The following is a 71,278-nucleotide window of genomic DNA, read 5'->3' as shown; positions in this document are numbered from 1 at the left end:
ATACTGATTTTAAAGAAAAGGATTTATTAATTGCAGGAACATAAGTTCTGCAAATATTAAGCAACGTTACTACTGATTTTTAGACTTATAAGCGAGATAGACGATTCAGATTCAGTTGATTACTCCTATAGGCATGCTTTCTAACCGTTATTGATTAAAAACGATTATAGTCGAAATAAAAATGCAGGAGTCCTATAGGCATGGTATCTAAAATGTTGCTTGTTATTAAAACCTGTGAACACGTTTTCCTAGTGATAGATGCATATGCAGAATTCAAGAAGTCCTATAGACAGGTTATCTATATGATATGCAGCGTTATGAAATGTAGAACCTATAGACATATTTTCTAGATAATACAGAAATGCAGAAATATATAGACATGTTTCTATATGAAAATGCAGGACCTGTAAACATGATTTCTATATGAAAATGCAGAACCTATAAACAAGATTTCTATATGAAAATGCAGAACCTATAAACAGGATTTCTATATGAAAATACAGAACCTATAAACAGGATTTCTATATGAAAACGTAGAATTGAAAGCAGGACATGATTGAAGAAGTATAATAAATACCTATGAACATGATATCTACCCCTTTTGCATGCATGGTTTACCCTCCCCTTTTCACTAAAATCCCATAAGTTATTACAAATTATTACAGCCCAGAATGAATAAAAAAAGCAAAATTACATCAGAAATTAAAGTACAACCAAGGGGAGCCTAATTCAGACTCCAGGTCTGATATATGAGATGAACCAACTTTAAAGATCAGGATCCAAAGCCTTTCTCTTATTTGGATGTGTCAGAGTTCCCTAAGAGACTCAAATGGACTCCGGGCAGTGCTCACACCCAAACACATATAGGATTAAGAACATAGTGCAGTGTGGAAAGGCCAGCCCTCAAGTATCCAAGTTCAGAGGGAACTCAAGGTCCCAAGGCAAGGCTTACAGGAGGGGGGCAGAGCTTAGAATCTAAGAGTAAGTGTAAGTGCAGAGTTTGAAAAGGGGAAAGGGGAAGTGGTAGAGAAACAGGGACTGGCTAGTGGGCATACCTAGCAATGGGAAGTGTTGGCACACCCCACAAGCCTATTAGAACACATTATTTTGGGAGTCAGGATCCTCTAAGGGATCAAGTCCAGACATGAACAATAACTTGCATATTGTCATGTAATGAACTTCAACTCAAACCACATAGAGGGGAATAGGGGTACAGGGATTCATAGCAGAAACAAGTAAAAGAAATTAACATGCTAATTAAACATTCAACTCTATATAGACAGTAAAATGGGCATGGATGTAAAGGCTATAAGTGAACACATTGAGATGATTCTGAAGCTAAAACTAGAACATACCAGTCTCAAAGAAACAAGTGAAAGAAAGGAGTAGTCTTGCAAAGCCAAAGTGCAAACAGGCAGTCAGAATGCTATGATCTTAGAAAAGAATCGTGAGATTGTAAGGGTGAAGTATGAAGTGTAAAAGTGTTGAACTGAAGGTGTGTTAAAGTGCAGAAGGGTCGTGCCCTTTTATAGTGTAGAAAGCAAGCAGAAATAGGTAAGAAAATAGTTTGAAAATCAATTACACAAGGTTTCCCACTAATTAAGGGATTCTGATTTCAAACGGGCAAAACTAATTAAGGAAAGGGATTCATCAAACACTTTTTCAAAGCAGCATAAAAGGGGTAAATACATAAAGGTCTACTTAAGGACAAGGTCTTGACAGCACACGGTTTGTGCAAATAAGGAAAGGAAATCAATTAACAACCAGTAAATCACAAATTCTGAATTTTAGTATGAATGAATCCAATCAGAAAAGGTGAAGAAAGGTTTTACTTAAGGAAGTGTGAGCACGTGATTTTTGCCCTAAGCCAATTATTCCCAAAAATTCAAACAAAATAATTTTTCTTTATTTTTATAATTTTTGTGCATTTTGGTGTCATTTTCTGATAATTGTTGCATTTTATTTGTGCATGTTAATTCATATAAAATACAAAAATACGCATTTCATTTAGGTTTTAATTTCATATGTTAGTATTAATTAGGGATTAATTTTTTTTAGAATAAGATATGAAGAAAATGACAAAAATAGTTCACTTTAGCACTTTTATTATTTTAATTGTGAAATTGTCGCAAAATAGTTTTTAAAGTAATTTTAGGCATTAATTAGTTTAGTGTAATTGTTATTTTAATTTTTTTTTTTGCCCCTTTATAAAATCAGAAAAATAATAAAAAAATACAAAGTGGAAAAACAAACAAAAAATAAGGAAATAAAAAGAAATAAAAAGAAAAGCTTTTAATTAAAAGAGTTGGTCTTGCAAAAGACCAATCTTTGGCTGGTTTGTGAATCGAAAATTGCCTTGGCCCAAATTAAATTTGTCCATACCCAGGCCCAATTAGTTCCCCTAACCCGGTCCGTTCTTTAAGCCACTAAAACGACGCCGTTTCTCAGTGCACCAGATCTCAGCAGTTGAGGTTATTAGATCGAACGGTCCAGAAGCCCCCACTCTTAACTATATAAATGTCCGAACGGCCGCCCCACCCCCATCTCGTCTCCTTCGTCCCCCCCCCCCCCCCATCTCTCAGAGAACAAATGAAACCCTAGTTGCGCCGACGCCAATCACTCCCAAATTTACACCCCTCGTCCTCCACACTCTCCTTTATCCATCCGTGATAATGGCTTTCTTCGAATCAAACCCATGCCTCTCGAATATGAGTTTGAATTTCTGATCTCAAAACACAAGTCCGTCCAAATGACTCCAAATCTTTACCAGATAGTCCCCTCGTCTTCCTCTTCACCATTCTATGGGTAATTTCTTTCGAAGTTCACCAGGCCGCCTCCAAATTCAGATCTAGGGTTTCAAAGTCTTCTGCTGCTCAAGAGCTTCACTCTCGGAGGATTTTGATTAATATTATGAGTTTATTTGGTAAAGATAAACCCATAATACTAATTAAAATTCATTCCAAAAATTCAATTAGGCTTGGATTAATCAGTAAGTTATTCTATCATTTTAGTTTCGATTTAGTGTGTCACGTTCTATCTTTTTAAGCATGGTTCTAATTAGAAATTTGTTTGTGATAGAATTATGTCCGTTAATTGTTAGTTGTAGGTCTAGGTTAATCTCAATTCTTATTCTATTTTATTACTTAACTGATAATTGGTAATTAGATTTTTTTTGTGTCTTGGTTCTGTTCATATGAAAACTGGATCGGGAATTTGATTGGGAATGATTTCAGGTATCAGTTTGATTAATTGTTGTTCAATCTTAGTGTTAACTGAGGTAGTTTGTTTGGATATAGCTGAATAATTCTTTTGTTAGTTAACTTCAGTTAGTTCTTAGCTAAGGGTAAATGGTTTGGTGTAGTTAACTGGGGTTAGTAATTTCAAGAGGTAATAGGGGTAGTTTGGGCATGGGAAAAGGGTAGTTTCTTTAAGAATGGTAATTTCAAAGTAGGGAAAGGGTAGTTTAGGAATTGTAATGGGTATAGGACCTTCTAGAATGGGGTACAAGTGTAGATTTTAGTAATTGTGATGCATTTACTTGTTTAGCAAGTCAAGAATAGAGGGACTAAACTGAAAATAAGGGAGGGACTAAAAAAGAAAACCTAACATCTGATTTACCCTCTTTTGTCACCTATAAAAGGGCATCAAATGCCTTGAGGAGGGGTCTTTTTTTCAACCAAAAATTCACTATTTCATAGCTAGTTTAGCTTCCAGAAAATTTTCCTTTCTAGTTCGAGATTCAAAGTAGAAGTTAGAAATTCAAAAACCAAAAAAAAAAAGCAAATAGATTCATAAAAATTCAAAAACATGTACTGTTTCATTCAACTATGAAATTGATTTTCTAGTTTTAGTAGCTGAGTTACAAATCTCAGTTCCTTTTCTGGTGATTTGAGTATTCAGAGAAATTTCTGGTTGTTTCAAGTAATATTGGGGTTTCAGTCAGTCTGTTTTGGTTCCATTTGTTGAGTTTTCGAGTTTGGGGTGTTCTGGCTATTTAAAAATTCAGTGTTGTCAAAATTTTGGATTCTGAGTTGCTGGGTTGTTGATTCCTCTGTTTGGATTGCTGAATTTGCTCCTGAACTACACTGTTGCATTGCAGCTTCTGATCCATTCTTCTTCTGTTTCCTTTCAAATCTCAGGTACACGTTCTCAGCCTGTGTTGATGTAATTTGAACATGGAATACAATTGAAGTTCATGGTTGTCTTGGAATTGCAATACAAAAACGGATTAAGTAGATATTTCCACATCTGTTTGATATTCACAGTTCTATTAATTGAATTGTATATTCGAGACATTTGACTAGGTTGTATAACTGTATAGTTGATATATGGCATATAGACATGGTGTATTGTAATTGAGTCATCATGATGGCTAACTTTAGTTTTAGAATGAATGTTGTTAGTATAGTATATTATGGATTACAGAAAAATAGGAATGAGGCATCGAAACAGTAGTATTTTTAAACAATGTCTCTGTTGCAATTGTTAATTTTAACAGGTGTTTGTTAATGACTAGTTTGTGAGTTTTAGTGCCTTAGTGACATAATTTGAATCAGTATGATAAGTTCAGGATTACATTTGGCTTAACTTATCATTTTAATAATTCTCAAGGTGACTCAATAGTTGAATAGTTAAATGGTTGCCTGCATTTCGTCATTTGTAGTATAATAGCATGTTAGTTCACTGGGGGTATGTAATATGGATTTAATTAAGAGATGAGTCCAAATTGGTGGTCTGTCAATCCAGGGAATCGATCCCCGGACCTCCGCAAGCTCAACTGCTATGGGCCACTCCAGGCCCAACGCATGCATTCACAAGAGTCTTCGTCCCAATTGTGTTGGGCCCTTTGAGGCCCAAGGTCGGTTGTCCGTTCCTTCTGTTTTGGATATTTGGATCCGGGTTTGAATTCGAAGCCCGAGTTCGGATAATAATCAATTAGGATTTTCTTTTTCTTTTAGAGACAACCAAAAATAGAAAATTGTAGTTACTTTTTAGGTTGGCCTTTTAACAAAATGATGAGACGAGCCTCGCCGAATAAAACTACAAATGTGGGGCCCTCAATAAGTGGTTATTAAAATACTTAGAATTCGGGAGGGCCGTTTAGTGAATTTCATGGCCTTCCCCAAAATAATATTGAGTTAGACTCTTTAGACGCGATTTAATTAAAATTTAATTCCTTAAACTCGGGTGTGCATTGATGCGACCCAAATCCAAGTCTCGGCGAAGTCGAAATGTGCTGACTACCATGGGTGCATTGATTGCGACGTGGTTCGAAGTGCATTTTCACGACGACGCGATTCTTTTAAAATAAACGATGATAAAAAGAGGCTTACGAATAAAAGGCACATAAGCTATCATGTATTAAACTCAGATAAAATCAAATGCAACAGTTAAGCGACCGTGCTAGAATCACGGAACCCAGAAATGCCTAACACCTTCTCCCAGGTTAACAAAATTCCTTACTCGGATTTCTGGTTCGCAGACTATAACAGAGTCACATTCTTCCTTGATTCGGGATTCAACCGGTGACTTGGGACACCATTAATCTCCCAAGTGGCGACTCTGAAGTCTTAATAATAAATCTCATTCCGATTGTCCTTTAATTGGGAAAACTCTTTTACGCCCTTCCGGGAGTGTAGGTAAAAAGGAGGTGTGACAGGAAGATCAGTAACAATCAATCAAACCTAAAAAAAGGATTCTGAATCAATCATAAGTTGGAAAACCTTTTCGGAAGAAAGAATTCATCATACATATAATAACATACGGCCATGCTTAAGCACGAAGAGCTATCATGCTAATCAGTAGAAAAGTCTAGCATAGAAGAGAAAGTTCAGAGTCGTAAACAAATAAATTCAAACTTAGTTCACAGACTCGGGATGAATCTGAGAGAGTAAAGGGTTCCAAAATAGAACCCTAATCCAAACACAAGATCAAAACTCGCCAAAACCCCCAAATTCTAAAGTTTCCTAACTCGAATCAAACACAGAGACGAGGAGGCAAATAATTGAAACAGGCTCAGAGGTCTCTTTCAGAGACTCATGAGAAAACAAACAGATACAATAGCGAGTTTGAAGCAACAGAGTGAAGAAACTGATTCGAAGCATAGTGAGAGTAGAGGGAACATGTTTAAGAAAAACCTTTTAGAAGGGACTTAAACAGGGTTCAGAAGAGAAAAAAGATAGTATAGCATTTAAGAAAACAGTAGAAGAAACATGTTTAAAGGGAACTCAAACAAAGTTCCAGTAAAAGGCAAACAAATAACTTAAGAACTCAGTAGGAAATACATACTGTAGGAGAACACAAAATATCAGAAAAGTATATCAACAAGACATATAGGAAAACACAGCAGGATGAACATGCGAGCATAGTGTAGAAACACAGTAGAAAGACAAGGCCTAGAAGAACATATATAGCAGGAAAAAAACATAAGAAAGCAGTAGAAGCACATACGTGACAAATACACACAAAGAAAAAGGAACAGAAATGTCGGAGAAACATTTTGAACTTTTTAGAAACCCTAAATCGAGGAGAAAAATTGGGGAAAACGTTTAAGAACTCAAGTAGAGCACAGATATAGAACTGATTTAAGAAAATAATCAGAGAAAAACTCAAATAGCTAGGATTTCAGAGGAACCCTAAAGCAAGAAAGGCTTGAAAAAGGTCCGATCTGAGTCGGATAAGTCAGACATAGGCTCATAATGCTTGGATACACCGGAGCAAGGCCGGAGGGGCCATAGAACCTTGAATCGGAGAATATCTGAACGGACACCATCGAGGTCAGACCTCGAAACTTCTAACACCAAGCGTTTAAGAGTTGAGGGAAGTGAGTATAGGCCATCCATTGCCTGAGAGGCCATAGATTCAGGTGAGTTTGAGGTTGAAAATGGTAGAAAATGATTAGGGTTTCAAGAACCTTCGAGAGAGTTTGAGAGAGGGGGGGTATTCAGAGGCAGATGATAGAAAGCAAATGAGGTAGGGTTAGGGGTGTGGGCGGATTAAAAAAGGAAAGGGGAATTCGTGGCCGTTGATCAAAATGATCAAGGGCCTAGATTAAAAAGTGGTCAGGGGTCGGGTTAAATAGAAATTGGGACAGTCCGTTTGGGATTCAAAATTAGGTCAATTAGGGGGATCAATTTGGGCTATAATTGAAATGAAATAGGGCCAAATTTTAAATAGCCAGTTTTCCCCTTTTATTTTATAAAAATAGTAAAAATGACTTCTGAAAATAAATTAAAAGTACTAAGTCAATTAATAATATATAAATATTAATTTAAAAATATTGAAACCAATTTCATAATTATAAAATGCTATTAATCTTAAAATAGGCTAAAATTGCAATTATATGCAATTTAGATTTTAAAATACCAAATAAACTTGTAAAAAATGTATAAAAATTACCCTAATAAATATGAGAATAAAGTAAGTTATTCACCTAAATGATAATTTTGGGAATAATTATTGGTTTTTGTACTGCTAAAATGGGCAATAAATAAGTTTAAAAATCTTTTAGAAATTAGAAAAATTATTGAAACACTTGGACATACTTATATATGCATATATATGTTATTTTGAAAGTATTTGCATGTAAAAATACATAGGAAAAATTGGGTATCAACAGTTGCCCCTCTTTACCCGGGAAGGATGAAAGAGTTGTCGGGTAAAGATATGATGGCCAATTTGACCGAACGAAACAGTTTGGAGAATTTGACCATGCTCTGGTTCCTGAGCTGCCTATATATCCTTGGACTTACAAGAACTATGCCATATGTAGTTCAGGATCCGTCGGCGGAATATGCCGATGGAGATTTCTTCAAAGACGGGCGCGATATTTAGGTTGGGATGGATGGTTAAAGTCTAACAGGGCTGCGGGAACTGGAGCGAGATCGCTCCTGCTGAGACGGTTGTTACTAGCCGGTTTACCTGCAAATAAGCAACACAATTGTATGGTGTGCGAAAAATTAAACATGATGCAAGTTCCCGTCGAACCATGAATGTTGTCTTTGGACGGTTAGGATGACGTTCTTATACCATGACGTCCTGGGCCATGAAGCGTATGATAAGGATTCGCAGGCCATGAAATGATGTTCTAGGGCTATGAGAATGATGCCTCCGAACCATGATGCCTTTGAATAATGATATACAAAAGATAAAAGGGGTCCTCAGGCCATGAAATGGAGTTCTCGGGATATGAAAATGGTGCCTTTGAACAATGACGCCTTTGGATAATTTGCCGATCTTTCAGCCTATGAGATGCAATAGGTGGTGATCTTTCAGCCAATGAAATGCAATAAGTGGTGATCTTTCAGCCGATGCAAGGTATAAATGAAGCGGCGATCTTTCAGCCGATGAAATACAATAAATGGCAATCTTTCAGCCGATGCAAGGTATAAATGAAGCGGCGATATTTCATTCATGCAGATGTAAATAAAGCGGCTATCTTTCAGCCATTGCAAGGTATAAATGAAGCGACGATATTTTAGCCATACAGATGTAAATAAAGCGGCGATCTTTCAGCCGATGAAAGGTATAAATGAAGCGGCGATATTTCAGCCATGCAGATGTAAATGAAGTGGCAATATTTCAGCTATGCAAGGTGTAAATGAAGTGGCGATATTTCAGCCATGCAGATGGAGGTAGAGCTTAACCTCGGAAGGCAGAATGGTAGCCTTATGCGATGCAGAGAATGCAGATGGAGGTAGAGCCTAACCTCGGAAGGCAGAATGGTAGCCTTATGTAATGCAGAGAATGTAGATGGAGGTAGAGCTTAACCTCGAAAGGCAGAATGGTAGCCTTATGCAATGTAGAGAATGCATATGGAGACAGAGCTTAGTCTTGGAAGGTAGAATGGTAGCCTTATAATGCAGAGAATGCAGATGAAGACAGAGCTTAGTCTCGAAAGGCAGAATGGTAGCCTTATGCAATGCAAAGAATGCAGATGGAGACAGAGCTTAGTCTCAAAAGACAGAATGGTAGCCTTATGCAATGCAAGATAAAAAGTGAATAGTAGTAAAATTTCTTAGCTGATTGCGATATTGTGGTTGCTGGGGATGTTGTGCGCGGATAGCAAACTGTGAATAGGTGTGACGGTTCTGAGGGTTGTATTCCTGAAAAGTATGAGTGTATAAATGTGTTTGATGATTTCGCGACTTGGGTGCCTGCATCCAAAGAAAAATCGTGAGTTTTGTAAAGGGGGAAGGTTAGTTCGTATTCCTGTTGACTTTGCTTGCCCTGCTTGGCTCTGTTTCGGTGATACTGTATGCATCATTGGGGCAGCGTTGCTAAAAAAGCAATTTTGATAATAGACATGCATGATTTAGTAAAAATATAACATAAATAGTTTTCTTTAGATGAACCGATGACTGCGACATGGTTCAAGACATTGCAACCTCTCTTGCTCCGGAATTTTGAGGGTCCTCCTCAAAATTCTGCCCCATTTTACTGGGCTGGTACTTCTGACAGATGCCTGTGGTAAATGGCTGAAATCAGCTTCAGAATTTTGAGGGTCCTCCTCCGAATTCTGCCCCAGTTTCCAATTGTGGGAGGGAAATGAAAATTTTATTGCATTGTGGCCGAACCCATAGGGATGCTTACATATCCCCTCTTAAATGGGAATCAGGTCAGGCGTAGTTCAAATTACATCATAAAGGAAAGCATAAAGGTTACACATAGTATCGCTTGACTGCGCCTGAATTGATCGGTTTTGGCCAAACTTCTTCGTCCATTTCTGCAAGTATGAGGGCTCCTCCTGTTAGAACCCGGTGAACCATGTACGGACCCTACCAGTTGGGAGAGAACTTCCTTTTGGCCTCATCCTGATGCGGGAATATCTTCTTTAACACCAGCTACCCCGGTGTGAATTGTCTCGGCTTGACTCTTTTGTTGATGGCTCTGGACATTCTGCTCTGATAAAGTTGACCGTGGCAAACTGCATTCATTCTTTTTCCATCTATAAGGGCCAGCTGCTCGTAACGACTCTTTACCCATTCTGCGTCGTCACGTTCTGCTTCCTGTATGATCCTTAAGAAAAGAATCTCTACCTCGGCGGGAATGACCGCCTCTGTACCATAAACCAGCATATAGAGAGTTACCTCGGTTGATGTGCGAACTGTGGTGCGGTACCCCAATATAGCAAATGACAACTTTTCATTCCACTGCTTATGCTTCTCTATCATTTTCCTTAGTATCTTTTTGATACTCTTATTAGTGGCTTTTACGACTCCGTTCATCTGAGGTCTGTAGGCTGTAGAATTCTTGTGTTTGATCCTGAAGATTTCACACATGGCTTTCATCAAATCACTGTTGAGATTGGAATTATTATCGGTAATGATTGATTCTGGAATTCCGAACCGACAAACGATACGGTCGCGGACAAAGTCTGCCACGACCTTCTTAGTCACTGCCTTGTACGATGTTGCTTCAACCCATTTGGTAAAATAATCAATTGCCACTAGGATGAACCTATGCCTGTTTGATGCGGCAAGTTTAATTGGTCCAATAACATCCATTCCCCAGGCGGTGAACGACCATGGTGAGCTTGTTGCATTAAGCTCGTTCGGAGGCACCTTTATCATATCTGCATGTATCTAACATTGGTGGCACTTTCGAACATACTGGATGCAGTCCGTTTCCATAGTCATCCAAAAATAACCAACTCGGAGTATCTTCTTGGCTAAGACAAAGCAGTTCATATGCGGACCGCAGGTTCTGGCATGGATCCCTTCTAGCAATTTAGATGCTTCCCTTGCTTCGACACACCTTAGTAATCCAGATCCGGAGTCCTCCTATATAGGATTCCTCCGTTGTGAAAGAAATTGTTAGACAACCTTCAAAGTGTGCGCTTCTGAGTAGTGTTTTCAAGTTCTAGGTACTCTCCTTTTGCCAAGTATTCCTTGATATCATGAAACCAAGGCTTTTCGTCTGCTTCTTCTTCGACATGAGCACAGTAAGATGGTTGGTCATAGATCTTTACCAGAATAGGATCAATGAAGTTCTTGTCTGGATGTTGTATCATGGATGATAGGGTAGCCAATGCATCGGTAAACTCATTTTGGACTCTGGGAACATGCTGGAACTCTGTCTTTGTGAACCTATTTCTCAACTCTTGTACGTGATGCAGATAAGGGAGTATCTTGGAGTTCTTGGTCGCCCATTCTTCTCGGACCTGATGTATAAGCGAGTCTGAATCCCCGATCACTAGCAAATCTTGAATGTTCATGTCAATGGCCATCTTGAGTCCCAAAATGCAGGCTTCGTACTCGGTCATGTTGTTGGTGCACGGGAACCTAAGTTTAGCAGACATCGGATAATGCTGGCCAGTTTCTGATACTAAGATTGCTCCTATGGTGACTCCTTTGAAATTAGCTGCTCCATCGAAAAACATTCTCCAAACGTCACAGGATTCTGCAATATCTTTTCCTATGAATGATACCTCTTCGTCAGGAAAATACGTCTTTAGGGGTTCATATTCTCTGTCCACGGGATTCTCGGCAAGATGATCTACCAGAGCCTGTCCTTTGATTGCTTTCTAAGTTACGTAGACAATGTCAAATTCGCTCAGCAGGATTTGCCACTTGGCCAGCTTGCCAACGGGCATTGGCTTTTGAAAGATGTACTTCAACGGATTCATCCTTGATATGAGATACGTAGTATAGGCACAGAAATAGTGCCTCAACTTCTGAGCTACTCAAGTCAGAGCACAACAAGTGTGTTCTAACAGAGAATACCAGGCCTCGTACGGGGTGAACTTCTTGATGAGATAATAGATGGCCTGCTCCTTCCTCCCTATTTTATCATATTGCCCAAGAACATAATCGAACGCTCCATCCAGTACTGCAAGGTAGAGTAATAGGGGTCTACCCGACTCGGGCGGGACCAAAACTGGCAGTGTGGATAGGTACTCCTTGATTCCGTCGAAGGCCCTCTAGCATTCATCAGTCCATTTGGTAGCGGCGTCCTTCTTCAATATCTTAAATATTGGCTCAAAGATGACAGTAGATTGAGCTACGAACCGGCTGATGTAGTTGAGTCTCCCCAAGAAACTCATTATTTCTTTCTTGTTCTTTGGCGGTGGCAGTTCTTGAATAGATTTGACCTTTGATGGATCCAGTTTTATTCCTCGGCGACTCACAATGAACCCAAGTAGTTTTCCGGCAGGAACCCCAAATGCACATTTCGCGGGATTCGGCTTCAAGTTGTACCTTCTCAATCTATTGAAGAACCTCCTCAAATCTTCCATGTGATCAGTGGCTTTATTGGGTTTGATGATGACATCATCTACATACACTTCGATCTCTTTATGTATCATATCATGGAAAATGGTAGTCATGGTCCTTATGTATGTGGCCCAGCATTCTTTAACCCGAACAGCATCATTTTGTAACAATACATTCCCCACGGCGTAATGAAAGCCATTTCTTAGCGTCTTCTTCATCCATTCAGATCTGATGATACCCAGCAAAACAATCCACGAATGACTGCAACTCGTGCTTGGCGCAATTGTCAATTAGGATGTGTATGTTTGGCAAGGGGAAGTCGTCTTTTGGATTGGCCCGGTTGAGATCCCGGTAGTCGACACAGACTCTAACATTACCGTACTTCTTTGGCACTGGCACGATGTTGGTTAACCATGTCGGATATTCTACTACCCTGAGAACCTTAGCTTTGACTTGCTTAGTGACTTCTTTCTTGATTTTCAAACTCATGTCACGCTTGAACTTTCTGAGCTTCTGCTTTACCGGTGGGCATGTCGGATCAGTCGGCAGTTTGTGTGCCACAATAGATGTACTCAAACCAGTCATGTTTTCATATGACCAGGCGAATATGTCCTCATATTCCCTTAGAAATTCTGCGTATTCTTCCTTTTCTGACGGTGATAAATGAACACCGATGCGCGTTTCTTTGACATTTTCTGCATCTCCCAGGTTAACAATTTTAGTCTCGTCCAGATTGGACTTAGGTCTATTCTCAAAATTTTCAACCTCTTTAACAATCTCTTCCGGTATATCATCTTCCTCTGAATCTATATCCATTTGTTGCGTTGTCTCATTGCATGTCACAGTCATCGATTCATCAAGATAAGTAATAGTAATGTTGTATAAATAAAGTAAATGAGAGAAAGTAATGAGAGTAAGATTTATAAGAAACTGAAGTGCTTTGATAAATTTCATAACTGTTTTGAACATTGGAGCTCTTTTTTTAAAAAAAAATGCGAAAAGAAAGTCAACTAGCAAAAATAAAAGATAATGCATGGTGCTTTATTCAGCCTTGCTACCCTGAAGCTTTTCGGGCTCTAGTGGTTCTGATGGTCCAATTGTTGAGGCAAGATCCTCGGCTTACAGCTTGTATAGAAGGGCCTTCCTCCCCCTCCTCCTCGAAAATGACACAACAATCCATGTCATCATCTTTCAGGAACAAATTCCTCATCGCTGCCAGTGCTTCCTCTTCTTCCGACCCATATATGACATCGGATGGCTGGAAAGTCTATTCCAAATGCGGTATTGGCTACTCCAGTGGGTATAAGGACTATGCCATGGTGGCGACCAGTTGTTGAGCTCTTCCCAAGTGTACTCGTATCCCAGACGAAAGTGGTGCCATATTTCTTCAGCTTGATAGGTTTGGTGATTCCTTGGAGGTTCTTTCCAAGTCCCTTGCCATGTTCATATCCGCTCCAGTTCAATATGCTTTCAATTTTGTTGCCCCACCATTTGTCCTTATCAACGGTGTTGACTCGCTCGATGTGGTGGTAGGTTTCCCCGCCTATCTTTCTTCTACCTCTAATCGCTGAGATGGTTTGGTGACTATATATGGGATTGCTATCATCGCCATGAAGTTATCACCTTTTGGTGATTCCACTCAAACTTCACTGCTTGATGTACGGTTGATGCTACAGCCCCAGCGGCATAAATCCAAGGCCATCCCAAAAGCAATTTGTAAGATGTTGGCACGTCTATTACTTGAAATTCAACATCAAACCAAGTAGGCCCCATCTGCAAACACAAGCTAATTTCCCCAATAGTGGACCTTTGGGAACCGTCGAAAGCTTTGACATTGATGGCCCCATCCTTGATCTCATGCAGCCCCTTTCTCAATGTCCTGAGTGTTACCAATGGACAAATGTTGAGTCTGGACCCTCCATCAATCAGGATTCTGGTGATGAAATAATCCTCACATTGCACAGTGATGTGTAGCGCCTTGTTGTGACTCAACCCTTCTGGTGGCAACTCATCTTCATGAAAAGTGATCTTGTGGCTCTCCAATACCTGCCCTACCATGTTTGCCATCTCTCCTCCAATGATGTTGCTTGGTACATATGCCTCACTCAGCACCTTCAACAAGGCGTTCTTATGTGCATCGGAGCTTTGCAACAAGGCTAGGATAGAGATCTGTGTCGGTATTTTGTTCAACTGATAAATGACTGAGTACTCATTTGCTTGTATTTTTCTCCAGAGATCATCGGGCCCAGCTTCAGTGATGGTCGGCCGTCCAGAGGTCTGCTTGCTTGATTCAGCCAAATGTTCCGGGGTGTATACTCTGTCGGTTCTTGTCATACCCTATGTCGCGACTGCTTCTTCGTATTTGGGTTTTCCTTTCCTTCTTGCCTCGGCTGTGTAGTCCCAAGGGATGGCCTTTATATGGAATGGTGTTATAGCCGACATTGCTACTGGAATGGGCGCCTTTACCCCAAACGGAGCATGAATTTTGGACGGTAAAACCATAACTTTAAACGGCGCGGGTGTGTTTACTGGAGACCCAAACTCGACCTCAATTGGTGTTGGCATCTTTGTGGGGGAAGGCACTTCAAACTCAAGTGGTATGGACATATTCACCTCGGTGTACCCAGAAGGCTGGATCTGGACTACAACCGAATTAAGGGTGACTGACGGTCTCTTTAGATCGTCAACTTCCGCGATCAAACCGATCGATCCCTTGGGGTCCCAATCATCTTCCATCTCAATCATGTGAACGTTTCCACCCTTGTGGTCGGGCATAGGGTTGTTGTGGACATCCGGAGCAGGCTCCTTTGCCATAATAATCTTGTTATCAATCAGTGCCTGGATCTTATCTTTCAGAGAATGGCATTCATCAATGGCATGCCCTTTCATGCTGGAATGGTATGCACCGGATTTATTTGGATTGACCCATTGGGAAGGGTTTTCAAGGTTTATAGCAGAGATGGGGTGACATAACCAGTAGTTTTGAGCTTTTCATACAGTTGGTCAATTAGTTCAGCAATGGCGGTATATTATTTGGAAGGTCTGCGGTCGAAATTCGATCGGGGTCTAGGAAAGTTTTGGCGAGTGGGAGGTGATTGATAGTGAGAGAGTTGAGCATTGTAGGGTTGGTAGACATGTGCGGGTTGGGAATATTTGGGTGAAGTAGGCTAATATGTGGGAGGTGGAGGTGATTGGTAAGTAGGTGGTGGAGTTTGGTAAGAGGGCGAGGGTGCTTGGTAATTTGGAGTAGGTTGATATGTGAGTGGAGGCATCGGGTAGGTTTGGTATTTGATAGGGGATTTGGTTCTCTATGTAACCATTACGGCACTCATGTACTTTTTCTTGGACGTGCCACCAGAATGTAGAGCCTTGTTGGTAGCCTGTAAGGCTTCAAAGTTTGTGACCATACCACTTTTGATGCCTTCCTCGATCCTCTCACCTAGCTTGATGAAGTTAGAAAATTTCTGGCTTTCAATCAGCATCAACCTTTCATAGTACTGTAGGTCTTGAGCTCAGATGAAAAACCTGTTCATTTGTTCTTCTTCTAAAGCCAATCTGACCTTAGTAGCTTCTAATCTCCAGCGAGTAGCATACTCGCGGAATGTCTCCGCGGGTTTCTTCTTTAGGTTCTGGATGTAGAACACATCTGGAGCATTTTCTGTGTTAAACCTGAACATGTCCATGAAATCGGACACCATGCTTACCCAATTCAACCACTTCTTCGGATCTTGGTTAATGTACCAAGATAGAGCATCTCCCTTCAGACTCCTTATGAAAAGTTTTATGTGGATCCTTTTGTCATTTCCTACTCTGACTAGCTTGTCGCAGTATGTTCTCAAATGAACTCTCGGATTTCCTGTGCCATCAAACATCTCTAACTTAGGAGGTTTGTACCCCTCAGGCAGTTCGACATCTGGTTGTATGCAGAGGTCTTCGTAGTTCAACCCTTCAATCCCCTTGCTTCCTTCGACGCCCTGAATTCGGCTAGTTAGTTTCTTGAGTTCCTCTGTCAGGTTCCTGATAAGTGAGTCTTTATTATCAGACTCGGGCGTGCTTGAGATGGGTTGGGTGGAGTGTGGCATGGTTTTCACATAGATGGGGGTGTTATGGTGAGTGTGGAGATGGTCGTTTGTGGGGCTCAGTGGTTTAGGGATAAGCAGTGGAATGTTGTTGGAAGTGTGGCAAGTATTGCAGTGATAATGGGGACCGGATGGTTTTGTGGTTTCGGAATATTTTGTGGAGGTGGGGTTCTGAGCGTTAGGAAAATTGACGCCTGGGGTGGTGAGGGAAAATGACAAGTTTGCCAAATTCCGGACCTAATCAAGTTCCTCTTGAAATTTTAACAGTTTCTGCTCGAGTTGGGATGCACTTTCTTTGGAGGCCTGAGTACCCTGAGTGTTTTCTACTCGTTCAACCGAGTTTTCCTTTCTGATGCTGCTCAAATCTTCCATCTTTCCCTTGTTCCTATTTCTGACGGGACTAGGAGGAGGAGTGGGTGGAGGGCCCTTTGATCTTGTGGAATATGATGATGAAGCCAGAGTGCACGAACTAACCTTTGCGGAGGGGAATAAAAATGAAAAATAAAACAAAAGGTAACAAGTTAGTGAGGATTATAAGGAAAAGATGTTGCGATATTTAAACATATAGTGTAATAATGTAAATCGTGTCCTAATTTGGGAGCCTCATTGTGCCTGAGGTAGGCCTAGCGACAAATTGATTTGGAGAACTTAGAATGCTAAATGCTTCATTTTATTGATAAAAGTAGACGAATCCCAAAACAACACTAAATAACAAGGAATAAAATGTCACTAGTGGCCATTGGCCTTATTATATTTCTTAGAGCAAAAAGAAAAGATTCCTATCTACTTGGTCCTTGCAAAACCTTCCTCAGGTTGAATGCTCTCATTAATCAAATCCTCTAGCTCGTGTAGGTTCACCAGTAGAAATGCCTTTGCCATGTATTCTCCTTCATTTCCTTTAGCGCTCTGGCAGTCGGTGACTCTCTTCCTTACTTTCCCTTTAAATTCCAGCAGATTGTACTCCAGATATTCCAATTTTTCGCTAGCTTTGGCGGCCCTCTCTTTCCACTCATTGATTTAGTCATTTGATGGAAGACTCCTCCACCAGTCCAGCAAGAGTGAGGGTGTGTTAACCATATCGAAGTTGGGGACCTCATGCCTCATGTTTCTGCAAGACAAAAGGGTTAGGCCCTTACCCCTACCAGACTCGACTATTAAATATCAATAATCGGCATAAGAAGCATTTAGTTCTCCAAATAAATGCACAGAACGTGGTAGTGTCCGTTTGGGTTTCAAGGAAACCCAGTGGACTTTGGACAAGGCTATCTTAAAGAGTCATTATGCGGACAACATAACTGACTCGGCTAGGTTTGACAATGATGCATGCACAATTAAACAGAGTAGGGTTTCTATGGGGTATTAGACTGGTACCCTTGAGCGGACAACTCAAGAGGGAAAGGCATTGAACCATCGAATACACCGTTGATCGACTAGTTTTACCGCAAATATAACTTTGCCGGATTTAAGGGGTGATAATATCGGAAGGGTGCAACCACTCATTATAAGCGTTGCTATGGTATTTTGTTTGGCACGAGTGGAATATGATGTTGAATATGCAGTTACAATAATTAAACAAATTGTCACGTATTTGCACATTCATAAAGTAATAATTATAATAATTCCTCAGAATTTACAACGGTAATGAAGGGAAGCAGTAAAGAAATAAAGGAAAGAAACAAAGAGCCAAGTCAGTTTCGTAGTAGAAGAAGGGAAGTAAATATTTAAAGGCATTAAATAAAGACATGTAAAGTAGCATAAAGTCACAAATAGCATGAAATGGTAAAAGCCTAAAAGGTATCCCCAGCGGAGTCGCCATGCTGTTGTGCCCCCTTTTTCTCGCAAAATTGGGTTTATGACATTTGGGAGGACAACTCGTTCCCTTTTTAGGAATTGGGTTTGAATTGAAGATTCTCCACCGAATGATTAAAGTGCATTAGGACACTAAGAAGGGTTTGATTTAGAAAACCAGAGTTTGGGTAAGGGCTAGAAATTATCCCGAGGAGAAGGTGTTAGGCACCCTTCAGGATCCACTAGTGTGGTTCTCGACCATGCTACAATTGTCACTTTAAGTACAAGTAACAAGTAAGAAAATAAAGGTTTCAAATATGAGGGATTGTCACATTATGGCTGCAAATAAATTAAAGTTTGAAGAAACAAAGAAAGTTAAAACTTTGAGGAAATAGTTTGAAAATTCTGAAAAGTAATAAAATAAACAAGTAAAGGGAAGAGGGTCCTAGGTTTACAAATAATATGGATCACATCAATGCAATACCCGGTAATCACTCCTCAGAAGAGGGGTTACACGTGGTATTAGCGCACCGATCATCATATCCATATCTACCCTTTCCCACCCCGTTAAGGTATTAAAACGCGGAATAGTTTTGTTACTTATTGCATGCTCTTACCCGTCCCAATCCTATCAGTCCCGGAGGCATTTGGGACTACTAGTCCTAAAGGGAAGGGAGATTGGGCTTTTATGGTTTAAAGGACAAAATCTAGGGCGACAAATAAAACACATAGAGCAGATATGGGAAAACACATAACATTCAAAGGCTCAAACAGGCCTCCTCAACTTAAAGACAGATTGTTTAGCATGTCTTGCATGTACTGGTTACGGTCTAAATTAAACTTAAAAACGTTAAAGCAGGCTGATTTATCACGTATTTTTAGATAAGAAGTCCGAGTTAGGCCTGCCCGCTGGTTGTAATTATCAAAGACTGGTGCAATTATAACTTTTACCCTAAAGCTTGCCTAGGTGAAACCTATAGGCATGATATCTATGCATAAAAGAAATATACTGATTTTAAAGAAAAGGACTTATTAATTGCAGGAACATAAGTTCTGCAAATATTAAGCAATGATACTACTAATTTTTAGACTTATAAGCGAGATAGACGATTCAGATTCGGTTGATTACTCCTATAGGCATACTTTCTAAGTGTTATTGATTTAAAAATATTTATAGTCGAAATAAAAATGCAGGAGTCCTATAGGCATGGTATCTAAAATGTTGTTTGTTATTAAAACCTGTGAACACGTTTGCCTAGTAATAGATGCATATGCAAAATTCAAGAAGTCCTATAGACAGATTATCTATATGATATGCAGCATTATGAAATATAGAACCTATAGACATGTTTTCTAGATAATACAGAAATGCAGAAATTTATAGACATGGTTTCTATATGAAAATGCAGGACCTGTAAGCATGATTTCTATATGAAAATGCAGAACCTATAAACAGGATTTCTATACGAAAACAGAACCTATAAACAGGATTTCTATATGAAAATACAGAACCTATAAACAGGATTTCTATATGAAAACGCAGAATTGAAAGCAGGACATGATTGCAGAAGTATAATAAATACCTATGAACATGATATCTACCCCTTTTGCATGCATGATTTACCCTCCCCTTTTCACTAAAACCCCATAAGTTATTACAAATTATTACAGCCCAGAATGAATAAGAAAAGCAAAATTACATCAGAAATTAAAGTACAACTAAGGGGAGCCTAATTCAGACTCCGGGTTTGAAATATGAGATGAACTAACTCCAAAGATCGGGATCCAAAGCCTTTCTCTTATTTGGATGTGTCAGAGTTCCCTAAGAGCCTCAAATGGACTCTGGGCAGTGCTCACACCCAAACAAATATAATAAGAACATAGTGCAGTGTAGAAGGGTTAGCCCTCAAGTATCCAAGTTTAGAGGGAACTCAAGGTCCCAAGTCAAGACTTACAGAAGGGGGGCAGAGCTTAGAAGCTAAGAGGAAGTGTAAGTGCAGAGTTTGAAAAGTGGAAAGGGGAAGTGGTAGAGAAACAGGGACAGGCTAGTGGGCATACCTAGCAATGGGAAGTGCTGGCACACCCCACAAACCTGTTAGAACACATTGTTTTGGGAGTTAGGATCCTCTAAGGGATCAATTCCAGACATGAATAATAACTTGCATATTGTCATGTCATGAACTACAACTCAAATCATATAGAGGGAATAGGGGTACAGGGATTCATTGCAGAAACAAGTAAAAGAAATTAACATGCTAATTAAACATTCAACTCTATATAGACAGTAAAGTGGACATGGATGTAAAGGCTATAAGTGAACACATTGGGATGATGCTGAAGCTAAAACTAGAACATACCAGTCTTAAAGAAACAAGTGAAAGAAAGTAGTAGTCTTGCTAAGTCAAAGTGCAAACAGGCAGTCAGAATACTATGATCTTAGAAAAGAATCGTGAGATTGTAAGGGTGAAGTATGAAGTGTAAAAGTGTTGAACTGAAGGTGTGTTAAAGTGCAGAAGGGTCGTGCCCTTTTATAGTGTAGAAAGCAAGCATCAATAGGTAAGAAAATAGTTTGAAAATCAATTACACAAGGTTTCCCCCTAATTAAGGGATTCTGATTTCAAACGGGCAAAACTAATTAAGGAAAGGGATTCATCAAACACTTTTTCAAAGCAGCATAAAAGGGGTAAATACATAAAGGTCTATTTAAGGACAGGGTCTTGACAGCACACGGTTTGTGAAAATAAGGAAATGAAATCAATTAACAGCCAGTAAATCACAAAGTCTGAATTTTGGTATGAATTAATCCAATAAGAAAAGGTGAAGAAAGGTTTTACTTAAGGAAGATCATTAACAATCAATCAAACCTAAAAAAAGGATTTTGAATCAATCATAAGTTGGAAAACCTTTTCGGAAGAAAGAATTCATCACACATATAAAAACATACAGTTATGCTTAAGCACAAAGAGTTGTCATGCTAATCAGTAGAAGAGTCTAGCATAGAAGAGAAAGTTTAGAGTCGTAAACAAAGAAATTCAAACTTAGTTCACAGACTCAGGATGAGTCTGAGAGAGTCAAGGGTTCCAAAATAGAAACCTAATCCAAACACAAGATCAAAACTCGCCAAAACCCCCAAATTCTAAAGTTTCCTAACTCGAATCAAACACAGAGACGAGGAGGCAAATAATTGAAACAGGCTCAGAGGTCTCTTTCAGAGACTCATGAGAAAACAAACAGATACAATAGTGAGTTTGAAGCAACAGAGTGAAGAAACTGATTCGAAGCATAGTGAGAATAGAGGGAACATATTTAAGAAAAACCATTTAGAAGGGACTTAAACAGGGTTCAGAAGAGAAAAGAGATAGTATAGCATTTAAGAAAATAGTAGAAGAAACATGTTTAAAGGGAACTCAAACAAAGTTCCAGTAAAAGGCAAACAAATAACTTAAGAACTCAGTAGGAAATACATACAGTAGGAGAACACAAAATACTAGAAGAGTATATCAACAAGACATATAGGAAAACACAGCAGGATGAACATGTGAGAATGGTGTAGAAACACAGTAGAAAGACAAGGTACAGAAGAACATATATAGTAGAAAAAAACATAAGAAAGCAGTAGAAGCACATGCGTGACAAATACACACAAAGAAAAAGGAACAGAAAAGTCGGAGAAACATTTTGAACTTTTGAAAAACCCTAAATCGAGGAGAAAATTGGGGAAAACGTTTAAGAACTCAAGTAAAGCACAGATATAGAACTGATTTAAGAAAATAATCAGAGAAAACCTCGAATAGCTAGGATTTCAGAGGAACCCTAAAGCGAGAAAGGTTTGGAAAAGGTCCGATCTGAGTCGGATAAGTCAGACATAGGCTCATAATGCTTGGATACGCCGGAGCAAGGCCGGAGGGGCCATAGAACCTTGAATCAGAGAAGATCTGAACGGAAACCATCGAGGTCAGACCTCGAAACTTCGAACACTAAGCATTTAAGAGCGGAGGGAGGTGAGTATAGGACATCCATGGCCTTAGAGGCCATAGATTCTGGTGAGATTGAGGTTGAAAATGGTAGAAGACTAATTAGGGTTTCAAGAACCTTCGAGAGAGTTTGAGAGAGGGAGGGTATTCAGAGGCGGCTGATAGAAAGAAAATGAGGTAGGGTTAGGGGTGTGGGCGGATTAAAAAAGGAAAGGGGAATTCGTGGTCGTTGATCAAAATGATCAACGGCCTATATTAAAAAGGGAGTCGGGCAGGTTGGATAAATGGGTCAGGGGTCGGGTTAAATAGAAATTGGGCCAGACCGTTTGGGATTCAAAATTGGGTCAATTAGGGGGATCAATTTGGGCTATAATTGAAATGAAATAGAGCCAGATTTTAAATAGTCAGTTTCTCCCCTTTTATTTTATAAAAATAGAAAAAATGACTTTTGAAAATAAATTAAAAGTACTGAGTCAATTAATAATATATAAATATTAATTTAAAAATATTGGAACCAATTTCATAATTATAAAATGCTATTAATCTTAAAATAGGCTAAATTGCAATTATATGCAATTTAGCTTTTAAAATATCAAATAAACTTGGAAAAAATGTATAAAAATTACCCTAGCTATATTTTGGTATAAATATGAGAATAAAGTAATTTATTCACCAAAATGATAATTTTGGGAATAATTATTGGTTTTTGTAATGCTAAAATGGGCAATAAATCAGTTTAAAAATCTTTTAAAAATTAGAAAAATTATTTAAACACTTGGACATACTTATATATGCATATATATGCTATTTTGAAAGTATTTGCATATAAAAATACATAGATAAAAATTGGGTATCAACAAGCGTCCATCTTGAACCGCAAATCAGGGAAGAAATAATTGAAGCATTGTTTGAATACAAGGATATTTTTGCATGGTCGTATGATGACGTGCCAGGTTTGATTACCGATTTGGTGGTCCATAAATTTCCAATTGATCCAGCATTTCCTCCCGTTAAGCAGAAGTTGAGAAAGTTCAAAACCGACATGAATGTGAAGATTAAAGAAGAGGTCACAAAGCAGCTTGATGCAAAGGTTATATCGGTCACGCGGTATCCCACGTGGTTAGCCAATGTTGTGCCGGTGCCAAAGAAGGATGGTAAGACCAGAGTGTGTGTTGATTACCGTGATCTCAACAAGGCAAGTCTAAAGGACAATTTCCCACTACCAAATATCCACATTTTGATTGATAATTGTGCCAAGCATGAGATTGGGTCTTTTGTGGATTGCTATTCTGGGGTATCATCAGATTTTAATGGACGAGGAAGATGCGGAAAAGACGGCATTCATCACGCCGTGGGGAACATACTGCTACCGGGTCATGCCTTTTGGTTTGAAAAACGCTGGGGCAACTTACATGAGGGCAATGACGACCATATTCCACGACATGATACACAAGGAGATTGAGGTTTACGTGGATGATGTGATCATAAAGTCCAGTAAGCAGTCTGACCACGTCAGGGATTTGAGAAAGTTTTTCTAAAGGCTCCGCAGGTACAATCTTAAGCTCAATCCTGCAAAGTGCGCATTTGGTGTTCCATCGGGGAAATTGTTGGGATTCATAGTCAGCCTGTGGGGCATTGAATTGGATCTGTCAAAGATCAAGGCTATCCAGGAATTACCACCGCCAAAGAACAAGACCGAGGTGATGAATCTGTTAGGGAGGCTGAACTACATTAGCAGGTTTATTGCTCAGCTCACGACAACTTGTGAGCCCATTTTTAAGCTGCTAAAGAAGGATGTTACGGTCAAGTGGACTGATGAGTGTCATGAAGCATTTGATAAGATAAAGGGGTATTTGTCAAACCCACCTGTGTTGGTCCCACCGGAACCAGGGAGACCTTTGATTCTTTACTTGATAGTCCTGGATAACTTATTTAATTGTGTGTTAGGTAAGCATGACATCACTGGCAGGAAAGAGCAAGTCATCTACAATCTCAGCAAGAAGTTGACATCTTACCTTGAAAGAATATATTGCGACCTGACTTGGATAGCACAGAAGTTGAAGCATTACTTGTCATCCTACACTACTTCCTCATCTCTCGTCTGGATCCTTTGAAGTATATCTTTCAGAAGCCCATGCCCAAAGGAAGACTCGCAAAGTGGCAGATCTTGCTCACGGAGTTCGACATCGTATATATGACTCGGACGGCGATGAAAGCCCAAGATTTGGCTGATCACTTGGCCGAGAACCTGGTGGACGAAGAATATGAACCTTTGAAGACTTATTTTCTTAATGAAGAGGTAATGCACATTGACAAGGTCGAGAAGGAGGAAAAGCCCGGTTGGAAACTCTTCTTTGATGGGGCTGCTAACATAAAAGGCATTGGGATAGGAGTTGTACTCATTTCTGAAATAGGGCATCACTACCCTGTTACGGCTCAGCTTCGTTTCTATTATACCAACAACATGACTGAGTACGAGGCATGCATTTTGGGTTTAAGTCTAGCTGTAGATATGGAATCCAGGAAGTTTTGGTCTTGGGAGACTCGGACCTTCTGGTGTACTAGATTTAAGGAGAATGGGAGATGCGGGATTTAAAGCTTATACCGTATCGACAATGTCTGCATGATCTCTGTCAACGGTTTCGATCAATAGAATTCAGGCACATTCCAAGGATCCATAATAAGGTTGCCGATGCTTTGGCTACCTTGGCATCGATGTTACATCATCTAGATAAGGCTTATGTTGACCCTTTGCATATTCAGGTCCGGGATTAGCATGTTTACTGCAATATGGTTGAGGAGGAACTTGATGGTGAACCATGGTTTCATGACATCAGAGAGTATATCAGGATGGGGGTGTATCCAGTGCAAGCCACAAGTGATCAAAAGAGAACAATTCGTCGTTTCGCAAGTGGATTTTTCTTTAGTAGAGGAGTTTTGTACAAAAAGACTCCAGATCTTAGATTGTTAAGATGCATAGATGCTAGACAAGCCACGGGTATCATGACCGAAGTGCATTCCGGAGTCTGCGGACCGCATATGAGTGGGTATGTTCTGGCAAAAAAATTCTCCAAGCAGGTTATTATTGGCTCACCATGGAGCGAGATTGTATCAGTTTCGTGCGCAAGTGTCATCAATGTCAAGTACACGGAGATTTGATTCATTCTCCACCATCTGAATTGCACACAATGTCCGCACCATGGCCGTTTGTTGCTTGGGGTATGAATGTCATCGGACCAATTGAGCCAGCAGCATCTAATGGACACAGGTTTATTCTGGTGGCCATCGACTATTTCACTAAGTGGGTTGAAGCTAAAACTTTCAAGTCTGTGACCAAGAAGGCAGTGGTCGATTTTGTTCACGCAAATATCATTTGTCGGCTCGGAATCCCAAAGGAGATCATCAAGGATAATGGTGCTAATCTTAATAGTTATTTAATGAAAGAAGTGTGTCAATAGTTTAAGATTACTTATCGCAATTCCACCCCATACCGCCTCAAGGCGAATGGAGAAGTCGAGGTAGCCAACAAGAACATAAAGAAGATACTTCGAAAAATGGTGCAAGGTTCCAGGCAATGGCATGAGAAGTTGCCTTTTGCGCTGCTAGGTTACCGCACTATTTTGCACTTCAGTAGGTGCAACTCCTTATTTGTTGGTGTATGGCACTGAGGCAGTGATACCCGCGGAAGTTGAAATTCCATCCCTTCGAATTGTTGTTGAAGCCGAAATTGATGACGATGAGTGGGTCAAGACCTGTCTGGATCAATTAAGTTTGATTGATGAGAAAAAATTGGCAGCGGTGTGTCATGGCCAGTTGTATCAAAAGAGAATGGCGAGAGCGTACAACAAGAAGGTGCATCCCCAGAAATTTGAAGTGGGTCAGCAAGTATTGAAACGCATCCTTCCACATCAGGATGAGGCGAAAGGTAAGTTCGTCCCAAATTGGCAAGGGTCGTTCAACGTAACGAGAGTGTTGTCCAACGGAGCTTTGCATTTAACAGATATAGAAGGCAAATGTGTAGACATGGCTATCAATTCTGATGATATCAAAAGATATTATGTATGATTTATATGGTTTAAATTGTGTTTGTTTGTACTTGGCATGTTTTGAAGATTGGAATGACGAAGGCATTTTGTTCCGTTATCTAAACACTTTATCCTTTGTTACCCCTTTTGAGCCTTATTTATTTCCTTTCATACCCCTCTTTTGGAATAAGTAGCGAAATTCAGAAAATACGAACGCAAAAGGTAAGTAAAGAAGTAAAAAAGGAAAGAATAGAGAAAAGAAAAGAAAAAATGGAAAAAGAATGAAAAGAAATAAAGGAAGAGAATAGAAAAGAAAAATAAAAGAAGAAAAAAAGAAAAAGAAAGAAAAGAAAGGAAAGAAAAAGAAAAAAGAGAGAAAGAAAGGAAAGGAGAGGATTAACAACCACAAAGCAATTCCTATAACATGAACTATGTTCGACCTGATTCCTTTTAAGGATACGTAGGCAGCCTCACGGTTTGGTCCCATCAAATAAAAAGTCAAAAGTCCCCAAGCAAAGAAACTGGGGCAGAAAGTTGTGGTTGTTGTAGGAAATCTGATTCCCAAAAGTTGTAATTTTGAACTCATTCAAGCTGTTTTGAGCCTTTACTATACTTTTTCTTTCCAACCCTTTCCAAAAAACCACATTACGGTCCAAAGAAAGACCTTCCGATCAGTTTTCGAGAGATGCCAACTCAAGTAAGTAGGGGTGATTCATATCGGGGCAACACTCCGTTCTGAGCAGGAAAAATGAAAAAATGAGAGAGTCTTATTGGTAAAAACCCTCACGGGCACTGTAAGGCGATGGGAAGCTGAGAGAAATTAAAATGAGAGTCTTATTGGTGAAAACCCTTGTGGGCACTGTAAGGCGACGGGAGTTGAGAGATAAACAAATGAGAGAGGTTTGTTGGTGAAAATCCGTCAGGGCACCGCAAGCCGAACAAGGTCAGTGATTTGGCGAAGAAATTGGGTTATGGAGATCTCGGGGCATAAAGTATGACAACTGAAAGGCGATTGGTTGAATAGGTTGGGCTAATTAATCTGAAATGCATGTCATGATCATTGGCGCCAGTTGTTCCACTCAGATAAGTCTATTTTATTTTTCCCCTTTTAAACAGTCATCCAGTTTTAGATTATCTTTTATCCATAACTCTCAAAGTCAGTGCATTTCATTTCTTTCGGGTTTATTTCTCTAAGGTTTTTCCAATGTCAGCTTTGTTTAAGCAAGTAAGAAAGGATTTCAAAGCTTACTACTAATTTCTAAATTGTACAAGGCACAGTGCGGCCAAAGCATACCAGAGATAGCATGATGTAAAGTGGGAAATAAGGTATCAGTGAAAGTTCCATTGGTCGAAGGGTTTAGTAATCTTGTGGGAGATACAGAGGTTCAGGTAGAAAGGTCAGAAATGTAAAGCAACGGTTTGGGCGTAGAACACTCGGGTCATCCAAGGTCCTGCGGTTGAGAGTCAGTTAGAAAGTCAAACGGTTCTTGGCCAGTTCAAGGCAACCAATCAAAGCAAAGCACGGCAGTGGAGAGGCCACCTTCAGCAAAGAATGCCACAAACTAACCACCACATTTTAAACTGACAAGATTTTTCTTTGATTTGAAACAGGGGCAGGAAATTCTGTTTATTTGGAGAAACTTTCCGTAAAGAAAGCAAGTACCAGACAGGTTCGACCGTAAATCCTCAGGACTCTCATGGACAATGGGACCTAGTTAAAATGCAAAACATTCATGCATAACAAGATCTAGCATAAGTTTTACCTTGAGGAAATATAAATTGGCTTTAAAGTTTCATTCTTAGGATAAGATTCAATTCGAAATTTTCAGGACCCTCCTGAATAATGGGACTTAGATTTAAGACCTCCATTAGATAACAAGATTTAGCGTAAGCTTTGCCCGAGGAAAATATAATTTAGCCTTAAAGTTATCACTCTTAAGATGAGTTTTGATTTTAATTTTCAGGACTCGCCTGGATAATGGGATTTAGTTCAAGATCATCACAGAATAACAAGATTTAGCGAAAGTCATACCTTTAGGAAATATCATTTAGCTTAAAAACTGTCAATTAACTAGGAATTTTCAGGACCCTCCTGGATAATGGGACTTAATTTAAAATTTTCAGAACCCTCCTGGATAATGGGATTTAGTTTTAAGTGTTCAGGACCCTCCGGGATAATGGGATGTAGTTTTAAGTTCAGAGCCCTCCTAGATAATGGGATTAATTTAAAGTTTTCATGACCCTCCTGGATAATGGGATCTAATTTTAAGTTTTTAAGACCTTCATAGATAATAAGATTTAGCATAAGTTTTACCTTTAGGAAATAGAATTTAGCTTTGAAGTTGCCACTCTTAAGATGAGATTTAATTTTAAATTTTCAGGACCCTACTGGACAATGGGATTTAGCTTGTGAGTTCTTATAGCTCTTTTGATAACAAGATTCGATTAACACTCACAGATGTTCCCAATATCAAACTGGGGCAGAAAAATTTCTTTTGTTTTATCTATTTTGTTGGAAATCAGGAGCCCGCCTGGAGAACAAAGGGAAAGCAATTCAAGTGTTGGAAATCAGGAGCCCACCTGGAGAACAAAGGGAAAGCAGTTCAAGTGTTGGAAATCAAGAGCCCACCTGGAGAACAAAGGAAAAGCAGTTCAAGTGTCGGTAATCAGGAGTCCACCTGGAGAACAAATGGAAGCAACAATTCAAGTGTCGGTAATTAGGAGCCCACCTGGAGAACAAAAGGAAGATAGTTCAAAGGAAAAACAGTCCTAAGAGGAAGTAGTTCAAGTTCAGCAATCAGGAGCCCCACCTGGAGAACAAAGGGAAAACAAATCAAGTTCCGAGGAAAAGTAATTAAAGTTTTGGCAATCAGGCGCCCACCTGGAGAACAAAGGGAAAACAATTCAAGTCTCAAAGGAAAGGAATACAATTCAGGTTCAGCAGTTAGGAGCCCACCTGGAGAACAAAGGGAAGAGCAATTGAAGTTTTGGTAATCAGGAGCCCACCTGGAGAACAAAGGTAAGAGCAGTTGGAGTTTTGGTAACCAGGAGCCCGCCTGGAGAACAAAGGGAAGCAGCAATTCAAGTGTCGGTAATCAGGAGTCCACATGGAGAATAAAGGGAAGCAGCAATTCAAGTGTTGGTAATCAGGAGCCCACCTGGAGAACAAAGGGAAGCAGTTCAAGTTTCGAGGAAAAACAGTGCAGATGTTGGTAATCAGACACCCTCCTGAAGAACAAAGGGAGAGAAATTCAAGCGTTGGTAATCAGGAGCCCACCTGGAGGACAAAGGGAGAAGCAATTCAAGTGTCGGTAATCAGGAGCCCACCTGGAGAACAAAGGGAGAAGCAATCCAAGTGTCGGTAATCAGGAGCCCACCTGAAGAATAAAGGGAGAAGCAATTCGAGTGTCGGTAATCAGGAGCCCACCTGAAGAACAAAGGGAGAAGCAATTCAAGTGTTAGTAATCAGGATCACACCTGGAGAACAAAGGGAGAAGCAGTTCAAGTGTCGGTAATCAGGAGCCCACTTGAAGAACAAAAGGAGAAGCAATTCAAGTGTTGGTAATTAGGAGCCTGCCTGGAGAACAAAGGAAGAAGCAGTTCAAGTGTTGGTAATCAGGAGCCCACCTGAAGAACAAAGGGAGAAGCAGTTCAAGTGTTGGTAATCAGGAGCCCACCTGGAGAACAAAGGGAGAGCAATTCAAGTGTCGGTAATTAGGAGCCCACCTGAAGAACAAAGGGAAAGCAATTTAAGTGTTGGCAATCAGGATCCTCCTCGAGAACAAAGGGAAAGCAGCAATGTTCAAAGGAAGACGGTTCAAAGTTCAGTAATCAGGCGTCCGCCTGGAGAACAAAGGAAAAGCACCTCAGAATACAATTCAAGTCGGCAACAAAGGAATTTCACCTGTAGAGAGTACAAGTCAATAGAGCAACAGAAATTGCAAGATCAAGTTTGAGGATATAGATAGGATTCTTGTAATTCATAGATCATAGTTTAGTCTAGCTTCTTTATTTTGTCTTGGTGTAATAAGGAGTTCAGCAAGCAGTAGCAGCAACAACAACAACAACAACAGTGAAATCACAACTTCCTGATAGTCCCAGCTACCAAAACTTTCAGAACTACACTAACCTGATTCATTTATAGCCAAGGATATGTAGGTAATCTCTGAAGCAAGATTCGATCAGGCTTTTTCAAAAAATGTTTCTCGTGGAGTTTCAAACGGGCAAAAATCCCTCATAATTGCTCATTTTATCTTTGCCCGAAAACCCTTCGTGTCTCCGAGCAAAGAGGGGCATCTGTGAGCACGTGATTTTTTCCCTATATGAATTACTCCTACAGAATCCCAGGGAAATAGATTTTTCTTTTAAATATTTTTAGGAATTTTTGTAGAATTTTCTTAATTATTTGCATTTTTCTGTACATGTTTAATTTTTATTTAATTCATGAAAATACAGAAATACTATTCATTTGCATTTAGGATTTATTTTTACATTTTTAGGTTAATTGGTAAATTAGTTGTTTTATAAAAATGAAATCACAAAAAAATGACTCACTTTGCATTTTAACCTTTTTAATTTTTAATTTTATAGTTCTTCTTTTAATTTAGGAGTTAATTAATCTTTGTAAATACTATGACGAGTAATTAGATTAATTGGGTAAGTTAATTTAGTTTAAGAGTTAATTTAGGTTTTAATTTAATTTGAAAAGAAAAGGAAATTGGAAATTGAAAAGAAAAGAAAAAGAATCAAAAGAAAGGCTGTGATTTTGGGCCAATTCGTCACAGCCCAATTGAATTTCCCCAAAACTGTTCAGATCTGGCCCAAAACCCACGCCCCATACCCTGTCCAAACCATCCGGTCTTTAGGCAATTCAAACGACGTAGTATGGGGCCAATACTACGTCGTTTGGAGTTCGTTTGTTTTAAGTCAATCCTAGCCTTCCGTCTCATCTCATCCAACAGCCAGAAACACTTCCCCCATTTTCATTTATAACTGTCCCAATGCCATCAGATTAAACCTAAGATCAAACTCATCTCTTCAGTCTCTCTCATCTCTTCACCTGAACCCTTGCGCCGCCCTAAAAAACTTCCACCATTTCCACCGGCAACAGACCTCCAAACCGTCTCAAATTTTGACCACACAACCATCACCCAACCCCAAGTCCCAAACCACCGATATATCTCCCTAAAACCTCACCAAATCTAATCAGTTCCTGATCTAAAAAAAGAAGAAGGAAAAGAAAATCTTCCAAATCTCTGAGTTTTCCTTGAACGATTATGGTTAAAATTGGTGTTATTCGTCAGTTTTCAACGAGAACACATGATTAATGTCAATTTCGGCTCAAAATTGAAGGCGTTGGAGGTCCAATCAAGTCCGCTGTCAACCCGCATATTCTAGGTATTTTCCGGCCATGTTTCTTTCTTTTGTCTTTCACTTTATTCTCATCTTCATCTCCTTCTGATTCTTTCTTTTTCTTTCTTGTTTTTTTTTGTTTTCAATCGTCTTTATGTATGTTAATTTCAAGTTTACGTTAGTCAACATGTCTTAGTTCTTTTGAGTTTATTGTTTGATTTTTGCTCAAATTTCCTTCTACTTTTGTCTTCTTTGGAATCAGGGCTTCAGGAGTTTTCTATAACTCTGTTGGCCCAGTTTCTTGATTGGTTTTCTGTTGGTTTTGAAATTAAACTTGGGCTCTATCAGTCAGAAGCCCAAAGATGGAAAGATCAATCCGGGTTCGCAAGCCCAGGGTCTGTGGTTTGATTTTTGGGTCTACTTGACCCATGTTTGGTTCTTGAGAGTAATTAACAGGAGCCTAAAGGGTAGTTTAGGGAATTTAAAAAGGAAAATCTTCATTAACTGATTGGGAAGCTTCCAGGAAAGTGGGGAAATGGGCTAGTTTAACAAATGGGTTAAAATTTGGGGTTTGAAATAAAAGAATGAAAAATCAGGGAAGGGGTAAATGGAAAAGCTTAAAATCAATTTTGTTGCCCTAGAATTTGTCTATAAAATGCCCATTTCCTGCATTTGATAGGCAGAGATTAGGGTACTAAAAATTGGAAACGGTTGAAAGAGTTCGAGCCTCTTTTTCTCTACATTAAACTTCTGAAAAGCCTTTGATATTCTAAAAAAATACTGAAAAACAATCCTGCATCCTTTAGTTGACATTGATCTGGGTCTTGTTCTTCAATTTCGATTGCTAGTCAGATTTTAAAAGTTCCAAGAGACTTTTGTGCTTCTGGGTTTTAGAAATGGTTTAAAGTGAGCTGAAGGTTGTTATTGAGGAGCTGATCTTTGTTGTTGCTGGAATCCTTATTCTCCTTGCTTTATTTTGATTTTCATGTATGCTTTGGGCCCTGAATGACATGCTGAATTGCCAATATGTAGTCCAATATGGAAATCTAATAATAATTATTACATGTTGAATCCTCAGTCTTTTGTTTCTTTAAGTTCAGCCTGTTGTAATAATTTAGATTTTTTATGTTCATGTGCATCACTGATTCGAATCTTGTGTATAAGTTGGGCTCAGTACTATACTCTGGTAGTTTGGTTGTGAGTGAGTTAAAGCTCTATTTGTTAGACATGAAGAATGCTTGATTTCTTGTAGCATGAGTCCAAGTTAGAATGAATATTTCTCTTTTGGTTTATTTAAGCCTATCAAAATCAGTGTGAGATTTTCAGATTCAGGGGTTAGTCATAGGACAATTTCTGGTTTCTTATAAAGTTTGACTCGAGCATGTTGTTCTTGAAGGGTTATAGGTTGAGTGATAAATTTTTATTTTGATAAGTGTCGACTATTCCCAGTTGTGAGCATTTCCATTGTTGTTTATTAGGTTGTAATCGAGGTTGAACCTCACACATTATGTTTATAATTTAGCTTGGGTAAAAATTGGGATTGGGATGCTGCTTCATATGACTTATACAGTTAAATTCAAGTAATTGTTTATTTTATATAGGTAATATGATTATTTGGGTCTTGTATCATTTGGGGCTTTGTATATCAATTCATGCATGTTGATCATAGTTAAAGAGCTCAGTTCGATTCCTTGGGCTGCAGATGTTCCCTCTGTTCTGTGGGGACTCGATGCTGAGTCTCATACCCCTTAAACATTTATTCTTTATCATATTTAGCCTATCTTGAGCTTGGGATGTGAGGCCTTTTGGAAATGGGGAAATTATTTGCTTTACTGCGGCCTGCTGTCGAGCCCAAAACCATCACTTAAATGTTGTTGCCCACTACGTCTATAACAGGCGTAGCCCGAACGCCTAAAAGCCCAGCACGCCCTTTAAATTAATAGTTGTGCAAATAAAACTTTAGATTTCGTTTGGTTAGATTAATTCTTTTAATTATAGTGAGGTGTGTCATAGTAAACAAGACTTAATATTTATGGCCCTCAATAGACTAGATCAAGAAATTATTTTAAGAGAGAGATTTGAGGCGTGCCATAGGCCAATTAAATCATTTATGGCCAACACTATAGGCGCGTTAATTATATAATTATTACAACTATTTCTAAAACCCGGGGGTACATTTCATGTGGCCCGGTTCTAATTTCCAACAAGGCTAAATAGAACGTATCGTGAATCACGGGTGTATTTCATGTAGTGTGGCTTACGATATGTTTTAAATGACCTTAAATTAATTTTTAAATAAATAAAAGCAGTTTTAAAGCTAAAAAGGCACATAGGTTTAAAAGTGTTTAAAATCAGATAATTAGGCCAATAATAACAGTTGAGCGACCGTGCTAAAACTACGGAATTCGAAAATGCCTAACAACTTCTCTCGGGTTAACAAAATTCCTTATCCGGATTTCTGTGTTCGCGAACTGTAAAACAGAGTCAATCTTTCCTCGATTCGGAATTTAAACCGGTGACTTGGGACACCATAAATTATCCCAAGTGGCGACTATGATTCTTAAATAAATAATCATGTTTCGATTGTCACTTAAATTGAAAAAAACTCCCTTATACCCCTTCCGGGTGTGGTAAAAGGGAGGTGTGACAATTACTACATCATTATCTTTTGCATTCTTGCCTTTGATATTCTATGTATTTCTTAATTTCATAGATAATCATAAATAAGTAGGATTAAAAAGTTTTTTTATTGATTTTGAAATTAACAACTTTGTAAAGATTCTCGAATTTGTATTTATAAATAATGACCAGCAGTTTGGGAAGAAAAACGTGTTCACAAAAAAGGCCGGATATTCAAATGGGGTGCTGTCAATTAAGCATCTCAGCAGCTCGGCTGACATTAGGATATGTTATTCTATTATATGAATATTTGTTAACTTCGAATTTAATTAACTTTTTTGAATTTTAATAATGGAAGTGTATACAATTTAAATCAGTTCGATAATAATCAACTCCATGTACTTATTTAGAGATTATTGACGGGGTATTAGAAATAGTATAGTACATATCTAGAAATCCGCATTTTTGCAACTACCGAGGGATTGAAAAGGACAATATAAATCAGCACTAGGGTGGAATTTCTAAGTGAGCGTTTGGACATAAGAATTATAAAATTTCGAAAAAAGTATAAATAAAAAAATAAAGTAAAAATAATATTTAAAAATTAGAGTTGTGTTTGGACATTAATATAATTTAGAGTTATTTTTGAATTTTTATGAGTTGTTTGAAGTGAAAATTTTGAAAAATAGTTTTTTGGAGTTTTTTAAATTTATGAAAATTCTGAAATTCAATTTCAAGTGAAATTTAAAATTTTGATAGCCAAACACTAAAATAATAATTTTTTTTATGACCAAACGGGCCCTAAGCATTGCATTATCAATTAACTTCATCACTAATTCCTCTTTAATATATATTGACTAATTTTGCATTTGCTTTAACATAGACGAATTTTATTTAGTTTTTCGATAACAAGTTTAAATTGTTAATTAGCACCATAAGAAACACTACCAACCACAAAAAAATTGGAATAACACATTAAGAAAGCTCAATGCACAAATCATTTACAACCAAATTGATTTGCTCCGGGTATGGTAATTAATCAAAATTTGAAGGACGAGTATAAAACTTTTGTTTTTCAAATATTGAAATACTTATTTATGAGAATGTAATAATTGTGAAAAAATAAAGTTAATTTTTTGGAATAATATAGAATTCTCTAGAATGTCCTAGTTTAGTATCTTTGATATTTATTTAGTGGACATATCTAGATGTTCTAGAATATTGTGGGAAGATAAGACATATCTAGATATTCTAGAGTGTCGTTAGAAGATAAGGTTGCTAGAATCTTCTTTGTACATTATCTAGAATCATCCCTAGTATAAATAGGGGGTATCTTGTTTATTTGTAAGCAAACCAAAATCAAGAAACCCTTCTTTTCTAAATAAGTTCTCCTATTTAAAATCTCTATTAACAATCTTGGGCTAGCAGAAGGTCTCCGAATAATACTTTCCTTCTGCTATTTTTTACAATAATTTCTATTCTGACACTAACTAAGACAAGAGTTGGAAAATAATGAAATTTATATAGACAAATAAAAAATATTACGCTTACATTTTCAGAAAAATAACAAAACGAGTTGTGTTAAGCTGCAACATTAATATATGGTCTACAGTCGCCACGACCATTTTTCTTTTAAGAAAACACAAAATAATAAAATTAATAAATTAATGATATTCACGAATCACGCAATTGACAAAAACAGATTGACACACCCAAATAAGAAATCAATTTCCGGTCCACAAGAAGAAGAAAAGGAAAAACAAGACAGGAAGCGAGAAACTCAAGAGAAAGCAATCAAACTGGATTTTTATGAAATTCACAACAAAAGAAAATCAATCATCAGTTTGATTATATACTTTTTCAGTTGCTGAATTTGAGTTCGTTGATTGAAGGTTTTTCAATAAAGATAAAAAGAGATGCAATCAGCTATGTTATTGAATCCTCCATCTACCTGTTCTTCATACCCTTCTAGAAGCTTCCAAACCCTAGAATCTTCATCTTCCTCATGCTCTCCTTCTTCTTCTACCACCACTCTCTTTCTTCCTCCTCCTCCTCTTCTCAAGGTATGCCCTTTTTTTTTGCTTCTTATTGTAAATCTCTTGTTTTACTGTCAATTTCTGTCCTTTTCGATTCTCTTAATTATCTGCTTTTGTTTTGCAGATTTCCGGCTTCTTTGGAACTCGATTTTCCGTGTTGACGAGGCGTAATGCGTCATCGCGTGCCGTCCGTAGTGCTTCACGGCAGCAAGGTGTGATTTCTGTTTCCGTTTACCTTGTCGTTTTCTGTTGTATTACCTTAATGAATACAATTTTTTTTTTAATTTAGGAATTTCATAACAAGTCAAATTGATTTAGCTTTAATCAATAATTTGGTACATATTTAGTTTGTTACCTTTTTTTAGTTGGGAATTGTGCTTAAATCAGTTTTGTGATAAGAACCAGCTCCACAAAGAAATTCATTTATTTAGCGAATTTGGTTTATTTTATTTTATTGAAAATTATTAGCTTGTACTCGAAGTCAAATCATATGGATATGGGGCCTATTGAGCTTGTTACCTCTTTTAATCGGAAATTTTGCTTAAATCAGTTACATGGTCAGAACCAATACGTTAAAAGATTTTAGCTTTTTTATTTGGCAAATAACCAACTGTTATTTTATTGAAATCGATTAGTTTGTAATGAATTTTCCGATAATCACTTATTTAGATTATCAGAAAAGTCTCGGAAATCAAAAGGCCCTAAAGTTATCTTTTCTATTTGATATATGCAGATAGGATACCACGGGTTCCTTATTAGCTTTGTGTGTTGGTTTTTAAGCTTAGATCGCAATGTTTCTGTTCTTAGTTCGATGACATAGACGTACTAAGTGCTGTCGGTAGTAGTTTCCGCGTTGCTAATAAATATTTATCGGCTTTATGTTGATCTGAAATGATTTGCTTGTTGGCTCTTGGTGCAGTTGTAAAGGCTGTTGCAACTCCAAATTCAGCAGTAGAAGAGTTACCACTTACTGCAGAAAACATTGAGAGTGTGCTGGATGAAATTCGACCATATCTGATTGCAGATGGAGGAAATGTTGCATTGCACAAAATTGATGGCAATGTTGTTAAGCTAAAACTACAAGGAGCTTGTGGCTCCTGTCCAAGTTCTGTCACGACGATGAAATTGGGAATTGAGCGTCGTTTGATGGAAAAGATCCCAGAAATTGTTGCTGTTGAAGCAGTACCAGATGAAGAAACTGGCCTTGAGCTTAACGAAGAAAACATAGAGAAGGTAGATGCTTCTCTCTGTTATTTATATGTTGCACATACAACTGGGACAGTCCTTCCAAACCTGTAAACTTGAACTAGATGATCTTCAACACATTGTGGACAAATTAAGTCATGTTCTAAATTACTTTGTCCGTTCGTCGTCATCCAAAGAGATATTGGATTCTATGGTTTCTCAACCAGTTAAAGTTAGTTATCATGCATAGGTATGTAGCTCATAAGAAAAACATGCCATTTTACTTTCAAAGTTGGTTGATCCAGCTAAATTCCCTTCCTTGATAGGCTGACCATGTGCTTGAGTCTCCTGTATTAGTGCCAAGACCTGACCATACTACTCCGTGGTTAGTCTAGGGCTGCTGCATAAGATTGATTGTGTTCATTTTTCTTTAATTTGGCCACAGAAGCCTTCACCCGAACATGCAGCTACCTTTTTTCCTCTATTAGACTTGAAGTTTGGTTTATATCCATACAACTTGAAAAACCTATCAATACTGTGCCAGTCTTCTTGCAATAGCTGCAATCAGCAATGGCATTTGTTATTATTGATCTCTAACATGAAATCCAGCATTGAAAGAGGCATTGCGTCAGGCTGACCCAGTCATGAATCGAATAGTAGGTTGTATTTCCATTTACTTCTCGTCCAGAATGAACAGTGGAAGGCAAATGTGACGTGATTAAATTGTTGCTTCTGACTCCAATATAAGATTTATCCAGACACACAAGTAATTGCATGTCATTTATTTTGTTTGAGAAGCTTAAGATTAGTATTCGTTAATTCTGCATGATTTTCATTGATAATATTTGGATGATGGAGTTGCCCGTGGAGCTTTGATGTAGTGGTAAGAGCGCAACACGTGATGTCTGGGTAGGCGCATGTCACGGGTTCAAAGCTGCCACAGTCAAAGACCTGGCATTTAAGTGGACAAGGGTAGAAGAGCGTGCCCCTTATCCACTGAGTTTTAAACCGTGCCCACTGGCCATCGGTGATTTCTCGGTTTATTAAAAAAATAATGGAGTTGAAAGAGCAATCTGTGATTCATAGGTACTGCATGATTTTCTTAATGTGTACCTCTGTACCTATATGTGGCACAGGATAGAAACTACAGTCATAATAAATGCTTGTTCGTCTTGTCTGTGAGTGAGAAGCAGTATTTATGGCATCTTCATGTTCACGATGTCATCTTAGATTCATTTAGCACTTCAGCAGCTATACTCATTGCTCAAATTGTCAGTAGCTCTGATCAATATAGAAAATGTGTGTTCAATTGCTATGCTTGTTTTTTTGTTTTTTCCTGCAGATCTTGCTTTATTGATTTTTATTTGTAACTATTAGGTTCTTGAAGAGATAAGGCCGTATCTCGTTGGGGCAGCTGGTGGAAGTTTGGAACTTGTGGCAATTGAGGAGCCAATAGTTAAAGTTCGAATCACAGGTCCTGCAGCTGGTGTAATGACTGTTCGTGTGGCTGTAACTCAGAAACTGAGGGAAAAGATCCCAGCAATTGCGGCAGTTCAACTCTTACAGTAGAAGTGTTTGCACAGCTATCTTTTAGTGGTGCGTCTGTGTCATAAGCAGACTAAATAGGAGCATGATTGGCTCAGTTAGCGTGAAGCCTTCATCATATACTATACTGCCTATGTACCAAAAAAGGAAATAGTAAGCTCTACTTTGTACAGTTGCGCTGCATTTTAATTTTTCAGTCTGTATGTTCTATATTGTAATATTTGGATATGGCACCCCGGAGAGGGAATTGCAATACCCAGTTTGTGGATCAAGATGACCCTGACGATTTGAGATGTCAAACACGGAATGTCTAGGATTTTGGGATCCGAACAACAGTTTAGATAATCAAAAGAGAGGTGAATTTATATTGATGATTCAATCCTTCTGCAGCAATAGAACTGAAAGAATACTCCTATTACACGTATCATAACTACATGACCATAACTAATTTGGCTAACCTTCACATTACCTAGTAATATATATCAGTTATACGTGCGCTTTGGCTCTTTGCAAATTTTTTATCACTTGCTACCTCGCCGTTTTGCCGGTTTTTGTTAGTCTGTTATGTTTGGGGCGGTGGGCATCTTGTAGTGTTAGGTATATAAGACTTTTTTTTTTGATTGGTTGTGAAATTGCGATCTCTTTACTGTGATTTTTGGGAGTGGTGTCTTCTTAGATTTCTATACTTTAGTAAAATATGCCTGAGCTCACTATATTTTCAAGTGTTTTGCGTAGTCTATGCAAAACCTTGACGGTTTAAGCTAAATATCTCATCTCTCTGATAACCTGAGCTCTTGGATAAATCAATTGGTCACCAACAAATTTTAAGGTTTAACCACCACCAAGAGTAATAGTTTGGATAATGTTTATATGTACATAGTGCAAATACCAAAAGATCAATCAAAATACCAGCACTAAAATCTGGAAAGTATATCACTCAACAAACCATCTTGAACTGTTAAAAAGAGTTAGTTCATTATTCTAGTCAAACAGGTTAGAAAATGTCCAACCAACTACCAATTACTATTTTGGAAGAGGTAATCACCAAAAAGTTTCACTGTATCAGGTCAAATAACATTCCAAAACAGGCCAAGAACAGTGGAGATTACTATTAAGATCCACTGTAAAATTTCCAATAGTACCGAAATAGCATTTCTTCCATGCATAAATGACAAGTACAATTAAAAAAAATGTGAATATGTGATAACTCAGCTTAAAGTATAGAATAATGGGGCTCTGTTGTGCTCTCACTACTTCGCCAAGATGCCCTGTAAAGCTCTAGGGAAAATGATGATATGAAAATAACTTGGACCAAGTTTTCCTCTCATTAGAAAGCCTGCTAAGGGGAATCTGTATCGAAACACACCCACTCGAGAGAGGTGGCCACCATGATAATACGAACAAAACTGTGCCAAATTCTCTAGTCTCTATATGTGGAATCATTGTTCCCAATCCTACCTGAGAAAGAACACGAGGTGGCTTGAGATGCTCCTAATAAACCTTTAACCTCCCTTCTCCCAAGCAGGCAACTTCCCAAATTTCCTCACAGCAATGTATACAGTGCAATGTACTGTCATGCTCTTCTCAGATTAACGAATCCACTTTGGAGTAATCTTCTTAATGGCAGTAGAGCTTGATCACAGAGTCAGCACCTGCAGTAAACAACCATGGTTGCCTAGGATGGAACTTGCAGTCCATGACACCTGAAGACAGTTGCAATCAAGAAATGTTAACAAAGTGGTAGCATGTGTTGTAGACCACTACCATCAACATAATAAGCCATCTATAAGAATGAAATCCACTTTTTCTTTGGTATAGCTGCATTGGAGATAAACTGAAGACTCAAGACCCAACTAGCTTTGGCTAATAATAATCCATCTATTTGGCTTTGTTTTACAGATGATATTGAAATTAGATCTGCCTATCTGGCGATTTTCATCACAGATTAGTTTAACTTCCAAAACACCTTGGGGATCCTTTAATTCAAATCTCAACTCCATCAACCTTAAGTGAAATACCAGGATGTCCATGATTGAGTTGTACCATTCTGTTGCCAGCTGTCTTATTCTGTATCAACATTAGCTGTTTCTCTAGATGCCTCTATGGCCTTAGTGCAAAATATTTACCTCAAAAGGGCCCTCTTGTCTGATGTTAAGCTCTAACCAGACAAAAGTTCCTAATACACTATTATATTGGCAAACATATTGTATCAAAATGCATTCGAGGGTAAATAAAACCTAAAGAGCACTAATTGCTGCAGCTTCATCAGATTAACACTTCTTTCTTCCAGTGTAAGATGGGATGGCGATTGGGGACTAAACTAGAATCGTCATATGATGGGAAAAAAAGGGTAATAAGGTCATACCTCTTCCATTTTCACTGGCATGACCACGAAGAATCTCCAGAGGTACAATCAACGGATTCTGGTTTAGATCTGAATAAACCATGCCATGGAAAACGTATGCAGTACAATCATCAGAAGACGAAGCAAACAAAGGATAGGAGCGATGAAAGGCCACTTTGTTGATGTCCTTCGGATGACAACTGTAACATGGAACAACCTCCATATAAGGGCAGTTATGGATCAACTAGAGCAATGAATGAATAGACTAACCAATCACACTTGCAGAGAATTAGAGAAGAGTAAGTGAATATTTTCATATAACACATCTAATGCCTGCAACCTCCTTTTATTTTAATGACCGAGAAATCTGGGGCCAATCCTTAGGATCAACCGCAGCTTTCGAAACTGGGAGATAACTGGCCTGCCCTTCTCCACTTAAATATCAGCCTTAGTTTGCATTGCGCAGGGCTCGAACCTGTGACCTAAGTCACAAGTCTCTTAATCTTTTCCACTTGAACTAAGCCCTGGAGGCATCTAATGCTTGCAACTTAACTCAAACAAGATCCTACCCCCAAGCATATCAGATTAAGATAGCAGAAATGCAAATTATGTGCACCAGTTAACATGTGTCAGCACAAAACACAAATCCACAACAGGCAAACATTAGTTCACTAGACTGATTTCATAAAAGCAACATTAGATATGTCCAGAACTTTCAAAATGACAAATCCGTTGCAAGTACATACTTGAGAACTCTGTAAGGCTGAGATGAAAGGTAAATGTCAAACAACCACACACCAAATTAGCATAAAGGCAAAACCGTGTGTTGCTGTGTGCACAATTTAACATGTGTCAGGCTGTCAGCACAAAACTTGAATGCACAATAGGCGCATGCTTTAATTCACCAGACAGAGTACATAAGAAAACCAATAAGATATGTCCAGAAGAGCTTTTCAAAATTTAAAAATATCAATTGCAAGGACATACTTGAGAACTCTGTACGGTTGAGATGAAAGGTCCATGTCAAACCAGCACAGTTTTCCATCTCTACTCCCTACAATAAGATTGTCACCTGCACACATAGTTTAAAAAGCTTATTAACAAGTTGAGTACCGTAACTAACAGTCAGGATTATCAAAAGAGCATCCACATACCACCAGGATGAATAGCAATAGACGAGACTTCACGAACACCAGTCTCTAGCTTCTTAATGAGCTTTTGATTCAAGAGATCATAAACACGAATATTTTTCTTCGTTGAAATAAAGAAGGCAGAGCGAGAAGGATGGAAAGCAGTTGAAACTGGAAGTCCATGAAGCTTGAATGGTATTCTTTGAGTCTGTTTCTTTGAGAGCAGGTGAATCAAAACTGCTTTTGATTGGCGTAGGCAAGAGTCAAGGAATGACATCAATCAACCAACTACAGTCTCAAAGTTTCACGTTAATGAGGCAATAAACACACACAAACACCATCCCACCCTGATCTTTCTGTTTCCGCATCTCTTCTATTCCAAACAAACAGAACAGTTCACTTTAAAAAATGAAAGAAGACAGCCCTCACAGATATGCTAAGGATGATTTGCCAAAACATTAACAAGGCATGCAAGTTAGTACCACCACTAGAACTTACAAATTCATATAGCAGCAAACAGAGTATGCTATATTTTTCACATCAGATGACTATAAAAAGTTTAGTTTTTATCAGACACTACAACACATCAAGACATGGGCAGGAGTGGTGAAGACTGGCATTCAAGTTAGAAGATCAGGCCAATAATGTAAATCAGATGAAGGATATCAGAGGGCATAAGAGTTGAGAAATAGTCGCCCTTCCGATGCCACTCAACTGAAGAAACAGTCTGCATAGACAAAAACATTTGAGCTACACAGGAGGATTTCATAGTAATCATCACTTTAATACCTGAGCCATCACAAAGATCCAATGGGGAACACGAAAGGTACCTTAAAGTGCTTCAACCTGATTCCTCCATTCTTATCATCTTGAACCCAATTCACATTGGTTTTATCATGATCTAAGGAAAACAATTAAGAGTGAGGCAACATAATGAGTAATGAACCTCAAATAAATTCCAGCTTCTTCAAATGAAACTGACCAGAGTCATCCGCTGATGGTGTTTCAACACTCAAAAGCTCTTCAAGACTATTCTGTTCTTCTGCATTGCCTAGTCCACTGTTCAAAAGATATACATCTTCTCCCCTGCAATATTTATGTGATAGCAATTTAAGATCTGTATCAATGTTATCTACAATAATCATAAGCTCCAGTAAATCACTTACATGCAGACTGCCAATATAGGACGTTCAGGCATAGGATTCCACGAAACATGCCGGACGGATTCCCCCAGCTCCCAGATCCTTATACACCTTCCAGTTTCAACCTCCCAAATGCGCACCGTCCCATCGCTTGAACCTTCACATGTACGAATCAAAAATACCTAAGCACTTCAATCACAGTATTTACCAACAAAGACGCATAACATTCCAGGACTAAAGACCATACCAGAAGCAATCCACTGCCCAGTAGAGTCCGTAGAAATTGACACAACTGGACCTTTATGACCTTTGTACTCCAGATAACACGACGTTGGATAAGGTCTGAGATCCTTGCGACTTGGCAACTTGGGCTTTAAAGACTCGGGATCGATATTAATCTGCAAAAGAAAGAGAGATTTATTGCGGAAGAGACCAGATGATAGTCTGACCCAGTTAAACAATAGCAAGACAAAATGAAGGGAGAAGGGATCAAATCATTCACGTACACGTTTTTTCCGAACTCTTGCACATAAATAAAGATCCATACAGCGTTCAAAATTTTCCTTGACAGCTTTCTCATAGGCTGGAACATTTCTCAGCGATGTGAACCTAAAGCAGTGACAAGCTTAGCATGAAGATATTAAAAATTATAACAGCTGTACAGAGTACACTATAAAACAATCAAATAAGCCTAATACCGTTTCGGGATGAACTTTGGTCGGTCTTCCTCAAACATAAGCTGATATGAGTTGAGATCCTCTTGTGTAGGAATATATTCTAAAGAAGGGTTATAAGACTCATCATGACCTGAAAATAGGCCAGGTTTTTAGATATGCAGATAGGCAGTAAACTTTCTCCAAAAAGGGAAAACACAAAAGATCCTACATCACAGAAAAGATAATATACACAACCGTCATCAAGAAAAGATGGTCAGGTTGCATACCAGGCAATTTTGGTTTTGGAGCAGGAATATATGCCAACCCCTGTCTATCTATTGCAGTGGAATCATCTCCCCATAAGAGATAGGCGCTTGGCTCTTCCTTTGGCTTCTCGTCAAACTTTATAAGTCCCTTTCGAATTGCTCGCACATACTGGACAACCTGTAAGTTAAAAAGACACCACAGATCATGAAAACCACAAACAAATATCAATCACAAAAATACACCATGTACGTGAAAACCTAGAATGTCATTCTCCAGTTTACAGGTAATTACTTCTATTTTTGTGTAACCATATATGCCCTCATTTGGGGCTTTCGGGCAAGGACGTAACAGAATTAGCATTTATCTTTTGATATGTAAATGTTAGCATCAATCTTGAGAGAATTGGACTATAAGAACTGGAATTAAAAGAGAACAAGAAGAGGAACACTAGACAATAATATTTCTAAGAATATTTGCAAAATTATATCTGCTAGTGCACATGATTGTATGCACTGCCTTCCTGTAACACCGGATTCGAGCAAAAAACGAGAAAGCAATCAACTAATCAGTGATTTTGATATTCTCCCGAAAGTCAGTTTTTACAAATGCATCTGAACAACTAGATTCTTATAAGTGATATATTAAGCAAACAAACCATGTACACTATTATCAAGACATGGACGAGTTAAATCAGAAACGTAGATACAGATTCTTCCAATAGCATCAGAGTAATATCCACAAAAGATACCTAGTCAATGATTGGAGAAAAGAACAAACTGCATAAGCTAGATATCGTGAAAAAGCAGATTATACACTTCCAACATTACTCCAGACTAGTGAGCAAATAAAGCAGAAATAAAAGGAAGTGTCAAAAGACCTTACCTTTTTACTCTCCCATTTTGAAGGGATAAAACGTCTCTTTGGTTCTGGTGCACTAGAAAGAGGATGCTTGGAATCATCCCAGGAAAACCAGTCAACATAGGGCTGCAGAACAGAGAGACAAAATAATAGTACGAGTTAGATAAAGGTAAGAACAAGTATCCCTCCTAGACACTCCAGTGCAAAATGGTAATTCCAGAGCACTAACCGCATGTGGGTCAAAATCAGCATGAGGTGCCTTTCCTTTCAGCAATCTTTTGACCAGCTTAACTTCATCTTTCGTGAGCTCAACCTCTTCATCGTTATATTCATCATAAATTCTACGCCTGAATTCAACATACAGAAACATGAAAAAACACCAAAACAAAATGGATCTACAGATTACAAGACTAGAGAAAAAGAGACTTAGCTATGTAACATAACACGAAGAGTGAAGCACATAGAGGAAATGGAACCTTCTTGATGAGGTGCTAATTTGGTTGCCCTTTTCTTGTGGTAATTACACATTAAATAGTCGGGTACAAACTTACCAACCATGGTGAATAACGAAAGAGGAGACATGAACTATTAACATTCCAAAAGGAGGATAATACTAGTCTGACACACAATGCTTAGGTGATTATCAACAAAGCACGCAGTATTAAACACTCACTTTTATTAATAATTTCTTTTGTAAGGACTTCTATTAAAAATTATTAACTAACCAATTCTTCGAATCATCAACACTGGCAAGAAATGAATCCAATTTATCTTGTTTCTCTTTTTTCTTGATCTTCTTCCCTGCAAGGTCATATCCAATATGTTCCTCATCTTTGTACCACTCCAATGGAACATCTCCAACTGTATTACGAGGAGCAACCTGACAGGACAAAATATAATTGAATAGAAAGACACAATCTACAAAAAGTAAGCAGAAACATCAGAGACGAAGTTATCCTTGGACCACCCATGCATGAAAGAACTGGACAGCATATAGCATCATCATCTTTTAGGTTCCAACAGGGTATTAGTTTATCAATTTGGAGTTTGGACACCAACACAGTGGTTTTAAAAGCCAAAAGCACAAAAAACGACAAGTACCATGGCGTTTGAAGCTAAAAGCGAGAAGTGAAGTTCATACTTCTTTGAAGTAAAGCAGATAAGTTACAAATCAGAAAATTTAGCACTACAAAAATTAACTAGCAATTATAATAAGTAAGTTTAGCAACCAATTTACAATAATGATGGTAATAATCAAACTCCCTCGAAGTTGAGATTCAACAATCGACCATTTCTTGTTATGATCACTTTGCCTGTCATTATTTGAAAAGCACACTTTTTTGAAGCTCATGGTTTCACCAACGAATCGATAACCGATAACCCTTCACTGTTAATCGTTTCTTTGCTTTAAGAAATGAACTGATGGCTTTTAATAGCACTGTTTGGGCAAGGAATAATAAAGAGAAAGAAAAAGGAACGTGTACATGGAAATTGATAAAAGGGTACTAGATTCACCGATACTGCTATTGTTCGACTCTTTCCGTTTCTTAGTCCAAAAAGAAAAATCAAAACAGACCTCATCTTCGGATGAATCACTTTCTTCAACTACTGTGCGGGAGTCATCGCTTCCAGCATCATCACCTTTACCGTGTTCAACATCATCTATACCACTGCCACTTGCACCATTACCACTGACATTGTCACTTTTGGCATCAAAAGAATCTTCACCATCACTTGATACAAAAACATCCTGGAACAATAGCATAATATTGCCACTCGTAAATTAAGCAGCAAACTTTTTGAAAAATTATACCATAAGTATAAAACATCTTTGATTAGTAAAAACTAAAGCATAAAACAAAGATCCAGTTAATTGCAATCCTATGAATGAGGCACGCATGTATGCCGGCTTATCTTACACCAACCTAACAAAAAGTGGAAATTACCATGTACCTCTTCCCCAGATAGATGACTATCTTCTGATCCAGATTCACTTGGTGAATCATCAGAGAAAACCTGAAACCATCATGCACAGTATTCAAACTCGGAATCATCAATTTCTCCGAATTAATTAAGAACAAATCTTTAGATATATTAGGGGAATAATGCGGTTGTCTCAATTACCAACACAAGGCCTAATTGCTATTCAAAAATAGGTTAATTAAGCCCTGATGCTGAAAGACCAATCCAATTCTTACCATTATACTACATAAGCTAATCGCAGTCTTTGAAACTCAGGGATAATGCCCCACCCCCCACAACCCCCCACAACCCCACATCTATCCTTCTCCGTTATAAATACTAGGATCGAACATGTGACCTAAGTCACAAGTCTCTCACCCTTTGCCACTTGAACTAAGCCCTGCCGTGCTTACCATCATAGTACAACTTAATTAAGGGCATTTTCAATAATTAGGAAAAAGGATGCCATCCCATATTTTTAAAAGAGTCGAAGCTTTTTTAAGTCAAATTTGCTAACTAAATTTAGGTACCAGGAGCTTAACCCAATGCTTAGAGTCATGCTACACCGAAGCTTTGAGGCATTTTCAATCATCAAGGAGAAAAAGAAAAAAGAAGCAATCCACTATTGCTATGATAAAAATTGAATCTTTTTACGTTAAACGTAGACCGAAAATAGTTAGCTTTGATTTCTTAAATAGTGATTTCGAATTATTACCTCGTCATCAGCGTCAGAGACAACAGGAGATTCTACGGAATTTTCTTCTTCTGCTGCTTCTTTGCTTGTTTCTACCGCCTCTTCAATTTTGTGCTTTTCCAATAAGTTATCTGTTTCTTCTTTCTTTACACCTTTCTGCAGCTTTTTCTGAAGGCTACTCTTCTTTGGAACCTTCATCTCTGTTACAGTATCTCGAGAAGAAGCAGAGGAGTTATAGTTATGGAGCAAAGGGTTTTAAGAGGGAGGTGATAAAGAGAAGAAGGCTAGGGTTTTAGAGCCGAGGCGAGGAATTCCCGGTAATTATATTATATTATTTCATTTTGTTGAAGTGGACCCTGTATTTCTATACCTCTCAAATGGGTCCTCTGACTTATTAACAGTGTATTGATTTTGTAGAATCTAGTTAAAGCGAAGAGATACTTGAATATATATATTTGCCAGGATCCAAACCTACTAAAAAATATATATCTTACTAGGATCCCATTCCAGGGGCTAAGGAAAATCATGTAAAAATATGTTGAAGCTGAAAGGTAAAGCCAGCAAGCCAAGAAAATAACAGCTGTAATAGAGCTATAACATAGTGAGCATGTTACTCGGTGCGCACCCGAAGAATAACGACGGGTTTCCCTAAAAAATTTCAAAAAAAAAACTCAAAAATAAAAAGATTTTCTCCAATCACAGTTTGAACTAAAATTTGATAACCAAGATTTTACGGAGTTCAAAAAGAAATGCTACAACTTATAAACAAAATTGTATAGTTAAGTGTTAAGTACAATTAAGGCTATCATAAAATAAGACTTGAATGACAAAGTCATTGTTCATGCAGGAAAAAATAAACTCAAAGTTACTCATACAAAAAAAATTAGAAGCTACAAAACTACCATTCCACTATGGCCTAAACTTGCCGCTTGATTTAAGTTTTCAGTTGCAAGAAATAGATCATATTACTGCATTTTGCTTTTTGGTGAAACTTATTAGTGATTCTATTTATGAAATGGGAAAATTTCACATAAGAATAACTTGTAAAAATTGCAAGGGGCGCCCTACTTGGTCGCCCCCATTTAATATATACATATATTTTTTTTTTAACTTGTACCTACTTTTTAAATAACTTCAGCCTCTTTCTCTTCCTCATCCTTCTTCGTTTTCTGCTATTTTTGAGTTGCTAACACACTCCACTTCAACTGCATCTCTTTTGTTAGTGTTTAGAGACGCAAAGGTACGGTTCAGGATTTTAAAGTTGTGAGTTGTTTGTAATTATGTAGATATAATACTATAATATAAAAATTTAAATTAAGGATAATGGATTTTTGATCGAACTCAACTTACAATGAATTGGAGTTTGGCCGAAGAGTGAAGAAAATGAAAGAGAGAGAGAATGGACATATGGTTTATGCTTGTTTGAGACAAAGACCAAATTGAATGTGGGGACTTAAACTCTAGAGCTGAAGTTCGACAGTTACAAAACAAAAAATTCAGCTCTAGAGTTGAAGTTCGCCAGTTACAAAACAAAAACTTCAGCTGAAGTTCGCCAATTACAAAAATAAAAACTTCGCGAGTTACAAAACAAAAACTTCAGCTGAAGTTCGCCAGTTACAAAACAAAAACTTCATCTCTGAAGTTCGCCAGTTACAAAAACAAAAACTTCAGCAATTACAAACAAAAACTTCAGCAAATAGAGAACAAAACTTCAGCTACTATGCTTAAGTTCAGCAATTACAAACAAAAACTTCAACACACTTGCTACTTCAGACTTGTCTACTAGAATGCTGAAATTTTGCGTGATTGTCTTTGCTACTTCAGCCCCGTATGCTGAAGTTATGCGAAAAAACGGGTACGCTTGCAATATTTTTTGCAAAGCGGGCACAAGTTAAAACGTGACACAAAAAACGGGTATAGATGCAATTGCCTCGAATAATTGGGATCCCTATTTTTCAATTTTATAGCCCATATTTCAATTTACAACCAACTAGCCCAAAAATATTAGGCTAAGATTCAACATCCAACTCTAATAGGCTCTAGAAATTATTATTTAATTTTTTAAAAAGATTGCTCAATCTTTTAAGTTAATTTTCGAATAAGTAACTATGACTCAAATATTAGTTCAACAAACCAAATATATTTGGATGGTGAAAATTAGATTTTTAACAAGCTTAAATATGTGTGTCTAAATTCCGAATTTAATTTTGTGAGAAATTTGGAGTATATGTTATTTAGACTTGTTAGCAATAGTATAAGGAGGTTCTATATAAAATCTGAAGTCATTTAATGGAGATTTGGACTGTTTTGAACAAGAATTGCAACTGAAAATCGTGGAAGAAATTCGTCTACATATGTTTGTATAAAGGTATATAAAAGTGCATAGGATGTGTTTCTACACTCATATACACTACTATACAAGATTATACATAATTATACAAAAAACTGACTTCATCTCCTTCCTTGCGTCTTTTCTAAAATTTAACTCAAATCTTGCTCAAATCACTTCAAATTTAAATTTTGAACTCCTTTTGATATCTTCAATCAATTGGAACATCACCTAATCCAAACAACTAACAAACTCAAAAAATCCTATTTTCGAAAGCAAAGCTTTGGATGACCTTCAATGGTGGACCTCTACTCTTCAATTTTTTTATATTGCAATCATGTGACACAGGGTAAGAAACAGCAATGGCGGACGGCCCCTTGAAGCATATGTAAAATATGTGAGAAGAAGAGAGAGAGTGAAAGCAATGATTGTGAGAACACATATTTAATTCCATAGCTTTTAGAAGCAATGGTTGTAAGAAAAAATATTTTAAATTTGCTAGTGCTTTCAAAATATGTACAATATGACTATGTTGGATAAATTTAAAAATATGGGTCATTTTTTGTTATGGTGCAAAGTCATATTTATTTTTTGTAATTCTTTCTTATCAAATTTGTACAAAGATTAGGCTTAACATTTGTTCCCTTATTAACTGGACTTGATTAGCGCTTAAAACGCCACCAATTCAAGCTATTTACCATTTTGAAGCAAGAATTCACGGGACAATCAATGCGTATTCATAATTTCATATTTTAAGAAGATGTTTAACTTTTACTTTTAAATACAATTGCAAAAAGAAAAGACAATAATTTGAACTAGTGCTTTGAAAGAAAAATTTGAGCACAATATGAGATATAGGAGATTATTGACCTTCAATGTAAGAGACTGCAATGTGGTAGAAAAACCAATGTTCTTGCTCGAAGTTAAAAAATGGATGCTTAAAGGCAATTATGACCTTGGAGATTTTGGAGATACTAAGTCTCGATGCGGATATGGTAGAAAAAGGACAGTCTGATGCACTAAGCTTTCGCTATGCGCGGGGTTCGGGGAAGGATCGGACCATTGTACCACAAGGGATGCGGATATAGTAGAATGGGGAGAAATTCAAAAATACCCAGATTTACAAGTGGTCATTCAAAAATAGCCACAGTTTCAAAAGTAATCGAAATTTAGCCACTTTTTATGTAAAGATAAATCTGAACGAAAGCACTATTCAAAATCCGCAAAAATACTCCAGTGTAATATACTGGAACTCTAGTATAATATACTGCATAATATTACCGGTACAGCATAATATACTAAAGATTGAAAACACCGGTGCTCTAATTTCCAATACATTATACTGGAACTTTCCGCGTGTTGGAGTTTCAGCATAATATGCTGGAAGTTCATACACAGGTACATCGATCTCCAGTATATTATGCTAGAATTTTCTGTGTTGCAGCAAAATAGTGATTATTTTTCAATGACTTTATAAACGCTGGCTATTTGTGAATGACCGGTCCGAAAATTGGCCAGCCCGTGCTATTTGTAGAATGTTCTCAATATTTGTAAACAAAAACTATAAAACATAAAACCAAACAGCCACCTTCATTGCATAGCTGGTCACAAGAAAGAAACAAACCACCATAAAGAGGTATAAGAAAACAATAACCATGCACATAAAAGTACTACTTTGGTTAATTTGTTGGTTTTAAGTGTTCTTATGATATACTTGGAGGGCTAATAGAGATCATCAGATAAAGATAGACACAGTACTGGGTTTTGGTGTATCTTTCCCATAGACTGGATAGTGATTTCATGCTCCTGCTATTGAAAGAAGAAAGACGCAGTCTCCTTCATTCTCATCTGAAATCAGAAATAAAAATAAGAAAGAAGAGGGAAGACCATCGCCTACCCAAAACTATCTTATTGACAGTATGCTCGATGCTAATAGAAACACATTGAGAAACTACGCCGGGGAATCATCAAGAAGTATCAATGCCAAAATAAACTAGGAATATTAATTATATATATAAAAAAAAAAAAAAATACATACGCAAAACTTAAATGCATCGAGTAAAGCAACTCTGAAAGACTTAACTAACATGTTCTCACGATGACCATTCAGCATGGCATAGTAACAGAAAGGACAGACAAGAAAGGATGTGCCTTGGTGAAAATCACGCTTATGCAATCTTGGAATTGCCATTAGCATCAAAATGAAGACAAAATTATTGATACAACAAGAACTGATATTAATCTACAGCAAACTGATATAAGAAGCCTAAACGTCAATACAATAAACGTTGGCCCAGCTTATTGACAACACGGATTTCCCCAACTATGTCTCCCATATGGAGTCCCAGTTCCATCATTTTGGCTTCTCTCGAAAAAAGAATGCACTGTGGTTGTGAAAAACCAATTAAGCGAGGCACTCATTAGATAGATCAAAGCCCCAACATTGAAAGGAGCTGACGCCACCTTGGTGTTTCTTCATCAAAAATATAGGTCAATGGAGAAATCAGGACCCCACTCCCTCCAATCTGTAGAAGACATTCAATAAGCAAAAATTATGACCAGAACTTGGATGCCTTACACATGAAAGAATCAATAGACAGGAAGAGTGCTTGTATACAATTCAGTTCAGTCTGACAAAATGATCATAGGCTGAATCAAAGGACACTCAAATATGTAAAAGCCAGAGAATAGGGAGAAAACTGGGGAAAAAGTAATGGAACATGTATAGGCGCATTTATGTGTTCCAATACTTCTAGCCTCTCATTTTCAGTTTAAATAGGATAAAAAGCCAAATTTTGAAGCTGGCAAGACTCAAAACCTTCCAACATCACCTGCCGCCAGCCAACACCCCAAAAATCAGAAATAGACCACCACACAAATACGAGCAAAAAAAACAAAGAAAGAATATGCTTCATCATGAAGTTTGTTGAACAATTGAAGCAAGAAAATACAGCATAACAGACCATCCAGGGTCCAATTTCGGGGCTTGGTTAGCAAGAGATTGGAAAATTATTGGATGACCTTTAGAGTACATATCACTTAGACAAATGGTCAAAATACAGGAAGGAATCAGTATTTTACCGCTCTCAGCTGCTGAACAGACTTGTACAGTGCTTTCTTTGGTACACATATGACAATGGCAAAGTAATCAGCGGTAACCCGTCCATCCCGCTTGCAAAAGACTGGACTTACAGTGGGTCCCTGTATAATTACAAGATAAACATTTAATGAGCTGTCAAAATATTTAACAGAATAGTGCGAGGAGCTTGAGTGAAAAATCTTGGGTGAAATGGGTTTGAGACTCACTCCAGATCTCAGCCATTGATCTCATGCTATAGTGATGAGATCAAAGGCTGGACGGAGTAGGCTTAGAATACCTGTTCCACCCAAGAATTGTTCAAGCATAAGAATGTTTGCTTGGGATCTGTACAAAGGTTACACTATGGTCTCATATTAATTTTATTTTTCAATCATTTTTCTTAATAGTTGTGGCTCAGTCAGAATTCTTAGGTTTTTTAAACTACTAATTTATGCGTATGTCAGGGACTTGGATAACCTGCAATCCAGATAGTGACGTTTGACTCAATATTCGCTCAGCCACTTCCTCTGCACTGCTTCCTCGCATATTAGCAGTTACCTGCCATACAATTTGTTAGGCAACCACTACAGGTATAACAAAAATCTCAACAACATTAAAGAAGGTACACCCACGGTGAATTGACCAACAGCTCTCAGATGTGCCTCCAACCTTTCTAGCATTTCATGTGTTATATCAAGTACACCTTTTCGCTGCATTAGGGACTTTCTGCCAGCGACAAGGACAGCCTAAAAGGATGAAATAATATCAAAGAATAGCCATGAAGCCTACTCAAATTGCATACTAAAAGAATGTCAATAATACATCGCAACAGGAAAGAATAATCACCTGGCTTTCCAAGATAATTCCACCTTCTATTTCCTTCAGATTGTTTTCTCTCAGTGTGGTTCCACTACTCACTAGATCCACAATAGCATCAGCTATTCCCATCTGAATTATTATTATTACACAGGGACAAGGAATAAGGATACATGACTAGCATGTCCAAAGGAAATTCATAGTAAGATTATCCCAGTCTCAAAGAATCAAATCTCAAGTGGCAGACTATTTTATTTCATATGTTAGAAAGGGTTTTGCTATAAAACATAAAATTCCCCAGAATATAACATGTAACATGAGCAATACTAAATGCCAGATGACCACTAGATTCAGAGTAAGAGGGATTCTGTGCCATTACACTATTTTAAGTAGTGAAGGAGGGAACGAAGAGGGCAGAGAAGCAGAAGTCCTTGACTTACTTCTCTTAGAGGTAACCTTCATTTGTTCTCTTCCAGTTGTATGGACAACAAGGACATTCTTGTTAAAAAAGGTATTAGTTCTCCTTTCTGTCCAACTCTGATGCGGTTAACATAGCAGAGAGGTTGGCTCTCACCTTACACGTTTGGCCAAATTAATGGCAGTTGATTGAACCTTTGAAAAGTTTATAAATCTAATATGCAAAGCATTCAACAAAATACTAATTGCGTCAACTAACTGAACACAATAAATCCACATTTTACAGACATGGTTTTAGGGAAACTATTCCTCCTTTCCTTCCAACTTCGAAATGGTTAAAACAGCAAAGAGGTTGGCTCTCCAGTTATACATTTGACATGGTTATCAAAAAAATAATGGCAGTTGGGTGAAAGTTTCATAAATTTGAAAACTAAAGTGCAAAGCTTTCAACAAAATAACTGCATTGAACTAACTAAACACAATAAACTCTTTTCACAGACATGGTTTATGGGAAATAGTTCCTCTTTTCTGTCCAACTTCGAAATGGTTAAAACAGCAGAGAGGTTGCTTTACACTGACACGCTTAACCTAACTAATGGCAGTAGACTTAGCTTGTCAGACTTTTAAAATTTAATATGCATTGTTTCAACAGAATACTAATTCATCAACTAACTGAACGCAATAAATTCACAATTTACAGACATGGTTTAAGGGAAAATACCAAAGCTGTCTTTACACAAACTAGTAGAAGTAACAATCTCAATCAAAGTGGGCAAGCAAGGTCAATTAAGCAAAGTTCTAATTGTATAACCTAAATGCGCTACCACAAGGTGGAGAATTATCAGTGTGCACACGAAGTTTTTTTTTTTTACACCAAGTATGTAATGTCTTGGTGTGCACACCAAGATATTACATACTTTTCAAGCAAACTCAAGATAAATCCATTAGCTATGGTATGCCAATAGCCACCAGCCAAGCACAAGCAAAAATAGGAGCATGAGGCCAAAAACTAAGGAAAATACCCAAACAAAACAAAATACCAGTATACCAAGAAAAATGCACCAAATCCCAATTCTAAAGCAACACAACTATCTTAAAGTTAGAAGGTCTTAACTCTTATCTACAAAAGTTATTCTTACCGCAGGGGCTGCTTCCAGGGCTCCATCAGCAGTTGAAAAAGTGACATGCTTCAACCCATTGTCTTTCATAAATTTAGGACCCAACTGCAAATAGTAATTACTAATGAGCACATCACAACAAGGAAAAAGAATGAAAGTAAAAGGAGCACGTAAAAAGAAAGCATAAGCAAAAGTAACAGCATTATACATATGTGAATCCTGTTGCAACTCTCAGTGGCCTTTCAGGTGTCCATTGTGGCATCTCTGCTAATTCCTTCATCGAGTTCACGTTCTCAAAAATCCCATATTTTGGTATCTGAAAAACGCAGTAGATCTTACTGACAAGAAAAATATTATCGCAAAAAAACAGAAAGAATGGTACAATAAGCATGTTACAGTTCTCTTGTAAAGCACTACGACTTACAGCTAGAGATAGACGACAATCACCATAGTCAAGGGAATCATGGACAATGATGAGATCTTCATTCCCCTGCCAAAGAAAAAGTCTTATATTGAGCATCCATTCTAAGGATTTTGCTTGTAGCCTTGTATAAATACACTAGCAACTAATAGAATTAACATAAGATTGGACCATAATCGACTCTTGCTTATGCTTCATATGAACAAATAAGCTGAAACACTCAGTTCCTACCTGCCCAAATTCACTGACTGTGTCGAGACCAACGATGCCAAGGTCTAAATCTCCTGATACCAACTTCCGAACAATGTCTTTTGGCCGTTGAAACCAAACTTCCAGATTGGATATCTGCAACACACAAAGAAAAAAATGGTGTGCAACCAATGTAAATCATGTGTTCTCCTGAATAAGAAGCTCTAGATTCCAAAGAGAAAACCCAAAAAATGCAATGCTCAAATGAGAGCTTTCATTAAGTGTGAAAATGTCAAATATTCGATAGCACAGTCCTCCATAATATTTCCCCTCGAGTATATACAATATAATGCTTGTATTGAAATGATATTAGGGAAAAACATCCATGATGCATGTAAAAGATAGAACTAAGAAATAGAAATTCTAGCAGTTCATGGGAGAACTAAAGGGTAGGGAACTAACCAGAAAGGAGAAATAAGAAAAGATGAAAATCATGGAATAGATGGGCGCAGTCATTAAACAAAATCTCCTTCAGTGACGTAAACCATATAGGGATCCATTTTTTCTTCTGTTTTTAGGGTTTAAACATCTTTCTCATGAGTCATGTCGAAAGGGTATGTAACGGCATGTTGTTGAAGCACAGAATGCGAGACAACAAATAGGTTATAATTACCAGACAATTATGAGTTAGAATCCATCCACACACAGAAGGCAGCACCTGCATTCTTCCTAATAGCTAACATGAACTTACTGAATCCAAACAGCTAACTTAAAATCCACATTATTTTCATTTAGCAATTGCAGAAAAAGCAGAAACGCAGACTCATGCAATTCAGTGACAAATGTATTCAAAATTTTGCTGAAAGTAAACATTGCTGCACACCTGTGGAATTTCTGCAACGTACTGCCGAGGATTCACCTGCCTAACTGATAGCTGGCAATCCTGTAATTCACCGAATATGAAGATAAACAAGATAAAATTTAGCATTTCATTATAATTACACGTATACATCTATATTATTATAAAAGCATGAATAAAATGTCGGTTTACAAAAATAACCTTAGAATATTAAGCTAATAATTCACAATAAAAGGACATAACCGGAATTCTAGACATTAGCTTTGTAATCCTATTAGTTTTAGGACATAATACTACACGTTAGGAATCCTACGTGATTACCTTTATTTGAAGTCCACTAACAAAAACTCTTTCGCCTATATTAATAACCCTTTAACTTTGACGACTTTTAACACTTTTTAAAAAATTAGATGAATTATATCTTCGCATAAATTTATGTCAATGACAAAAATGCCGACTAAAAAGTTTTATCTTAGAAAATAAATAACCTGGAGTTTTCTACTTCAATGAGATATGTAATTGAATTCAAGGAAGTTTGTCTTAGCAGACAAATAACTTTAGGGATCTGCTACACTCAATAAACATGTAAGTCAACTCAATTATTATAGCTTTATGGATATGCAAATTCAAATATCTGTCAAAATATTCACAAGTATACATCTTAATTTCGTGTCTAAGGTTTTTTTTTTCTTTTCTGATTGCGCTGTACGTTTGTCATTTTAGCCTTGTATATACTTTGAGTTATTTTTTCATATGTTTTTGCAGAAAAATAGGAACTTAATTTGAAGGGATGTTCTTGCTAATTTGTAACTGCAAACATTGATTGCAACATAGCTCTTGCAATAACAAAAATTCTTTCCGGACAACGTTTTCTAAATTCACTGTGTGTCTTATAACTAGATTGTATAGATTTACCAATTGATTATTTCAACTTAACATTAATATTAAGCTCAATTTAATGGTTATTACAATCTAATAAGTTGGAACTTCAACAACATTTTAAAACTTTGAGTTTTACAAAAATTATTATCTCGAAAACTAATAGTTAGGACTACAATAGTTCGGATTAAAAGTGCCCTTTATCAAACGAGATATATAAGGTTGATATTCTTGTGTATTTTTACGTGAAACTATTAATTAGATGAAAATAGAGAATTCCTGTGTTGATCACTTGCAAAATAGATAAGTAAAATTACTTGAAATAATAGATTTCTAGCAACCTGTTTAGAAACCGTAAAAATAATATAAGTAACACGTTATAAAAAGTTAAACTACAAACTTTTACACTGTCAAGATATATATATATAGAGAGAGTGTGTGTTTTTTCTGATTTATCGATTTTAATCATTCAAATTGATTTAATCCAACTAAAAAAAGAAACTTATTTGTTTCTTTAGTTTATTTCATAATGTTAAAAACTTATTTTTGGCACAAGACTTTATAATAATGGCTTGAACATATTTCACGTGCCCAATAATGTTGAATAGACAAAGCGACAAGTAAGACTAGATTAAATTTAATTACTTTTACAAATTGAATTTGGTTGAACTCATAGGTTAATGATCATATAATATGGATCAAAAAGTAGATTTTGGCCTCTGAAAATTCAAACGGAAATCATTTTTCAAATATTATGACAGTTAAAAATAGTTATTTATATGAGTTATCACAATTTGTCGCCAAAAAAATTAGGTAAGACTCAAAATCTAAAATAATTTATTATGTAAAATCAAATTCCATCTAAAGAATAATCTTTTTAGGGAAGAAGATTAGAGCTTTAGATGAATTCTGCTACCTATCAAAGAAGATTTGTAAGGTGACTCGCATCAAGTACTACAATTATTTTTTAAATTAACAAGAATAAAAGAGGGTAAATATATTCTTTATAGAATTATATTAATGACATCAAATTGAAAAGATGCAGCTAACAAATATTATAAAAGCAAGAAAATATCCAATATTTAGTGACTTATTACTTCGTGTAAGAATAACAAATAATTATAAGAGGTGATGTGGCTCTTATTCTAGCTCAATTAGTCCTCGAACACAATGGTGATAGTAGTTAGGAAATCTCATATATGAATACGTGTATGGAAGCGGGCAAGATCAAAAGTCAAGTTTAACGTTTTCTGAATGTGATTGTAAGTTGTAACATTTTATAATATAGCTCTAGCTAGCTACATATAGTTTGTTAATGAAAATCATGTACTTGCAGGTTCTTGATCGTGGGGAAAAGTTGATTTTTTGGTTGATAAAGAGAATCTCTGCTCGCATATATGTATGACAATGACCATTCACGACTTTATTTATAAAAAAAAAATTAACTTTGAGTTACAAATAGATGAATCTTCATCCTCTGTTATACGAGTAGAAGCAACAATCATACAAAAATTTATTTTTTGCCTCTTTTGATTGGTAGCACGTGCAGAGAAGGCTTATGGCTTACTAAAAATTACCCATTGATAAAACTCGGGATACTCAACATATATTCGTAAAATTTCACATGGTAACACTTTCTAGCAATATTTTTTTAAAATGTTCTGAAAATTGCTAAAAAAAATTAGTTTGCAATGATTTTAATGACTAAAGCTTCTTACTGAGTTTGCTGGTTAATTTGCTAATGTCTTCAATATTAGCATACCACCACTTTATTCTTTCAGACTTGTGACGTATTACACAATACCAATTGCGTTTTTGCAAATAATTTTTTCTTCTTGCGTATGTTTTTAATTGATACAGTATTAATGTGCAACGCACATTCATATAAACTAGTTAGCTCAAAAGGGGATAAAAAGCAAATGCACAAATGAATTCGAATACCTTGAGAAGATCGAGAGTATCAGTAGCCATTCGGCCTTTGCTAGGTAAGCCAAGACGAATTTCATTTCTATCGGAAGATCTTTTCTCCACGTTACCGTTCACGATGGTCACCGGAGACGCCGCGGAGCAACAGGAGACTGTGAATTTAACGGAAACTTTGCGACAAGTGGTAACAGACGGTGAAGAAGAGAAAGATGAAACGGAGCCTTGAATGAAAAACGTCTGAACAGCCGACATGTTTTACTTTTGTTTCGCTCGAATGAAATGCCGGCGGAAATTGAGACGGAGATGGAGGTTGACGGTGGGAAGAGATAAAATCGCCGCCGCGAATGGGTGATCTGGAATGGTGGAAGCGAAGTGAGAGTAACAGGCGCGTGTGGTGTACGGAAGATTCTCTTGAGGCAAAGAGAACGATTCCCTTTAATTTGGAATTTATACGATGCAGCCGATTGTATTTTCACTTGCTGCAATTCAACTGCTATTTGCTCACACGTGTGGGATTTTTGTGAACCTTCTTTTCCCCCCTTTTAGATTTGTGACCCTTCGAGGTCCCTTGGGGCAAAGAAGCTAATTAAGATGAGAAAATTGTTCCATTTATTGGAGTTTTAATTTTCTTTTTATCTTTTGTTTGGCCAAGGAAAAAAAAATATTGTAGTAAAAGCTATATTTTCGAAACAGGTGTTGAACCTATGTGACATTTGATAATTAACTCTGCTATCAAATATAAGGGTTAAAAAATAAATTATTTAATATCAATTTTAAATTTGGAACACGTTAAAATATTTATGAATTATGTAGTAAGTGGTACATATTTATACAAAAACTCTCAACAACTTAGGCCACCTCCACCCTTACCCCATTCCCCCTAATGGGGGCAATTTCTAGGGTAATCTAGCTCCAACTCTCTCCCATTTTTGTCCCCAAAATGGGGGATGAATAGTGTTCCCTCAAATATGGGGTACACTATTCATCTCCCCCATTACTATTCATCACTTTTTTATTATTATTTTATTATTTAATCTTTTAATTTATCTCTTTATATATACCTAATTATGTTTATGTAATGTCTTTATAATATTAATTTTATATTTTAACTTTGGTGTATAATTTTGATACATTAATTTTCGTGCATTTATTATTTTTATATAAAATTATAAGTTAATTTTATTATAATTTATAATTGTATAAAAAATATATAATTATCTCAAAAAATGAATGGTGCAAATATAAACAAGAATCATGTCGAAAAGATGTTGAACGTGCATTCGAAGTTTTGCAACAACGTTTTGCAATTGTTGCAGGACCCTCACGTTTTTGGCAGAAAGAAATGCTACATGATATAATGACTACATGTATTATACTGCACAACATGATAATCGAGAATGAGCGTGATCTTAATATACAAATTCAAGATGATTTGGAAGGTCCAACTCCAACAGTATAAATGTTAGTAGATAAAAATCAACGATTTCAAGAATTTTTAACTCGACATAGAAGAATTAAGGACAAATATGCTCATTTTGCACTTCGCAATGCATTAATAGATCATTTATGAGAGAATACTAGAGGTTGAAGTTGAATATTTATGTAGTATTTTGAATGAATTTTATCGTTATGTAATATGTATTTAATTAATCTTGTATCGCAATGATTTCACTTTTATTTGAATTATTAGTTAATCTATAATAATTGCTTACAAATTATATTATTTAAAATTTTATGAAATTGTTTTAATGGAAATTACAAATTAATAAAAATAAATTATGGAATTTGTTTAATGGAAATTAAAAAATGAAATTGAAATGAAAGATAATAATATATTATGGAGGATGAAGAAGAATATAAAAAAGTTTGGGGGAAAAAATAGGGAAATGGTTGGAGTAAGTTGTCCCCAAAATGGGAAAATCCTCATTTTGGGAATCAAAAATGGGGTAAATGTTGGAGATGCCTTTAGGTGTTGCTATAAAACAATAAAAGAAGAAGAGGAGTATTGAATAGAAAAGTACGGGAAGAGAATTCTTATTGATTTGAGATGAATTACAATATGATAGAATCACTCTATTTATAGGAAAAAAATGACTTAGCCACCAAGTAACAAACCCTAAAATATCTCTAAAATATAAACAATCACCTTAAATACAATTCTATTTATAACACTCCACATTGAATGTCTATTCAGGAAATAATGTGCCTCGTTAAAACCTTAACTAAAATAAAACTCAGTGGGAAAAAAATTCTTAAGAAGGAAAAAGAACACATGTTTAGAATATGCTTTTTGGTTGCCTCGTTAAAAACCTTGGAAGAAAAACTCATTGGGACAAAACCTTATAAGGGAAAAAGAGTACAATGCCTATTAACTCCCCCTAATGAGAGCATCAATTCACATGCTTGAGCCTTCGCATTCCAATCTTGTGCATCATCTTTAAAAGATCGTTGGTAGATATTTGATAAACAAATAAGACATACCAACTTGAATGAATATGTTGCACTTTGAAATCATCATTCTTGATAGATATGTAGTGTATGCATATAATGTCGTGGAATGACCTTTCAATATCTCCATAAGGTAAAAATTATCGCTATCACATTATCATGCTTATAGTTATAACAACTATTAAGATATATATGTGCACGAAGGGTGATGCCGTACATGATATTTGTGAGTGAGTGTTAATGCACAAAGGGTGATGTCGTGCCGATATTGTAAATGTAAAAGCACGAAGGGTGATGTCGTGCCATGATATGAGTGATAATGCACGAAGGATAATGTCGTGCCATGATTATATGAGGTAAAAACACAAAGGGTGATGTCGTGCACTTGTCATTGATTTCCTTATTCTTGCTTATAGTTGAACTTTGGTGTTCCGTATGTTTCTTTACTGAATTTTTGTTTGTACATGATATCCCCCGAGCATTTCCCATTTTTAACTGCTAGATTCTGTCATTTTTACTTGTTGTATATGATATAACTGCACATGTTTATTTGGTAGTCTTGTCCTAGCCTCGTCACTACTTCGCCGATGTTAGGCTCGACACTTACCATCATATGGGGTCGGTTGTGCTGATATTATACTCTGCACTGTGTGCAGATCCCGGTGCTGGAGCTTTTGGACCACAGTGAGGTTGCTACCTTCAATCCAGTGGCGGAGACCCGAGGTAGTCCTGCAGACGTCCGCAGGCCTTGGCGTCCCCTTCTATCATTTCATTTTGTTTTTATGTAGTTCAGAGACAGATTTGTATTATTTTCCTTCATACCACTGTTTGTAGTATCCGTAGATAGTCCGTGACATTGTGACACCAATTATGGGTAGAGTTGTATTTTAGATTTTCGTATTAGTATTTGGTGATATTACCAGATTTTGTCTTCCGCATTTATTTTATTATTATGGTTATTCCGCTGTTGGTCGCCTGTTATATTGAACTGTTAAAAGGCTAAGTAAAAGGGTAATAAAATTTGTAACTCTCGGCTTACCTAACTTTCATGAGTAGGCGTCATCACGACTTCCGATAGTGGGAAATCCGGGTCGTGACACTGCCACTCTTTAAAATTTATCCTTAGGTTCTGCCGGCACAATCTTATTACATAAAACACCCGATGCGAGTCTCCACTTAATCCATCATGCTCCAATATGATGTGTGACATCTTTGTCGATCTCCCCATTACCCTGTATAATAGATCCGAGATACTTGAAATTATTTCTTATATTGAAAATTAAAACAAAAAAAAAATATTAATAATTCTAAAATTTACACCGAAATTACGAAAAAATTGCCAAACAACCCCAGAACTTTCAGATTATACACATGCAAATAGCTATATAAGCACATGCCAATTGCCATGGCAGTCGATACATCACTAATGTTTTTGTCTCGCTACAATCCACACAACATATACAAATAGTACATTATACAATGCTCGTGAATTTTGGACTTATCTTCTAAAAATTATGCGTAACATATATATGTAGTATGAAATTTATGTTACATGCAAATCATATTCATATGCTTCCAAAGTTTCATATTTATACAACCGGTCTCAAATTCTCAAGTATATCATTTTATTTTATTTTGACATTTTAAATATTAATTGGCAGAAATTACATGGATAACGGAAACATTAGCTGCAACAAAATTAAATTCTAATTAAAGCTGATTTAGCATTCTCTGCCATTTAATGTTGAGAAAGAAGATGCATATAAAACTCAATGAAATCGAGAAAGAAAAACATATTACGTAGGCTAAGTGCATTTCAAACAGTCAGTGCTCATGCTCGCAGAATTACTGATTCTTACATCACGTTAATTTAACCTTCCAGAGTTAAAGAGAATCGTATAGAAGAAGATTTAAAAAATAAAATGTATTATATTGAAAAGCCAACAAGAAAATAAATAAAATATTTCTCTTATTTTAGAACGCGCAAAATATTTGATATGATAATTCTAATAATGAAACTATTTGTTACATCTTTTATGGTCTTAACTATTCAGCTTGTAATTTTTTTAAATCACATATGTGCTTTTTCTAAACTCTATATAGTTAACCAGTGACACATAAAATAAAACAAAAGATAAAGATAAGTACTATTTATTGCAGAAATACTTAGAACCCGTTTGGACATAAGAAATTTTTTCTTTTTTTTTTCGAAAAGTTTTCACTTTTTTTCCGAAATCAACATTTGTTTGTAAAATTTTCATTTTTATACATTTTGGAATTTTTCGAAAATTTGAAAAACTCTAGAAAACTATTTTTCAAAATTTTCACTCAAATCACTCACAAATCTTCAAAAACAACCCAAAATTATATTCGTGTCAAATCGCAACTCTAATTTTCAAATACCATTTTCGGTCAAATTTTTTTTTTTCACTTTTTAAAGTTTTACCATTCTTATGTCCAAACGCCCCCCTTATACTAAAGCCAAATCGGAGAAGAGTCCTAAATTCCGGTAAACCTTATACAGTATGAAGTATTAAACTCTTTCGTTCCCCAATGCTCAGCGATCTACCAACACAACAAATCAACATTGGTCTTTCACTACACCCGTAAAAATTCCCAGCTGTTAACAGCCACCCCACATTCATCTTCATTCCGTGTTTCTCCCTTCTTCACCTTCTCTCTCTGCTTTAGCACCGACAGATCTTCAATTCCCACTTCCCCATTTCCATTTCTTGATATATCACAGATCCTACACTGCACACTTGTTGCAGTGTATTTACCCCAGCTGGGTCTTTTCCCTTTGTCATTGCACTGATCAATTAATTACCCAATGTGTATAATGGAATAGTGAAGTTTAGGGTTTAGGATAAGTTTTCTTCTTCTTGATTTGGGTTTAATGGCGTCGGAGGTAGTGGGTAGTACTAGTCAGAGCTGGAAAGATGTGTACAAGGGCATGTCATCTGATAATATCAAAGGATTGGTACTTGCATTGTCTTCAAGCATCTTTATTGGTGCTAGCTTCATCGTTAAGAAAAAGGGGTTAAAGAAGGCTGGTGCTTCTGGCGTCAGGGCTGGTACCTTTTCTCCTTTTTTGAAGGCTTATACGTTGTTTTTACGTTTAATTTAGTAGTGGGTTTAGGTTGTATGTGGTAGTGTGTTAATTTGATCTCATGAATGGTACGTACTGTTGCTATAGCTGTAAAGGTCTTTTCTTGGCTGAGATCTTGAGTTATCATGTAGATATGTAGATTGTAGAGTAAGCAGATTTTCAGATTTTGTTATCAATTACTGGAACGGAGTGGGCCCGAATAGAGCGAATGTATGTATGTATAACTCCAACTAGTTTGGGATTGTGCTTAGTTGATTGATGTTTTTATCATCTAAGTACGCGGAGATCATTACCTGTCATATTTAGTGTTTTTTTTGTGTGGCTATATTGGTAATCAGACTAGTGTTGAAGTATAATGTGGTATGAGGATTGTAAGTTTTTATGAGTCCTGATTTGACTGATGAAGTTCCGGATGTGACTGTAAGTCTCATTTACCTTGCAAAATACTCACTTCGCTAAATCAACTAAGCAGCTGGAAGTTAAAACGTGAATAAATGTGTTTTAGGTAGTTAAGCTCTAGACATGTCATATGTAGAAAGTATAATGCAAGAGAAAAAACTGCTATTGTTTAACTAATTGACAGGAGCCACTGTTAGAATGTTTTGCGGTATTCAGGCAGAGACTGTTTCATTCGATGCCCTTCAGAGTTGTACATGAGTGCTTAATTCTTCCTTTAGTTCCAGCAAGAAACACATTTGCCAAGCATTATTCCTATTCTGGGAATGATGTTTGCCTCTTCGAATAATAGACTCTTTGCTACTTTAGCCATGATTGCATTGTATTTATCTTTATTATGCTGTTTGGGTCTTGGTTGTCCATTAAAGATGAAACAGTAGTATAAATCTCGTTGTTTCAAGTGAACATTGGACACAAAGCGGTACTTTTTGAATTCATGGATGATATCTAGCCTGATACGAATAACCTGGCCCATCTATAAAACACTGCTGATACTGTTTGTATTTGTTTTCTTTTACTAAAAAAGGTTCTTGGTGCCAGTTCTTTACCTTAACCATTTGTTTGAATGATTTTATATTCTTTGCTGCTTTGGGTCATAATTAGTGGCAAGATGCTTAATGCTAAATAGCCTGTTAACTTATGCTTTAAAAGTTTTGACATGTGATGTTCGTTTTTTAATTTGGCAGTCAAAATAGCTTTTCCAGATTATACATTTTATTAAAGGGTGTTTGGTAGGCTAACTGCTTGTGCAGAATGGTATAAGTAAGATGTGATTATATGCTTTTGCATCATCAATATGGTTTACAATTCATGATGTTTTTATCTCCACTTTCAGATGCACATTTTCTGTGACTTGACATTGATATTTTTTACAGGAGTTGGAGGATACTCATATCTATTTGAGCCACTTTGGTGGGTGGGAATGATAACAAGTGAGTTGGCTACTATTATTGCATGTGATATGTAATTAAAGAGTCCTTTTAACCCGCCTTTTTAAAGATTAGAGAGAGTGGAACAAGCCCCCTTTTGCAACAAGCTTGGGGCTGCTGCTTCCCCTTAACTTGCATATTTTTTACAATTAAATGACATTCTCTGGTTTGGTTCATTTGGGTTCATTTGACCAAAATCTGGTGGCCCTTGTTGTTGGTTACCCTCTCTTGGCAATATCTGAAGGAATATGGAATAGTAAAGTCATGACTGTTTTAAATTTGACCTTAATTAATAAAGATGCTTTTGGTCAAACACTCCTTTATGGGGCAGCTATGTGGCTGCTCTTTACTTGGTCATCGGCCAAAACTATATACAGATTTATACGAAGTGCTGCTTATATGCTCATGATATGTACATTAACTAATTGCAAGGTGCAGTCCCCTTCCCGTCTACTAGGTTAATTGCTAACTTAGGCTTAGCTAAGGTTTAGTTAAAAGACTTTCTAACTAAACTAAGAGAGCTTTTGTACTCATGTTAAAAAGCACGATTATGTACAGCACCCAAACGGTGGCCTAGTGGTCAATGAAGTGGGTTGAGAAGGTCTAAGGTTCAAGGCAAAAACACTAGATGATTTTTTTCCATACGTCCAAACCTTGGTGGACAGAGTTACCTGGTATTTGTTACTGGATGGAGATAGCAGATAGCCCGTGGAATTAGTCGAAATGTGTGTAAGTTGGCTCAGAGGCCATGGTTATCAAAATAAAAAGCATGATTATGTCCATTCTTAAATAAACACAAGGAGAACTATATTAGAAAGTTAGGTTTCATCAGGAGTTCGTTGCACCTTGTTTCTTAGTGTTCTTTATGCTTTATCGTTTAAGATATAGAGTCTATCTATGAAACGTTTATTTCTCTCTTCATTTTATCTGGACTTTGTCTAATCCTATTGAAGATAGACTTCTAATGTTTAGCTGCTATTCCCAACAGTGATTGTTGGAGAGGTTGCTAATTTTGCAGCTTATGCATTTGCTCCTGCCATTTTGGTGACTCCTCTTGGTGCTCTGAGTATTATTATAAGGTATTGCATAATTTTAGTAGCTAGTTCAAATTTGACTTTTATGGTTTTGAGTATTGATGAGGCTGTAAATCCCAGTGCCGTCCTTGCGCGCATTATTTTGCGGGAGAAGCTACATACATTTGGAATTTTAGGTTGTGCTTTATGTGTTGTGGGTTCCATCACAATTGTATTGCATGCTCCACAAGAACGTGAGATTGAATCTGTGACAGAAGTGTGGGATCTTGCTACTGAGCCAGGTAGTTTCCTGCTTCATATGGTTTATGATGTTAGTTGATTCTTTTGTCTTTAATCTAATCTTCTAGAGCTTAAGCACTTTTCAATTTTCCTGCAGCTTTTCTCTTCTATGCTGCTTTGGTGGTAACAACTTCCCTAGTTCTTATATTTCACTATCTTCCGCAATATGGGCAGACACACATTATGTTTTACATAGGAGTTTGCTCGCTAGTGGGTTCTTTATCGGTATGTGACTAAAACTATCTGATTTTGTCTTATCTGAATGATGTTGCTTTTGTTGTTGTACACATGTATTTTTCTAATTGAAATTTCAGCTGTGGTATAACAGGTTATGAGTGTCAAAGCTATTGGCATTGCTTTGAAGTTGACATTATCAGGAATGAATCAGTTAATATATCCACAGACTTGGGCATTTACTCTGATTGTCATTGTTTGTATTCTCACCCAAATGAATTACTTAAATAAGGTGAGAGTTGTTCATTCTTTTTATCTCCTTGTTTTTCAGCAAATTTCTTCCTAGTAATTCTGCATGCTTTAGTCTTTACTTGCTATTGGAGCATAGTTAATGTGGGTGAAGAGGGTGGGGTCACACATTATTGGTTCATTGCTGAATTGAATATAAGCAATTAGAATGTTAATTTGCTTCATTTTCATAAAGGAGAATATCGCCTCTCTGCTGTACTTTCATTTCACAGCTCTTTATGATTTCATGACTTATTTAATGTTGTATAACATTGTACTTTATTGTTGTTTTCTTAGTCGACGTTGCACTTTATTGTTGTTTGTCTTTTGTAGTATTGGCTCAAAGTTTAGGTGTACTTTTATCTTCCTAGGGGATGTCTTGTGATCTAAGAATGCTGATAATATAGGTTAGGATCATGCTCGCTTTGGATTGAGATCTTACTTCTATGATGAAGCTTGTGGTAAAGGCAAAATATCAAAGGAAAATGAGCTAGTCAATTACTTTTACATGGTACTGTGAGTCAAATCACAACATTCATTATACGTAAGAAATACGTTGGAAAGACAGAAATATACAGTACAAGGATGGAGCCTCAATAATGTCAGAATAGATATACATCTTACCACGTGTGCACTGGCTTGTACACAGATGCTTGTGTTGTAGTGGAAACAGTAAATTATAGCCCACTTCAGATATTGCTTTCGAGAGGGATAATCAACTCTGCGAATATCAAATATTACGCTCACATTCAACATTAACCCAAAACCTGTGCAGAGCTTAGTAAGGCTTTACTTTAGATTGTTTGGTGTATCAGCTAGTGTATTAGGATCAGATTCAGTATGCTTCTACACATGAAGCAACCATCTCTCCCCAGATAACGCAAAATTGAAGCTTCTGATTGTTCACATGTAAAAGGTAGATACCCTGTTGCCATTGTGATCTTCCTCACCCCTTTTTGGTGAATCGTCAATGCAGGCCCTTGACACATTCAATACAGCTGTCGTCTCACCGATATACTATGTCATGTTTACTTCGTTAACAATTTTGGCAAGCGTCATCATGTTCAAGGTAATTTCTCCACTCAGTCTCGATAATGCTTATGTCCACGTTGCAAAACATTAGTGACATATCAAGTTTCTCCTGCTTGTCCTGGTTGTTTCTTTATAAATTGATTTTTCTGTTACGGCCAATCTATGTATTCTGAAGCACGATATGAGTCCTATGCCTTTTCCATTTGGGAGTCATCAAATATGGTTATCTTTTCGAATTTGTTCCCTTTGAGGAATTATAGACCCGGATAAGCATTAAGTTGAACATATCCAATTAGCAAACCATTTAGACTTTCTGAGATCTTGGGTGTTGAACGTAGGAGGCCAGTGCTGCTTGAGCAATGTGGTCTGTTTTTCCCTTCTATTTTTTGTGCTTTTTAAATACCCTAAATTCTTGGGATATGCTACAAATTTTCTGATTCTTCTCGTTGCTCGAGTGAACAGGACTGGGATAGGCAGAATCCAACACAAATTGTAACAGAAATGTGTGGGTTTGTGACTATTCTTTCCGGGACTTTCCTTCTTCACAAAACCAAAGACATGGTGGATGGTACGCGATGCAGTTTTTCTTGTGGGTTTTAAGTTGATATGGTCGTAGAAGTTATGCTCGATACTTTTACTTTCCAAAAGTTCCTAACAGTTCAAATATGGAATTCTATACAGGTCCGCCCATGCTACCTGTGCGACTTCCCAAGCACACCGATGAGGATGGTTTTGGACAAGAAGGTATTCCTTTGAAGCGGCAAGAATCTTTGAGATCATAGTGTGATATTTGTTTTCCTCTTTTTTCCTTTTCCTCTCTTTCTTTTCACCCCGGTCCAGGAAACAATTCTTACCACACCCAAATTCAGCTGCACAATTCCCTCATTTGTTCTTCTCGTTCTTCCAAGAAGAGACCACACACCAATTGTATTCCATTGGACTGATTTTGTCATGTGTAGTGAGTAAAAAGGAAGAGCTATTCTATACATCTTTAAGCCATGAAAACAGCACCAACTGTGGAGTTGCAATTGTTCTATACTTTATTACAAGTACAAAATCAGTGATGCACTCCAGAGCAGAGTGCTAGTGTAGAATAGCAATTGTTTCTGGAATGATGTGTGTTTCATCACTTAATCTTTACTGTAAGAAATCACAAGAAAGAGAGCTGCTCGACTTTAACATGACGATGCTGACCCTTTAACAGGGTATTGCAATGTACAGGTTAAATACTCATTAGTTTAAAATTGGACCTATTGAACTAGTAGTTAATACAAAAAAAAAAACAGTTAATACAAATGGGCTGGCTCGACTCCAGCATCAAATCTGCCAATAACCAAACTTGCCCAAGTTATTCACCTTTTTAATAGGAATGATACATATTTGTGGCAAAAAATACCAACCTATTCGTAACGAACAAGCAAATGAGTGTTCTTCGGTAAAAGAAATTCAAAAGCACTGGCAGTAGGGCACACTAGCGCGGCAACAGTAACAGCTTGCTCCGTCTATACAAGCTGGTCAAATGAGATAATGCAGTCTATCTACAGGTTTAGTGTGCCACGGCCATCATCGCCACAATTTATTAAGTATGACGCAACTTGTGAGGTTCAATAGCTATGTTCCCTATGACA

At 37.2% G+C, this 71,278-nt stretch overlaps 4 protein-coding genes across 7 annotated transcripts; 2 read left to right on the top strand and 2 right to left on the bottom strand.

Annotated features, from left to right (window-relative positions):
* The first annotated feature begins 35,732 nt into the window (after window positions 1-35,732).
* On the top strand, window positions 35,733-39,083 carry LOC107792260 (nifU-like protein 2, chloroplastic). The gene is made up of 4 exons (XM_016614455.2): window positions 35,733-36,112; window positions 36,210-36,297; window positions 37,005-37,318; window positions 38,648-39,083. The coding sequence occupies exons 1-4, from the start codon at window positions 35,966-35,968 to the stop codon at window positions 38,837-38,839; spliced, it is 741 nt and encodes a 246-aa protein (XP_016469941.1). The 5' UTR covers window positions 35,733-35,965; the 3' UTR covers window positions 38,840-39,083.
* Window positions 39,084-39,856: 773 nt separating this feature from the next.
* Window positions 39,857-48,270, bottom strand: LOC107792259 (ribosome biogenesis protein BOP1 homolog). Of its 3 annotated transcripts, none has more exons than XM_016614452.2 (18): window positions 47,890-48,270; window positions 47,166-47,228; window positions 46,789-46,962; window positions 45,938-46,092; window positions 45,442-45,559; window positions 45,237-45,338; window positions 44,375-44,531; window positions 44,130-44,238; window positions 43,938-44,040; window positions 43,679-43,829; window positions 43,456-43,588; window positions 43,272-43,375; window positions 43,120-43,190; window positions 42,956-43,016; window positions 42,314-42,541; window positions 42,147-42,231; window positions 41,181-41,359; window positions 39,857-40,518 (listed from the first exon to the last, which is right to left on the bottom strand). In XM_016614452.2, exons 1-18 carry the CDS (start codon window positions 48,064-48,066, stop codon window positions 40,433-40,435), a joined length of 2,256 nt encoding a protein of 751 aa, XP_016469938.1. In that variant the 5' UTR covers window positions 48,067-48,270; the 3' UTR covers window positions 39,857-40,432. The 3 variants fall into 3 exon arrangements, with proteins under 3 accessions (XP_016469938.1, XP_016469939.1, XP_075073612.1); XM_016614453.2 differs by having other exon boundaries at window positions 47,159-47,228; window positions 47,890-48,183; XM_075217511.1 differs by lacking the exon at window positions 47,166-47,228 and having other exon boundaries at window positions 47,890-48,196.
* A 4,098-nt stretch (window positions 48,271-52,368) lies between these two features.
* Window positions 52,369-60,461, bottom strand: LOC107792258 (ATP phosphoribosyltransferase 2, chloroplastic). Its single transcript, XM_016614451.2, has 11 exons — window positions 59,917-60,461; window positions 57,121-57,180; window positions 56,280-56,393; window positions 56,052-56,117; window positions 55,836-55,943; window positions 55,649-55,732; window positions 54,123-54,224; window positions 53,909-54,022; window positions 53,754-53,834; window positions 53,279-53,398; window positions 52,369-52,722 (listed from the first exon to the last, which is right to left on the bottom strand). The coding sequence occupies exons 1-11, from the start codon at window positions 60,151-60,153 to the stop codon at window positions 52,627-52,629; spliced, it is 1,182 nt and encodes a 393-aa protein (XP_016469937.1). The 5' UTR covers window positions 60,154-60,461; the 3' UTR covers window positions 52,369-52,626.
* Window positions 60,462-64,879: 4,418 nt separating this feature from the next.
* On the top strand, window positions 64,880-70,718 carry LOC107792255 (putative magnesium transporter NIPA4). 2 transcript variants are annotated; one of them, XM_016614449.2, is made up of 9 exons: window positions 64,880-65,423; window positions 66,790-66,846; window positions 67,832-67,922; window positions 67,998-68,158; window positions 68,254-68,381; window positions 68,485-68,622; window positions 69,595-69,687; window positions 70,113-70,218; window positions 70,332-70,718. In XM_016614449.2, exons 1-9 carry the CDS (start codon window positions 65,246-65,248, stop codon window positions 70,430-70,432), a joined length of 1,053 nt encoding a protein of 350 aa, XP_016469935.1. In that variant the 5' UTR covers window positions 64,880-65,245; the 3' UTR covers window positions 70,433-70,718. The 2 variants fall into 2 exon arrangements, with proteins under 2 accessions (XP_016469935.1, XP_016469934.1); XM_016614448.2 differs by having other exon boundaries at window positions 70,113-70,239; window positions 70,332-70,664.
* Window positions 70,719-71,278: the final 560 nt, after the last annotated feature.

The sequence above is a fragment of the Nicotiana tabacum genome, chromosome 7 (genome assembly GCF_000715075.1).
Source record: "Nicotiana tabacum cultivar K326 chromosome 7, ASM71507v2, whole genome shotgun sequence".
Classification (NCBI taxonomy): Eukaryota; Viridiplantae; Streptophyta; class Magnoliopsida; order Solanales; family Solanaceae; genus Nicotiana; species Nicotiana tabacum.
The sequence above is the reverse complement of the archived record's forward strand: the minus strand, read 5'-3'. Positions and strand labels throughout refer to the sequence as shown.

Bases quoted from the DNA above. Each gene is read 5' to 3' on its own strand.
- LOC107792260 (XM_016614455.2), top strand. From the start codon at position 35,966: ATGCAATCAGCTATGTTATTGAATCCTCCATCTACCTGTTCTTCATAC. The intron at 36,113-36,209 runs GTATGCCCTTTT...TTTGTTTTGCAG, and splicing joins CTCCTCCTCCTCTTCTCAAG to ATTTCCGGCTTCTTTGGAAC. The intron at 36,298-37,004 runs GTGTGATTTCTG...CTCTTGGTGCAG, and splicing joins TAGTGCTTCACGGCAGCAAG to TTGTAAAGGCTGTTGCAACT.
- LOC107792259 (XM_016614452.2), bottom strand. From the start codon at position 48,066: ATGAAGGTTCCAAAGAAGAGTAGCCTTCAGAAAAAGCTGCAGAAAGGT. The intron at 43,376-43,455 runs GTAAGTGATTTA...TAAATATTGCAG, and splicing joins CCTATATTGGCAGTCTGCAT to GGGAGAAGATGTATATCTTT. The intron at 40,519-41,180 runs GTATGACCTTAT...AACTGTCTTCAG, and splicing joins TGCCAGTGAAAATGGAAGAG to GTGTCATGGACTGCAAGTTC.
- LOC107792258 (XM_016614451.2), bottom strand. From the start codon at position 60,153: ATGTCGGCTGTTCAGACGTTTTTCATTCAAGGCTCCGTTTCATCTTTC. The intron at 54,225-55,648 runs GTAAGAATAACT...ATAATAATTCAG, and splicing joins CCCTGGAAGCAGCCCCTGCG to ATGGGAATAGCTGATGCTAT. The intron at 52,723-53,278 runs GTAAAATACTGA...TGTCTTCTACAG, and splicing joins CTGTTCAGCAGCTGAGAGCG to ATTGGAGGGAGTGGGGTCCT.
- LOC107792255 (XM_016614448.2), top strand. From the start codon at position 65,246: ATGGCGTCGGAGGTAGTGGGTAGTACTAGTCAGAGCTGGAAAGATGTG. The intron at 65,424-66,789 runs GTACCTTTTCTC...TATTTTTTACAG, and splicing joins TGCTTCTGGCGTCAGGGCTG to GAGTTGGAGGATACTCATAT. The intron at 68,623-69,594 runs GTGAGAGTTGTT...TCGTCAATGCAG, and splicing joins AAATGAATTACTTAAATAAG to GCCCTTGACACATTCAATAC.